The sequence below is a fragment of the Ambystoma mexicanum genome, chromosome 6q (genome assembly GCF_040938575.1).
Source record: "Ambystoma mexicanum isolate Mex_15411 chromosome 6q, UKY_AmexF1_1, whole genome shotgun sequence".
NCBI lineage: Eukaryota > Metazoa > Chordata > Amphibia > Caudata > Ambystomatidae > Ambystoma > Ambystoma mexicanum.
In genome coordinates, this window is record NC_090937.1 from 1,257,083,835 (window position 1) to 1,257,155,923 (window position 72,089).

Below are 72,089 nucleotides of genomic sequence, written 5' to 3' on the forward strand. Positions count from 1 at the left end.
CCGATGAGCAACATATCCTAAAATCAAACATATTGCTGCGGTGCAGCATGGAACCATGTACACCCTTTACCTCACAGCTACCTGACCTTGCCAGGGTACCTGTGCCCCTTCAAGTCTGTGTGCCTGAAAACCCATTCAGCCATGTGCCCAACATCATTCAAGAGGCATGGGTGAGACATGCCATGCACTACCCAGATCTACTAATACAACACCGCTCACACATGGATAGACTCAATTTGAAGGAAAGGCTAGTACAAATAGGTCCACTGCTGGGTGGTGTGAGGACAAATTGTGAGGATTTGGCTGCTGAGAAACCACAAACTTCAATTGTGCCAATAGAAAACAATGACCATGCACCTCGGACAACAGACACGGATCACTTACACACAATGATGGCATCTGTGAATGCATTCAAATCATGCTCAAAGAATTATATTGTAACGCCTACAGATGCAAAGCGGCTGGTCATACAATGGTGAGCAGCCAACCTTCATTTTAAAAACACCCTCAAAACAAGGCATTCACAGACATTCACCAATTGAGTGCCACTTAGCACCTGTTTCATACACATTGCAAAACTGACTCTCCCTGCATGCCCATGCCACCATTATCTTCACATGTAATCCAATACCTCTTAGAGCGCTGTGGACAGGCATACAAGTCTGTCCCAGAGTAGATCTGCCAGCATCATAAGTCACACAAGAAAGACACACACAGAGAATCGAAACTGAATTCTCTGGTGAGGCAACGTATGTCACAATACACCCCAGCCTCCAAACTCCATATCGTCCATCCTCAGATCCCTGACAAGCTTCATAGTGAGCAGGCATCTCCAGTGAAGAAAGCTATAATGATCATCATACAGACCCCAGCTATTTATCCTCCCAAGCGGAACTCATGCGGGAAGTCTGCCTTCCTGAAGTCAATAATCCAGAAACCATGCCTCTCTACTAATCTAGACACTCTACCTTGCCATGAGGAGTATACAATAGCTTCCATACCCAGAATCATTCTGCCCCTCGATTGGGCACACTTTTGGCTGGGTGAATCATCCAATATCTGGACAGGGGTAATGGACAGAGTCATTTGAAGCAAAGCCCTGATTACTTGCTGGTAATCTTCATCACACCTAGTCACTCACAACCCCGTCACAGTCTTGACGTTTCATGAGCCATTGGCTGTGATGGAAAAGAGGATTTGGGGGATGGATTAATGGCTGCATTGTGTTCCCTTCACCTCCATCACACTCAGTCCTGCATACCCTAGAGGTTGCACTGACACACCAACCTCTAACAGGCGAATGGTGGGTAACACAGGCATCTTCTACATCTTCACAGAGAGCAGAGAGTATTTCCAAACAAGAAACAATAGAGGGTGAGTCATAGAAGAGTGAAGGGGACAGCAGATATCCAAATAAGGCAGGCCTGCAACAGGTAAAATTGAATAATTGAAACAAGGCAAGCCTACCTATCACCCACAGTCTCAGCTTCTACATAAAACATGTGTACACAGGCTACATGGAAACATGCGCTATCTCTGTAGCCAATACAGTAGAATGTTAAGAACTTGGCATGATAATAAGCCACTTCAGCAAATACATCCACAATGTGATGTGACACTTTTGTATGGATAGCTGTTGACAACAATGGACTGACTCCAAACATGGCACCCAAACACTCAGGACAATATTTAAAATATACAATTGATCAGCATGAAAAAGCATCTTTTAGGCTTCTGAGCACCATTTGCATGGAAATGGTAAACCCTATGTATAACGCAAACACTGTCTGTACAGATGCCTTCCCATAAGTCACTGAACGATAATATGCATACTTTTTGCAACAAGCTAAATTACATATTGAGCCATAAAGCTCTCGCCCAACAGGGAGGGCAGTAGGATGTGCATTTTGGTTTTCTTTCTGCATGCACATGTTTGGAAATGTTTGTACAAAGATGCATGGCCATCACGAGGGGGGCAGGAGGGCCAAATTGCCCCAGGCCTCGCGCTTGTGTGGGTCTCGTGGTCCCCTCTCCTGAGTAGAAAGCAGGAGAGTCCACCATGTCTATTATTCACACGGGGGACTGTGCTGTTTGCCCTCTGCCCCTGCAACGATTTTGCTGTTTGGTGCATAGCCGTTTGGCTCTGCATCAAAGAGCAAACTCATGGGAGACAGCAGGGTTCAGAAGGGAGCTCTGCTGCCTTCCGTTATTCAGCTGGCAACGTAGACATACTGAATGACAAGAGAAGGCTCCACTCAGGGGAGTTGCTAGGTCTGGAAAAGACCCGGGGCTAAGCTGATGTCGGAACTGTTGAGACTGGGGGCTAGCTAGTCTTTTGGCTGTAGCTCCTGAGATTCTATCCAGGGCTACAACCAAAAGATCTGGGGCTATAGCCCCCTTAGCCGCCCCCAGCAACGCCCCTGGCTCCGCTTCTGTCAGTCAGTGTGTTCACGTCAGCGTGAACATGCTGACTGATAGGAACGAGTTCTCTCCTGTTAGGCAGCATGTCTATGGGGGCCATTACAAGTTTGGAGGTAGCCATGCCGCTATTAGCGGCATGGCTACCCCCATACCGGCTGCCAGGTCCGGGTTCCTCGAATGAGGAATTACCAGGCCATTCCAACCTTGGAGGACCCGGTAATTCCTCATTCAAGGAACCCGGACCCGGTACATCCCCATTCACATTCGAGCCCCCATAGGGCTCAATGGGAATGAGGAGGGTGCTAACAACGGGCCCGTTAATAACGGGCCCATTGTTAGCACCCTGGTCGGCTTGCGGGACTTGCTAAGGGTGCCTGGTAAAGCCAAGGCACCCTTAGTGGGTTTCTGCAAGCAGACTCGTAATGAGACATTAAGGGGTTGACGGCGCCGGCACCTTTACCGGTGCCGTTAACCCCTTAACGCCTAACTCGCAATGACCCCCTATGTGTTAGAGTGCCGTGGCTGCAAGGGTGCTTTTGAAGGGTGCATGGAGGTGAGGTAAGTGTTTTTTATTTTAACTTGAATGTGTATATATGCCTATTTAAATTCAATTAGTATGCATATATCTATGAATGCATGCACGTTGATGTTTATGTTTGTGTAAATGCTGTTTTTGGTTTTATGCATGCGTTCATGTAAGTTGTGTGATTGGCTGATGAATGCATGTTGAAAGTGTTGAATGGGAGTGTGTTTGCCAGCCCACCCCTAATTCAGGCCACTTAATTAAGGGGTAGGGTCATGGCATCAGAGGTGCACATAGGCTAACATTTTGGGGGTGCAGCGGTGGGACTAATACTTGTTGGGAGAGGTGCGAACTTCAGAGGCTGTGGGGAGAGGACATCTAACATCTTTCCACATGCGAATGAGACCATTCTGCTGAAGCTTCAATGTTAGAAGCAACTAACCCTCTCCTACATTTCTGGAATGTCACACTTATGGAAATTTCTCATGTCACCACTTCCCTTCTAATCACTCCCCTGGCATGCAAGTGCTACCACCACATCACAATTTCGATTACCTAAAAAATAATGCATATGAATGCAGGTGCTAAACGTGAAATGTTATATGTTAGTAATTGAAGGGCCTTTTTTTAACAGCGAATCCCAGGCACTGTTTAATGTCTGTGCCCTGTTTGGTCTGGCCACGACTTTGTTGGTAAGCCTGGCAGGGGGTGGATGACTGTTTTGAAAGTGGATAGTGAGTGGGGCCAAGTGGTAACAATACCCCCATTGCGCTGTCAGTACCCCGACGAAAGGATGGAGCCTGGGTCTTTCACCGTTTGCAGTTGAAATGGGCCCCCAAGCAGCTGATTCCTTGCTGGCAGTCTTATGACACAGAAACCTACTGATAATCTACAGCTTTTAACCACCTCGCTGCATTATTTTGACTTCATTATTGATTTAAGCACTCCACAGGGGCCTTGGCCTATTTTTTCAATCAGTAAGGCCAGGGGTACCCCCCAAACATCACAAAGAAATGGGTCCCCACCAGCCCTGACACATATTCAACCAGCCCTGCTCCCACTTCCCTCCCAATTCCCTAAACCCACCTGGGAAGCTTAATAGCTATTTCACGGTTCCTAGTGATAGCCTCGACATCCAAAGCATCGAATGCAAAAGCCTCGAAAAAAAATTCATCGAAAAAATTACTTTTTTTTCTTTTTTTTAATGGCCCACCAACCCCTGTTTATTTACTCATTAAAACCCTGATGCATTTTTTTCGAGGCTTTTGCATTTGATGCTTTGTATTTGAGGGAATCACTGGATACCCTATTTCACCTTCTCTTTGGCCAGTAGTCGTACCTTTCACCAGTCACAATTCAGAGGCTATTTACTGCCATAATGCCATGCTACTCTATGGGAAGATGGACCATCTAAAAGCTGAGACCGTAAGTTAAGACTTTGGCTTTATCAAAGTGAGTCTGTTGATATTGCATGGATAGGCTTATGTGCTCTGCATTTTTGATGCTGCTGCGGCTCCTTAACAGATGCTATGGGCTGGTGATACAACAAAAGAGGCCTTCTGCCTCAAAGTGGGGGGGGGGGTGTGGTTCAGCCCTCCCTAGTCAGGGGCTAACGCTGCCCAGGCAGCCAGGTCGAGTCAACAAAGCTCAGCATTTCGGGAGGGGGCTAGAGCCTGATCTATTCAATGGAGTTGCACCCTGCGTGTCTTTCAATGAAGTCCTGTTAAAAACAAACACTGGCAAATCCAACAGTTTTGTCTTGTGCATAAGTATTAGGCATTTGCCAGGCACTGCTATTAGATGCTCAGGTACTCAAAGCAGTGTGCACCTGCTACCATCAACGGCCAGTTAATACCAATACAGCAGTGACTTTCCCATGCCTACATGAAAGCCCAAACTGTTAGCATTACCAATGCTTGTTTTGCTTTACCCTTGATGCAGAGGACTATGCATCAAGGTTAATGCAAACATAATACTTGACTACATTGGCCCACGTTGAATTTAGGCCAATGTAGCCAGTAATAAAACTTATGGTACACAGTCAGCCTGGACATACTTTCTCTGGCATGGATTTTTACTGGCTGGGAGTCTGTTCATGGTAATAATGGCATATATTGGTGCAGCCTCCTGCAAGGACATACATGGGAACAACCAGCATGAATATACTTTGATAATAGCATATATTCTGTGCAAAGGCGGCATGAAATGTATTGGAAAATTTTCCTGTGCACGGTTGGTGACTTGCAACTATTGTTTTTTTCCATGTGCTTCTATACAAAACGGATTGCAAACTGTACGGATTTCTACCCAATTTTACAAAGAAAGTGCTGTAAAATGCATAATTTTAACCCAATGTTTCAGAAATGTTCTTGGGAGTCAGAGACCCCATTAAGCAACCCTTGTTTGGTTTGGGCTCCCTCACTGTGCTCTGTTGATCCTGCATAACTGGCACAAACATTTAAGCCTCTTCAGTTGAGAAATTCACCAGCCTCCACTGTACGTCATCTATCTGTCACTGTATATGATGTGTTTTTATGCGCACACAGGGGCAGTATGCTCCTTAATGTTGGCATCACGCACCACATAATAATGCATGTGATACAAAGGTTAGTCTGGCATATAACTTTCTTCAGTAGAGAAAACTAACTTTGCTGTAGTTGATTGGCCGCAGTAATAAACCATATTTGGGTTCCTCCACACAAACTCAAGGGGAGATTTCTTGCATCCTGTTTGCGGAGGTGCGCCACTGGCCCAGTGCAGAAAATCGTAAGGGGGCCTCACCAAATGTTTTGCCCCGGGCCTCGACACATCTTGTGACAGCTCTGCAAAGACGTGTGACAATTCAATACATAATGGATGGACACACAGGGGTTCATACTAAAGAATGTGCCAGAAACTCACATATATGTAAACACGCAACACATTGTGCATGCCAACACAGTGTGCATGCCAAACCAGAAAGTCTGCCACCACCAATCACTTTCTATGAGGCTGCCTGAACTGTCCCGTTGTCCCACCCCCTTCTTGCTCACAGGAAAAGTATACGGATAGAAAATCAATTCTTCAGACTAGGAACACTGTCACGTACCTCCGTATTAAAAAATAATTGGTCAGGTGCAGAGCAACATAGTGGACGCTTACGAGTGAGGAGTTGTTAACAAAAACTCGAAATGTTATTGACATGGTTTTTTTCTCCTTTCACTCGCAACTGTGGTCGTCCTGGACACCAGACATCCGAACTGTTGAAAGGAATCGTAGCCACCTGTGTCCCAGCCAACGCTGATTTGCCTGAAGAATTCTGCGACACCACAATAGGCAGCCAGGTTGCCCAAAACGAAACTGACAACCTCATTCCACTGACCCGAGACAGGGCCATCGTTGGAGGATAGTAACACAACATCATTGTTGACATCCGCCTAACCCCGGATGAAACGCAGCTACTTCCAGAAGGGCTAGTACAGTATGGACGATTATGCCAGTAACAGAGAGTGGACCCACATCATACAGCTGTCTCCCCATCTCCAAGCACTCCCCCCAGTGCCAAACTACACTATGGAAGACACATGCTGCCAACCATAACACGGCACATTTGCAGTCCTACAAACACCCAGGACTGTGGACATATCAGTCACTCCTGCACAAGACTGGGCTGCTGTGTTTCTGGACCAACAACAGGAGCTGGGAAGCACTCTTCAGAATCAGCTGGAAGACGGAAAATAGACGCAGGGTTTGATTGGCAAGCTAACTGATTAAGTCAAAATTGTGGGTGCCTCAGTATCTGATTTGTTGCATGTCATAGACAAGATTTTGATTACCACAATGTCATGTACCATCAGATGCTTCAAGACATACATGTCACCTCCACCCCATACAACAGCGCAACCTGGCCCAAGGTGCCAAGCCCATGACACAGCAGCACCAAGAAACATATAACAGTATGCCTTGCTGGCGCAGAGCCCACTGAATCGACACAGCGGTAGACCAAGTAAACATCCAACGCGGGCATCCAACACATCACAGACATTCACAATCTAACCCTGATGATCCTTCAATCTTCCTTAACCTTAAAACGTCTGTCTAGTGGGACAGTGTTTGCAGTTTGAACATGCCGCAAACTGTGCTCCCACCATTCACTTGACAACCCGAAAGGTGGCCCCCATAACTTCTCACTCTTAATCCCACATTTTGTAATGCAAAGAAAGTTATGGGAATCACAACTTCCCGAATCCGCCATCCATCAAATTCAGACCACTGAATACCCCTCCTATTCCCTCCTCTCCCTTCAAACCAAATAACTCTTGTCCAAAAACGCCCACCCACCCGTATCCTGCTCTTGTCACTTTTGAATACAATACCCATGATTCCTTTCAAAAGCCTACGCTCTGTAGGCATAATAGGATTTTTGGTCCACCAGATAATGGATGCAAACCTTTGCTGCCCACTATACTGGCTTGCATACTGATTCCAGACATTGGGCCTTATTAGGGGTTTGGTGGTATTTTGGTGGTATATTAACTGAAATACTGCCACATTGAATTACCATTACTGACACTTGGTCTCGCAGATTTACTGCTAGATTACAAGTGATGGTAGGTGGTGTAAATCCCCATTTTTTGGAGTCCATAGGCGGAATTGCCGCTGGTGGAAATTCTGCCAATTGTGTGTTTTTTGGCAGTACGGTGGAGGATTTTCAGAAAAACCTCCACCTTTCCATCAAATTTGTTGTACAGTGATGCGGTAATGCGGCAGTAATACAGTGGTTAAAGAGTTGCCAATGCATTGCCATCATTTTCTTCCGCACCACCAATCTCATAATGATTGTATCCAGCGCCTGATGTTGTAATCTTCATTGACCCAGTTTGGGCATGTAAGAAGGTAGTTATGAGTGACCTTTCAGTAATGTTTAGGAAACACCAGAACTGTCCTGAGAAGGGGAGTACTATTGTTATGTGTCTACTATTGTGCATGTGTATTCACATTAGCCATGAAGCTTTGTGTTTGTGCCACTTGCTATCTTCTGTCTCCCCCTGCGCCCTTGTGTGGCATTTGTGTGCAGGGGGTAGCGAGGTAACATGCTAGTGTGACAAGGCCAATGACCAGTGCCACCAAAGTACTAGAACCCAACCTTCTGCTTGAACATTTCTGTAAACACAATGGATAATTCAAAGTGCAAAGTGTCTTGCCGTTGATCAGTCCCGAACTCGAGTCTGCTATGCATGGCAGTCACACTGCAAATTCCCCTGAGCCAAATCAACATGCTTCATTTGGCTGCACTTTCCGAGATGTCGTCCTCTCACAGATATGCTACAGTATCCATTGTGGGAATTCAATATTTTGCTGCACACTGTCAACCACTATGTGTGCTTTGTGGCAATGTGACTTCTTTTGGATGTATGTACTGCACTGTGAGAAGGCACAATGACAGATGGGACTGAAACGGCTGAAAAGAAGACATCAGTGAACTCAACTAAGCGTTCCATGAAGACAAGTGAGGGGCAAACTGCAGAGTGCCCTAAGAGTGAGTGAGGGTCGTACTGCAGAGTGCTCCAGGGTTATGTGAGGGCTATACTACAAAGGCCTCCAGGGATGAGTGAGCAGCAAACTGCCGATTGCTCTGGGGTGAGTGAGGGGCCTACTGCAGAGTGGTGCGAGGGTGAGCAAGGGCAATACTGCAAAGTGCTCCAGAGAGGAGTGTGGGCCATACTACAGAGTGCTCCAGGGGTAAGGGGAATACTGCAGAGTGCTCCAAGGTTGAGTGAGGGGCAAACTGCAGAGTGCACCAGGGGTGAGTGAGGGGCATACTGCAGAGTGCTCCAAGCGTGAGTGAGGGACATTTTGCAGAGTGCTGCAAGGGTGAGTGAGGGGCATTCTGCAGAGTACTCTAAGGGGCGAGTGAGGGGCGTACTGCAGAGTGCTCGAGGGGTGAGTGAGGAGCATACTGCAGAGTGTTGGAAAGGTGAGCAAGGGGCATACTGCAGAGTGCTCCAATGGTGAGTGGCAAACTGCAGAGTGCTCTAATGGTGAGTGAGGGGCATATTGTAGAGTGATCCAAAGGTGAGTGAGGGGCATACTGCAAAGCACTCCAATAGTGAGTGAGGGGCATACTGCAGAGTGCTCCAAAGGTGGTGAAGGGCATACTGCAGAGTGCTCCAATGGTGAGTGAGGGGCATACTGCTGCAGAGTGCTCCAGGGGTGAGTGAAGGGCAAACTGCAGAGTGCTCCAATGGTGGGTGAGGGGCAAACTGTAGAGTGCTGCAAGGGTGAGTGAGGGGCATACTGATGCAGAGTGCTCCAGGGGTGAGTGAGGGGCATACTGCAGAGTGCTGCAAGGGTGAGTGGGAGACATACTGCAGAGTGCTGCAAGGGTGAGTGAGGGGCATACTGCAGAGTGCTCCAGTGGTGAGTGAGGGGCATACTGCAGAGTGCTCCAGTGGTGAGTGAGGGGCATACTGATGCAGAGTGATCTGGGGTGAGTGTGCAGCATACTGCAGAGTGCTGAAAGTGGGAGAAAGGAGCATACTGCAGAGTGCTCCAATGGAAATTGAGGGGCAAATGGCAGAGTGCTCCAGGCATCAGGAAGCAGAATACTGTAGAGTGCTCCAACGGTGAGTGAGTGGCATGCTGCAGAGTGCTCCAAGCGGAGGTGTGCAGACTTGCAGACTGTAGCACTGCCGTCATCGGGCATGGGTGCCATGCTTGATGCTATGGGCTCACACATTGATGGTGTGTGGTGCTGGGTTATAGGATGGTTTTGTGAACAGGCTGCCCTCACATGCTCAATCAGTCAATGATTGTTTTTTTAATATTTATTTTAGGATTTATAAGTTTCCATTCTGGTTTAATTTAAAACATATACTGGTTCCCTCATTGGCATTTTTATTAAAGTTGTGTGCTGCAGCAAAATCTTTACCGACTATGCCATATGTTTGAAGCATGATTACATGAGTTCTAATAGTGCCCCGGTGACTTTGACACCTAGAGGCACTTTTCTGAGATGTGAAGCAGAGGTTGGGGAACTCGCGAGAGCGCACATTTTAACAATTGGGGCACGTTTACCTGAAATAATACAGTGGGGGCATTTTTCAATACATATACCTTCAAGCTGTTCCTAGACCTACGAAAATAGAAATAGTCAAGAAGATTTACTCAACAATACATCTCATAATTCTATTAACTGTTTCAATATATTAAAAATCTACTTAGCGAATAAATATTGAAGATAATTGGAACAATAATTAGGGGGTCTGATATGGAGGAAGATTAAGTTGCATGTTTCATTAATTGGTGAAGGAAGCAACACAGAAACACATTGCAAATGGTCAAACAACGGGGGATGGAAGTGCGGAAGTAATGGAGGACACATGAAGCAGGTGGTGCTGGAGTAGTTGATGAGATAATGGAATGGGGAAGGCACTGCCAGACATAGGTACTAGGCACAGATAAGCAATGTGCAGTGTATGCCAATAGCTAGAGGAGAGGATTGGGTTGGGGATCACAGTGGAGGGATTTCAGAATGAGCTCACCCTAGAAGGCAGGTATCATTGCCACGGACAGGCTGGGGCTTTGGTATCGTCCACCTTACATGATGGACGTCCTCTTGCGCTCACACTTCTTTCTGCTGCTCAACTTCTATTTTCTGGCACCCACCCGTTTGATCACATTCCTTGCAAGATGCTTTTCTTAGGGTAGTCTGTGCATTTGGACGACAAGGTCAAGTGTCGTAATGGGAAAAGACCAACCAATGTTGTGACATCAAACGATTGAGTCCTCACATTTCTTTGGCCCAAGTATTTGCTGTGTGTGCTGTGGGAGCCACACACATTCATAATGCCTTTAAACACTGCTTCTGTTACATTGTGAACAATAAATAAATAAAAAGGTCCATGGATAAAAGTCCAAGCAAGAACATTTTTCTCTTAAGGTGGGCATTTACCATATAATGAGTAACGTTTGCCACACACCATTGCGTCACTACCCACATCCCTTAGTATTCCTTTTCCTAGAGGACATTTTAGCTTACCACGACCCTATTTGACTTTGCTAGCACTTGCTAATTCGATGGAGTAATTAGAGCATGTACCCTGTGATGGACTGAAAGGTGTGGTTCGGTAGAAATCTGTGCCAATATTAATGGCACCTACATGACTGTTAAATCCGGTAAGGACTGGAAAAGGCAATGGGATCACTCATAAATCACCGGAAATCGTCATGGTGTGGTGGTGCAACGTCCCTCGAGAGAGAGATCAGGAAACCAGAAATCTTCATATGATGTCATCATTGGTGATAGAAACTAAAGAGAGACTGTATATTAATGAATTGCTTCATTGTTTTGTGTGGCAGTGGGATGACTATGCCAGAAGGCCTAGTAGAATTTGTGTAAAGTTTCTTAGGTTTTGATTTGGTCAGGTGATCTGTGATCTATAAAGGTATGGGGCCTGAGTGTGGGGCAGGGTTAGAGCAGTCAGTCCCATTAGATTGTGGGCTGCTGCTTTCCTTGGTTTGTTGATACTTCCTTGGTTTGGTGCTACTTCACGTCATAACCGGAAATTGATGTGTGAGCTTAGTTTCTCCAACAATTGAAATCTGGCCCTCATGTACAGCACCCCACCACCTCCTGGGTTTAGGGTGGGCTTGAAAAAACATTTATTTTAAATACATAAAATCTTGGTCCGATATCAGGTGTTGGTATTGTGGGAGATTTCTGTGGCACACTACGCAGCTGTGTACGAGTGCAGATCTGTTTCCGTGTCGGGGACTTTCCTACTCCTAAGCAGGTTTTACGTTCAGCGTTCCTATACAAACAATGTTAGGGCTTATACCTGTGCCGTGTTCACATGCCACACCTTAAGAAGGTGCATTATGTGTAACTAGGTCATTTGTCAGTGTGAAGCATTGAAACATTGTATGCCATAAATTAAATTAGAAGGAAGTAAAATGAGATTAAGAACGTTCCTAAAATTAGCGCGCCTAAACCGTGAATGGGCCGTTCCCATGGTTCATCCCTTTGAGCACAGTTTCCGCACCACCAAGCCCCAGACGGCGGAAGTGTTACACACATCCAATTCCATGCCGCAGCGACAGAGAACAGGCACATCATGTTAGGACGCATCGAATTACATGCGCGGTTCTCAATATGCAATGCTCTTTTATTAACAATATCCATTTTGTGAACTAATTAACACGGGCAACTGTCAACCATTAGATAAGGTCAATACCAATTATACTCATGTCTCTCAGTGGGCCTCATTACGAGGTAGGCGGTAGCCATGGTGCTATTAGCACCATGGCTACCGCCTTACCGCATTCCGGGTCCGGGTTCTCGAAATAGGGACTTACCGGGTCATTCCAACCTTGGAGGACCCGGTAAGTCCCCATTCCGAGAACCATTCCCCATTCCCATTCGAGCCCCCATAGGGCTCAATGGGAATGGGGATGGAGCTAATAGAGGCCCGTTATTAGCTCCCTGGTCCCTTAGCAGCTCCCGCTAAAGGACCTCGGAATAGGGCGGTAAGGGTTTACCGGCACCGGTCTCCTTACCGGTGCCCGTTAATCCTTATCGCCTACCTCGTAATGAGGCCCAGTGTATTTCAAACAAGCAAACATCCTCCTTGCTCTGTCTTCATGGCCCTGAGCAGCTCTGACCCTTGTGCTATGCCATGAGAAGAGTGGGGGATAGTGAACGGCTTTGAACAACAATGGTCACTTTTGTGGCTGGACTAAAGACACAGCTGTTTAGTGGTACATGATGGGGACACAGCAGAACAGGAATGCCAGGTATCCAAGGCAACTCCATTCAATAAATAATATTGTCTGGACAACATATTTTCTCTTGCAATATATCAACATGAAATGTTCACTATAGTTCACAACAGCGTAAGGTCGTTGCTACCTTCTTGAGATCGATAAAATCACTCTACATATTGTATTAATTGCCGCAGAGTGAAGCTTCGTACATTTTTAAAAGGGAATATTTTTTGTCTCAATAAGAATCCAGTCCCAGGCAGTTGTGGCTGGGAGTCAGGCAAGATGAGGGCATTCATGTAACACGTTCCAAGTTTTCAACTACAAAAGAGAATGGATTGATTCATAGATAGAAGTCTCAACATGCGAATGGCGTTTTACAAAAGGGAGCACAATACTTGTATTTCAGTGTATTCGCCATCACTGTATAATTCCTACAACATTTCACGTTCTTTTTCACCATGCTTACCTGCTGAGCATTTCTTGAAGTGACAAGTCAAGTGGAGAGCACTTATTTGCTTTTTATCTTTACCAATTACATTGTGCCTTACGTTCCATGTTAACAGCCTTGAAAACGACCAGTTTGGTCGAAACACGTGTCGCCGTACAGAAACTGATTAAACATATCTGTGCTAACAATATATGTGTACCTGTGACTATAGCTTTGAGATAACAATTGTTGGAGCAACAAATGTTTATGGCACTGCACGTTTGACCACGTTCCAAAGCCAATTTTGATCTGAAGTGGAGAGCAGTCTGCAGTTTGACTGCACTTTCTTTTTCACTGTGCTTACCTGCTAAAGGCCCGATTCTGAGCCCGCAAGTAAAGCAGGCATTCTCCCCTCCAGCAACCAGCATCACCGTTCTAAGGTGAGTGGAAGAAATGGAGTGGAGATGCCGTGCTTTCCTGCAGCAAGAGCTGATTAAATCTATCCTTTTGATAGAAACATGTGTACCTGTGGCACTGCGAGCATTTCTTAAAAGACTGCCACTTTTCTAATTTAAGAACGTTTACTTAAGCTTTTAGTGAACTAGAAAGGTGGGTTTTTATAAAGGGAAAAAGTGTGCAGTTGAGTTTAATGGCATCTCAGTGGTACCATATTTTAACTCCTTTTTTAATGTGCTAAAGCAGTGCTTTTGAAAGGAGAATCCACTCACAGTGCCCGCCCTGCATTCCTCATGGTTGCTAAGGCTGTTGTCAAGCAGTAAATCAGGCACATGCAAAAGCCATGGCTTTGATGGTAGGCCGCAACATTATCACTATAACAGAATATGGTGCTTTTAAGGAAAGTGAAATGAAGAAAAGCATAAGGAAACACTGGCACATAGCCAAATTAAATCTACCAGAAGATCCACCTCCTCGTTTTGCCTACAATGGAGGGAAGAACCTGAAGGAGTCCCTGGTCCACTCTCTGTTTCAACCTGACCTGAGACATCAATCTCAAAGGGTTCTACGACCACTACAAGGTCATTACCCATGTGGCAACTGCACTTCATGCAGGTTCACGGGTAAATTGAAATCATTTCGAATAGGTCAACGCGAATGGCATCTCCGAGACCACACGAATTGCAAAAGCGAGTGTGTGGTATACTGTATTCAGTCCCCGTGTGGTATGAAGTAGGTGGGCCAGACCATAAGAGCAGTCAACCTACGCATTTCAGAACATCGCTCAAGGATTAGGTGCAAGAACACAACTGCCCCTTTGGTGACTCATTTCATCGCAGCGAAACACACACCCAACGATCTTTTCTGGTGGGTACTGGAGAAAGTGAAGGGAGGCCTTAACCCCTTGAAAAGTCTTTTACATCAGGAGTCCAGATGGATACATCGACTGGACGCATATCATCACGGGCTGAATGAATCGTTTCAACCGAGCATATTCTGATCACATATGCTTGCAGCAATATATGTGCATCCGCCACCAAGCAGAGGGACAGATCACGCATTAATGCCTCGCAGACTTTGCTACCTCTAATCCACACAGATTAGGTCTACCATGCACACTGCTGGCCATCAGGGGTATTTAGTGTTCCACTCCCTCAGGGACATAGCCAACACCCCGTACCTTGCAGGTCACTAGCGATGCAGACGAGACCCAGTGGATCTAGACATTTTTTCCTGCAACTTGGCTTTAGGCAATGCGTTTACCTACTCCATCTCTGTAGCCACACAGCCCACATTAGTTACTTCGACATGGACAGACTCCTGTGTCACTTTCCTGGTGCAGACTCCCACGTCCCCACCGGTAGGAGCACAACACACTGTGGCACGCTCATTTCCGCGCTACACCCAGGCGCTCTCCACTGTCCGTGGAACACACAACAGCCAATCAGGAGAAGCGCCACGTTAGAAGCCCCCGACTCACCGGCAGGAGTACAACACTCTGCGGCACGCCCCTTTTTCCACGTCACAACTAGGTGCTCTCCACTCTCCGTGGAGAACACAGCAGCCAATCAGGAGGCACGCCACGTTACGAGCCTCCGACTCGAAACGCGGCACCATGTAATTCCTTTCTGCTACCCATGGTCGCCATAACGACCCAGTGGCGTCCGAGCGCACAGAACTCCTGTGCAGCGCTCAGATAGCCGCAGAGAGCAGACGCGAGCGCAGCAGCAGACAACAGAGACCCAGGTGCATTCTCCCCCCTGGTAAGATGCGGCCATTCTGTCCAACTCCATGCCCCCGCGCACATTAGAAGCACGGGGAGAATATGAGAGACACGCACATATTCTCCCCCACTTCTGATGCAGTATACATACCAGTAACACGCTTTCTCTTTGATCCCAGACATTTTCGGAGCACGCAGAAGTAAGCGGAACAGTGGCATGGCCGCTCCTAAGCAAAGACTCTGCAACTGAATACAATCTGAAAATTGCTTGAAGCCGGCAATTTGGGCACAACGGACACATAGACAGTTACCAAGACACCAGGACCAAGGTAATCTGTCACTATTGCCCGGCACTCTACCAACACCCCATCCACCTTTAGGGTTTTTGGCAAGAGTTGACCCCCTTCTTTCCTCTCTCCTTTTCCTGTTGCCTCCTCCCTTACCCTCACAGGCCCCGAGGTGTACTCCTGGAAGTTCCGTGCTGCCCACCAGCAGAAGCCACCTGTCATAGGTCCCATGCGAGTGCCCGACCCTCCCTGGATTACCCAGGACACTTCGGATTGTGATACCGACAACGCCATGAGCATAGCCGGTACCAAGAGCGTCTCTAATTAATTTATATAAGCTGCACTAACAGCTACTCAAACCTGAGGTAACCCCACATTTCTCTGCTCCCCCACACAGGGTCTACCAATTGGACGCCCTGAAGAAGGTGCCTTGTACTGGGCAAGTACTTTCAAGCACCGAAACGTGCACCCCTTTAACAAACACGCAGATGAAGACTAAGGACAGACTGTGTACCCTTTTTTTCTAGCCCCTAGTGTGCTAAATGAATGTTTAAAGAGCACGTTGGCCTGAATATAGAGATATCCTTCAAGTCCAAAACTTCAGACCCTAAAAAGTCAACCCTGAGCACTGAAGTTGTGTGAATTATTATGAACACCTTGCTCAATGCACTAACCCTCGTGGCAACAGAGCCTCAAGATTCATGTGATAACTCATACATGTCCAGTAATTGTTCTGTTTGATGATATGTCACACAAAATACACTGCAAGAAGCATTTAGGCCAGTTTTAGGCTTATCGTTTCACTGCACACCGGTTGTTTAGCACTGAGGATCTAAAGTGCAACATGGTTATTTTTCATTTTACGTTTGTTTTACCTTTGTATATATGTGTCACTGTAAACTGTTCAATACACACCTGTATTATATAATTTGGTTCTTTTTACTACATAAATCACCCTTTTTTTCATTAGAATTGTTCGCATATGGTCTTTCTTCCTTTCAGCAAAAATAGAGCCCCCCTTATTTTGGAATAATGACCTCTAAAGGAAATACAGGTTAAGATGCTGACCACAACCACGTGCAGAGTCATGTGAGGAGTCCCTCAGTAGTCCCCTTGTCTGACAACTAATGGTGATTCAGCAGGTGACAAGGTAGGAACAAGTTTATGCCCCCCTTTAGAATAGGAGGGCTACTAATAATTGGCTACATGGGAGAGGGGACAACTTTTTCTTGTTGACATTTGTACTATTTGAGACCAAGTCCCCTTCTTCCAAAATAAACTGGTCTCCACCTAGAACCCTGGTTCACTTTTGTTACCACTAAGGGCAACCGTGTTGCTTAGGACCTTAGAACTTTTTAGGTTAGGACTATAGGTCCGAGAGAGACCCTCCTCAACCAGTCCAACCATTCTCATCTTCCAAACGCTCTCCGAAGGTACATCGATTCCCCTGGGGGTTGATCCGGGCTGGGGGTGGGGTTCACAAACATAGGACCACTTAGACTATCCAATTCAGGAATGGCAGAAAGCGCAACACTTAGCTTTTCTGAACAACAGATCCAGGACACTATATCTGGCCCTTCCTTCTTCGACACAGCAGATAACAACCCCCCATCAAACCCAAGCAACACAGGAGACAGTATCCTACGCCTAAAGAAGAGGACATTCCGCACGGAGCTGCATGCACACTTCCTGCGAGAATACCTGAGGGCAAGCATCATACCCACTGGCCTTGTAGTAAGAAATACGCCCTGCCTATTTCTGGATGACAAGGAATATATAACTAACTTAAGCTGTATAGCTACAAAATGTAGTCGGGACCTTATGGTGTTGACGATTACTAAGGCACAGCGCAAAAGCAACCAGATGCAATCTGATCGAGATAAAGAAGAGAGAAAATTCAGAGAAGATACCACAATAGCAGATGCTAAAAAAATCCTAATTGATCTACAGAAACAGTTTGAGGATTTCAAAACTGCTACCTTGGGTAGAAAAACGAAAAAGCTCCAAAAGGATATTAAAGACTTTCAACTAGAAGTAGTATATCCGTACATTGCAGAGAACTATATACCCACCAACCAAGGAGACTCACCGGTCTCATCACCGGGGTCCGCAGGACCAAGAACACAAAGAAATCGGCGCAGAGGAGTAAACTTCTCAGGATCCAGTAGCGGGTCTTCCTCGGACGACCAGCGTAAACAACAGGTCCCACCCTTTCAACCGAACTATCCATACCCACCTCCACAATGCTTTCCTTTTTTAGGTGGAGGCCCCTTTGGCAACCAACCATGGGGACCCCCACAATGGGGACCGTCCCCAAGAGGAGGCAGACCAGGCAACAGACAGTGCAGGAGACGGCCGAGATATTGACATCACGGGATGTGATCTCCACTACTCCCATTTTCAATCTGGCAAACATGGAACTCACTAAAGAACAGAAATGTCTTCTGAATAAAGGGCTCACATTCGTACCGGCCAGGCAAACAGACTGGTACGACCTGGAAATGGAAATCAGAACATTCCTACGCAAAATAAGACTTTGTACGTTCTTCAAACAACATGAACTTGATACACAGGAAGAAGTGGAAGACACAGGCCTACACCCGAAATTCGTCTTTTCACCCATGGACAACCAAATACCATCAGAATTGATAACATTCGAGAAATGCATCCTCCAGGATCTAGAAAAACTAAAGACCAAAAAAACAAAACTCAAACACAACCTAACCTGGAAGGATAGACAAGCCCTCACAGACCTCCAAAAAAATAAGAACATCATAATTAAACCCGCAGACAAGGGAGGGGGCATAGTCATCATGTAAACAACCCAGTACAAACAAATGGTACTTACCATACTGGAAGACCAAGAATGCTACTCTACTCTTTGAAATGATCCTACCAAAGACTTGGAGCAAGAAATTGCAGAGGCAGTGGACTATGCAATGCAACGGGACTGAGTGACTGAGAAAGAAGCAGCATTTCTGATCAGGAAGGGGGGCGTACACCCTACTTCTACGCCCTACCCAAAATTCACAAGGACCCCATCAACCCCCCGGGATGCCCGATAGTGTCAGGATGCGGCTCAGTTTTGGAACCTCTATGCAAGTTCGTAGACACTTTCTTACAACCACTGAGCACGCAAACAGATACCTACCTACGGGACACCAAACACACGATTACGATATTCGAAGGCAAAGAGTTTAATCCTGAAACAGATATCCTAGTTACAATGGATATAAAAGCCCTCTACTTAAATATCCCTCAAGAAGCGGCCATTGAATGCACGCGAGAATGGCTGACCAGGAACACATTATAACAAAGGGTCCCAACCAACTTTATACTCAAATTAATGACCTTAGTCCTTACTAAGAACTACTTCACTTTTGATGGGCAAATGTATCTGCAGAAAAAAGGTACGGCCATGGGGGCAGCGTTTGCACCGAGCATGGCAATCCTATATATGGCTTCATTTGAAGAGAAACACATATTATCACAAACCAACCAGTGGAGGATGTGCATAAGTTCCTGGTTTAGATATATTGATGATGTCATCTTCATTTGGAAGGGGGATCAGACCAACTTGACACGATTCTGGCAATGGCTCAACACCTGTGACCAGGACATTCAATTCACGATGGAGCACAGTATTGACAAAATCGCATTCCTTGATTTGATGATCCAGCACAAAGACGGGAGACGTGAATGCGACCTATACCGAAAACCTACCGACCGCAACACCCTATTGCATCACACCAGTAATCATCCGAGTCACACAAAAGCTAACTTACCGTATGGCCAATTTTTGCGCATTAGGAGAAACTGCACATCCAAAGACGACTTCAAGAAACACACCCATGACCTTTCCAACAGGCTCAAGACCAGAGGATATCCAGCATATACACGGAAACAAGCAGCCAAACGAGCTCTACACACCAACAGAGACACACTATTGGAACAAGACAACACAACACGACAAGCCGCAGGAGAGGAAGACCGGCTGACATGTGTGATCACACATGGACTACATACATCGCAAATGAAGAAAAGCAAATTAAATCTACCAGAAGATCCACCTCCTCGTTTGCCTACAAACGAGGGAAGAACCTGAAGGAGTCCCTGGTCCACTCTCTGTTTCAACCTGACCTGAGACATCAATCTCAAAGGGTTCTAATACCACTACAAGGTCATTACCCATGTGGCAACTGCACTTCATGCAGGTTCACGGGTAAGTTGAAATCATTTCGAATAGGTCAACGCGAATGGCATCTCCGAGACCACACGAATTGCAAAAGCAAGTGTGTGGTATACTGTATTCAGTGCCCGTGTGGTATGAAGTACGTGGGCCAGACCATGAGAGCAGTCAACCTACGCATTTCAGAACATCGCTCAAGGATTAGGTGCAAGAACACAACTGCCCCTTTGGTGACTCATTTCATCGCAGCGAAACACACACCCAACGATCTTTTCTGGTGGGTACTGGAGAAAGTGAAGGGAGGCCCTAACCCCTTGAAAAGTCTTTTACATCAGGAGTCCAGATGGATACATCGACTGGACGCATATCATCACGGGCTGAATGAGTCGTTTCAACCGAGCATATTCTGATCACATATGCTTGCAGCAATATATGTGGATCCGCCACCAAGCAGAGGGACAGATCACGCATTAATGCCTCGCAGCCTTTGCTACCTCTAATCCACACAGATTAGGTCTACCATGCACACTACTGGCCATCAGGGGTATTTAGTGTTCCACTCCCTCAGGGACAGAGCCAACACCCCGTACCTTGCAGGTCACTAGGGATGCAGACGAGACCCAGTGGATCTAGACATTTTTTCCTGCAACTTGACTTTAGGCAATGCGTTTACCTACTCCATCTCTGCAGCCACACAGCCCGCATTAGTAACTTCGACATGGACACACTCCTGTGTCACTTACCTGGTGCAGACTCCCACGTCCTCACCGGTATGAGCACAACACACTGTGGCGCGCCCATTTCCGCGCTACACCCAGGCGCTCTCCACTGTCCATGGAACACACAACAGCCGATCAGGAGAAGCGCCACGTTACGAGCCCCCGACTCACCGGCAGGAGTACAACACTCTGCGGCACGCCCCTTTTTGCACATCACAACTAGGCGCTCTCCACTCTTCGTGGAGAACACAGCAGCCAATCAGGAGGCACGCCACGTTACGAGCCTCAGACTCGCAACGCGGCACCATGTAATTCCTTCCTGCTACCCATGGTCGCCATAACGACCCGGTGGCATCTGAGCGCACAGAACTCCTGTGCAGCGCTCAGATAGCCACAGAGAGCAGGCGCGAGCGCAGCAGCAGACAACAGAGACCCAGGTACATTCTCCCCCCCGGTAAGATGCGGCAGTTCTGTCCAACTCCATGCCCCCGCGCACATTAGAAGCATGGGGAGAATATGAGAGACACGCACATATTCTCCCCCACTTCTGATGCAGTATACATACCAGTAACACGCTTTCTCTTTGATCCCAGACATTTTCGGAACACGCAGAAGTAAGCGGAACAGTGGCATGGCCGCTCCTAAGCAAAGACTCTGCAACTGAATACAATCTGAAAATTGCTTGAAGCCGGCAATTTGGGCACAACGGACACATAGACAGTTACCAAGACACCAGGACCAAGGTAATCTGTCACTATTGCCCGGCACTCTACCAACACCCCATCCACCTTTAGGGTTTTTGGCAAGAGTTGACCCCCTTCTTTCCTCTCTCCTTTTCCTGTTGCCTCCTCCCTTACCCTCACAGGCCCCGAGGTGTACTCCTGGAAGTTCTGTGCTGCCCACCAGCAGAAGCCACCTGCCATAGGTCCCATGCGAGTGCCCGACCCTCCCTGGATTACCCAGGACACTTCGGATTGTGATACCGACAACGCCATGAGCATAGCCAGTACCAAGAGCGTCTCTAATTAATTTATATAAGCTGCACTAACAGCTACTCAAACCTGAGGAAACCCCACATTTCTCTGCTCCCCCACACAGGGTCTACCAATTGGACGCCCTGAAGAAGGTGCCTTGTACTGGGCAAGTACTTTCAAGCACCAAAACGTGCACCCCTTTAACAAACACGCAGATGAAGACTAAGGACAGACTGTGTACCCTTTTTTTATAGCCCCTAGTGTGCTAAATGAATGTTTAAAGAGCACGTTGGCCTGAATATAGAGATATCCTTCAAGTCCAAAACTTCAGACCCTAAAAAGTCAACCCTGAGCACTGAAGTTGTGTGAATTATTATGAACACTTTGCTCAATGCACTAACCCTCGTGGCAACAGAGCCTCAAGATTCATGTGGTAACTCATACATGTCCAGTAATTGTTCTGTTTGATGATATGTCACACAAAATACACTGCAAGAAGCATTTAGGCTAGTTTTAGGCTTATCGTTTCACTGCACACCGGTTGTTTAGCACTGAGGATCTAAAGTGCAACATGGTTATTTTTCATTTTACGTTTGTTTTACCTTTGTATATATGTGTCACTGTAAACTGTTCAATACACACCTGTATTATATAATTTGGTTCTTTTTACTACATAAATCACCCTTTTTTTCATTAGAATTGTTCGCATATGGTCTTTCTTCCTTTCAGCAAAAATAGAGCCCCCCTTATTTTGGAATAATGACCTCTAAAGGAAATACAGGTTAAGATGCTGACCACAACTACGTGCAGAGTCATGTGAGGAGTCCCTCAGTAGTCCCCTTGCCTGACAACTAATGGTGATTCAGCAGGTGACAAGGTAGGAACAGGTTTATGCCACCCTTTAGAATAGGAGGGCTACTAATAATTGGCTACATGGGAGAAGGGACAACTTTTTCTTGTTGACATTTGTACTATTTGAGACCAAGTCCCCTTCTTCCAAACTAAACTGGTCTCCACCTAGAACCCCGGTTCACTTTTGTTACCACTAAGGGCAACCGTGTTGCTTAGGACCTTAGAACTTTTTAGGTTAGGACTATAGGTCCGAGAGAGACCCTCCTCAACCAGTCCAACCATTCTCATCTTCCAAACGCTCTCCCAAGGTACATCGATTCCCCTGGGGGTTGATCCGGGCTGGGGGTGGGGTTCACAAACATAGGACCACTTAGACTATCCAATTCAGGAATGGCAGAAAGCGCAACACTTAGCTTTTCTGAACAACAGATCCAGGACACTATATCTGGCCCTTCCTTCTTCGACACAGCAGATAACAACCCCCCATCAAACCCAAGCAACACAGGAGACAGTATCCTACGCCTAAAGAAGAGGACATTCCGCACGGAGCTGCATGCACACTTCCTGCAAGAATACCTGAGGGCAAGCATCATACCCACTGGCCTTGTAGTAAGAAATACGCCCTGCCTATTTCTGGATGACAAGGAATATATAACTAACTTCAGCTGTATAGCTACAAAATGTAGTCGGGACCTTATGGTGTTGACGATTACTAAGGCACAGCGCAAAAGCAACCAGATGCAATTTGATCGAGATAAAGAAGAGAGAAGATTCCGAAAAGATACCACAATAGCAGATGCTAAAAATATCCTAATTGATCTACAGAAACAGTTTGAGGATTTCTAAACTGCTACCTTGGGTAGAAAAACGAAAAAGCTCCAAAAGGATATTAAAGACTTTCAACTAGAAGTAGTATATCCGTACATTGCAGAGAACTATATACCCACCAACCAAGGAGACTCACCGGTCTCATCACCGGGGTCCACAGGACCAAGAACACAAAGAAATCGGCGCAGAGGAGTAAACTTCTCAGGATCCAGTAGCGGGTCTTCCTCGGACGACCAGCGTAAACAACAGGTCCCACCCTTTCAACCGAACTATCCATACCCACCTCCACAATGCTTTCCTTTTTTAGGTCCCGGGAGGATAGCACAGCGGCAGCGTGCGCGTCTTGGAAGCAAGACGACACAAAGCAACAACTGGTTCGATCCCCGGGTCCGCGCTTAGAAACCTCCGAGTGTTTAAGCGCGTTATAAATACGTAACTAAAACAAAGAAAAAACCTAATCTTAATCTGTGTTTCCTCTGTAACAGCGCCTCGATGCCTCATGGGCTGCAAGTGCGCTTAACAAATGCAAATAAATAAAATAAAATAAATAGGTGGAGGCCCCTTTGGCAACCAACCATGGGGACCCCCACAATGGGGACCGTCCCCAAGAGGAGGCAGACCAGGCAACAGACAGCGCAGGAGACGGCCGAGATATTGACATCACGGGATGTGATCTCCACTACTCCCATTTTCAATCTGGCAAACATGGAACTCACTAAAGAACAGAAATGTCTTCTGAATAAAGGGCTCACATTCGTACCGGCCAGGCAAACAGACTGGTAAGACCTGGAAATGGAAATCAGAACATTCCTACGCAAAATAAGACTTTGTACGTTCTTCAAACAACATGAACTTGATACACAGGAAGAAGTGGAAGACACAGGCCTACACCCGAAATCCGTCTTTACACCCATGGACAACCAAATACCATCAGAATTGATAACATTCGAGAAATGCATCCTCCAGGATCTAGAAAAACTAAAGACCAAAAAAACAAAACTCAAACACAGCCTAACCTGGAAGGAGAGACAAGCCCTCACAGACCTCCAAAAAAATAAGAACATCATAATTAAACCCGCAGACAAGGGAGGGGGCATAGCCATCATGTAAACAACCCAGTACAAACAAATGGTACTCACCATACTGGAAGACCAAGAATGCTACTCTACGCTTCGAAATGATCCTACCAAAGACTTGGAGCAAGAAATTGCAGAGGCAGTGGACTATGCAATGCAACGGGACTGGGTGACTGAGAAAGAAGCAGCATTTCTGATCAGCAAGGGGGGGCGTACACCCTACTTCTACGCCCTACCCAAAATTCACAAGGACCCCATCAACCCCCCGGGATGCCCGATAGTGTCAGGATGTGGCTCAGTTTTGGAACCTCTATGCAAGTTCGTAGACACTTTCTTACAACCACTGAGCACGCAAACAGATACCTACCTACGGGACACCAAACACACGATTACGATATTCGAAGGCAAAGAGTTTAATCCTGAAACAGATATCCTAGTTACAATGGATATAAAAGCCCTCTACTTAAATATCCCTCAAGAAGCGGCCATTGAATGCACGCGAGAATGGCTGACCAGGAACACATTACAACAAAGGGTCCCAACCAACTTTATACTCGAATTAATGACCTTAGCCCTTACTAAGAACTACTTCACTTTTGATGGACAAATGTATCTGCAGAAAAAAGGTACGGCGTTGGGGGCAGCGTTTGCACCGAGCATGGCAATCCTATATATGGCTTCATTTGAAGAGAAACACATATTATCACAAACCAACCAGTAGAGGATGTGCATAAGTTCCTGGTTTAGATATATTGATGATGTCATCTTCATTTGGAAGGGGGATCAGACCAACTTGACACGATTCTGGCAATGGCTCAACACCTGTGACCAGGACATTCAATTCACGATGGAGCACAGTATTGACAAAATCGCATTCCTTGATTTGATGATCCAGCACAAAGATGGGAGACGTGAATGCGACCTATACCGAAAACCTACCGACCGCAAAACCCTATTGCATCACACCAGTAATCATCCGAGTCACACAAAAGCTAACTTACCGTATGGCCAATTTTTGCGCATTAGGAGAAACTGCACATCCAAAGACGACTTCAAGAAACACTCCCATGACCTTTCCAACAGGCTCAAGACCAGAGGATATCCAGCATCTACACTGAAACAAGCAGCCAAACGAGCTCTACACACCAACAGAGACACACTATTGGAACAAGACAACACAACACGACAAGCCACAGGAGAGGAAGACCAGCTGACATGTGTGATCACACATGGACTACATACATCGCAAATGAAGAAAAGCATAAGGAAACATTGGCACATAGCCAAATTAAATCTACCAGAAGATCCACCTCCTCGTTTTGCCTACAAACGAGGGAAGAACATGAAGGAGTCCCTGGTCCACTCTCTGTTTCAACCTGACCTGAGACATCAATCTCAAAGGGTTCTACGACCACTACAAGGTCATTACCCATGTGGCAACTGCACTTCATGCAGGTTCACGGGTAAATTGAAATCATTTCGAATAGGTCAACGCGAATGGCATCTCCGAGACCAAACGAATTGCAAAAGCAAGTGTGTAGTATACTGTTTTCAGTGCCCGTGTGGTATGAAGTACGTGGGCCAGACCATGAGAGCAGTCAACCTACGCATTTCAGAACATCGCTCAAGGATTAGGTGCAAGAACACAACTGCCCCTTTGGTGACTCATTTCATCGCAGCGAAACACACACCTAACGATCTTTTCTGGTGGGTACTGGAGAAAGTGAAGGGAGGCCCTAACCCCTTGAAAAGTCTTTTACATCAGGAGTCCAGATGGATACATCGACTGGACGCATATCATCACGGGCTGAATGAGTCGTTTCAACCGAGCATATTCTGATCACATATGCTTGCAGCAATATATGTGGATCCGCCACCAAGCAGAGGGACAGATCACGCATTAATGCCTCGCAGCCTTTGCTACCTCTAATCCACACAGATTAGGTCTACCATGCACACTACTGGCCATCAGGGGTATTTAGTGTTCCACTCCCTCAGGGACAGAGCCAACACCCCGTACCTTGCAGGTCACTAGGGATGCAGACGAGACCCAGTGGATCTAGATATTTTTTCCTGCAACTTGACTTTAGGCAATGCGTTTACCTACTCCATCTCTGCAGCCACACAGCCCACATTAGTTACTTCGACATGGACACACTCCTGTGTCACTTACCTGGTGCAGACTCCCACGTCCTCACCGGTATGAGCACAACACACTGTGGCACGCCCATTTCCGCGCTACACCCAGGCGCTCTCCACTGTCCATGGAACACACAACAGCCGATCAGGAGAAGCGCCACGTTACGAGCCCCCTACTCACCGGCGGGAGTACAACACTCTGCGGCACGCCCCTTTTTGCACATCACAACTAGGCGCTCTCCACTCTCCGTGGAGAACACAGCAGCCAATCAGGAGGCACGCCACGTTACGAGCCTCAGACTCGCAACGCAGCACCATGTAATTCCTTCCTGCTACCCATGGTCGCCATAACGACCCGGTGGCATCTGAGCGCACAGAACTCCTGTGCAGCGCTCAGATAGCCACAGAGAGCAGACGCGAGCGCAGCAGCAGACAACAGAGACCCAGGTACATTCTCCCCCCCGGTAAGATGCGGCAGTTCTGTCCAACTCCATGCCCCCGCGCACATTAGAAGCACGGGGAGAATATGAGAGACACGCACATATTCTCCCCCACTTCTGATGCAGTATACATACCAGTAACACGCTTTCTCTTTGATCCCAGACATTTTCGGAACACGCAGAAGTAAGCGGAACAGCTGCATGGCTGCTCCTAAGCAAAGGCTCTGCAACTGAATACAATCTGAAAATTGCTTGAAGCCGGCAATTTGGGCACAACGGACACATAGACAGTTACCAAGACACCAGGACCAAGGTAATCTGTCACTATTTCCCGGCACTCTACCAACACCCCATCCACCTTTAGGTTTTTTGGCAAGAGGTGACCCCCTTCTTTCCTCTCTCCTTTTCCTGTCGCCTCCTCCCTTACCCTCACAGGCCCCGAGGAGTACTCCTGGAAGTTCCGTGCTGCCCACCAGCAGAAGCCACCTGCCATAGGTCCCATGCGAGTGCCCGACCCTCCCTGGATTACCCAGGACACTTGGGATTGTGATAATGACAACGCCATGAGCATAGCCGGTACCAAGAGCGTCTCTAATTAATTTATATAAACTGCACTAAGAGCTACTCAAACCTGAGGTAACCCCACATTTCTCTGCTCCCCCACACAGGGTCTACCAATTGGACGCCCTGAAGAAGGTGCCTTGTACTGGGCAAGTACTTTCAAGCACCGAAACGTCACCCCTTTAACAAACACGCAGATGAAGACTAAGGACAGACTTTGTACCCTTTTTTTCTAGCCCCTAGTGTGCTAAATGAATGTTTAAAGAGCACGTTGGCCTGAATATAGAGATATCCTTCAAGTCCAAAACTTCAGACCCTAAAAAGTCAACCCTGAGCACTGAAGTTGTGTGAATTATTATGAACACTTTGCTCAATGCACTAACCCTCAAGGCAACAGAGCCTCAAGATTCATGTGATAACTCATACATGTCCAGTAATTGTTCTGTTTGATGATATGTCACACAAAATACACTGCAAGAAGCATTTAGGCCAGTTTTAGGCTTATCGTTTCACTGCACACCGTTGTTTAGCACTGAGGATCTAAAGTGCAACATGGTTATTTTTCATTTTACGTTTGTTTTATCTTTGTATATATGTGTCACTGTAAACTGTTCAATACACAACTGTATTATATAATTTGGTTCTTTTTACTACATAAATCACCCTTTTTTTCATTAGAATTGTTCGCATATGGTCTTTCTTCCTTCCAGCAAATATGGAGCCCCCCCTTATTTTGGTATAATGACCTCTAAAGGAAATACAGGTTAAGATGCTGACCACAACCACTTGCAGAGTCATGTGAGGAGTCCCTCAGTAGTCCCCGTGTCTGACAAGTAAAGGTGAGTCTGGAAGCGACAAGGTAGGAACAAGTTTATGCCCCCCTTTAGAATAGGAGGGCTACTAATAATTGGCTACATGGGAGAGGGGACAACTTTTTCTTGTTGACGCTTTTAAGGAAAGTGTTCATATGTCACGGAAAAACACTTTCCTATGTTTTGCATGCACCTCAGGATCTGGCCGCATACAAAGTAGTGAGTCAAGTGGAAAGCAGTCTGCAGTCCACGGAGCGAGGATAAGGGAGAGAGTCACGAGGAGTGTGGAGGCTACAAGGCATCGCATATATTGATGGTTTCCCCACTTTGTAAGTAGCAATAATTGTTCAAATGGATATTACCTGTTTACATTGTTTTACATTTTGAAACTCATGCCAAGATAAAATAACCACATTTTATGCTCCTAAGGGGCTGATCGAGGACAGTGGTAATGAGCTGGTTTACGGACACTAGTAACAATTGAGCTACATCAAATGTAACGGTGCAGTAGCGATTAACTATCCACCTCTACGGCCATAGAGAACCACATCTCACTCCTGGGACTTTGCTATAGCCTCCAGAGAGAGGGGAGAATAGTAACTGAGCATATGAAGGCACGCCCCTGTATGCCCACACCAGAAAAAGTACAACCAGCTAGGGAATAATGCCCATGATGCGCTTGCAAAGGTAACAAGGGTTTATTTCCACACAACAGAAAACCACTAGCAAAGGACTCTGCTGCACAAGAACATTCTGCCCCCTGGGTGCACGTGCAGTACCTTATAACTACAGACAGCATCACTCGTGACTTCATACTGTGTGGTACAATTGTACATCCCAATTGGAAGGGCACTACACATATCGGGTCTGCATCATATGGGATGCGATGCCAATGGTCTATCTTGATCTGTCCATCTCCATCCACTTGGGTGCTGCTGGGCTCGTCATCCGTGGTGAGGCTGGCCTAACACTAATTGGCTACTCTGTATCATTGTTGCAAACACCTGGCACTCACACCAATGGGCTGCAGGAAAGCCAAGGTCACCCTAACTCACATGCTCCACTCATTCTCAGGCAGCTCAGCAACTCCCAAGGTCCTCCACCTTAGTTTTGGGCTCTACACCTCGGTGCACAAATCACATGACCCATTTCTGAAGGCGTGATAGCTTTGCCTTCTGATCTTAGTGATCGATCGAGGGGTGTGAGCTTTTTATGGTCTGGGGTTGGGTACTGTTATGGCATGCAGGGGTCTCAGGATGAAAGCATTGCAAAGCTGTATTGCTCATGTTGGCATCATTGGGGGAAGGTGGCCTTGCTATCTGTCTCATGGGATGGTACTGCCAAGAGGCACACTGCTCCCTTCCCATGACCTTGCAGGGCGCATTCTTTCCTGTGTGCGAGAGCCTGTGAGTCTTTGGAACAATGGAAGAGTTAATGAGCTGTGCGGGACCAGGCTGGTGTGGGGGGTGTTGTTTGCGAGGGACCTAATATTCGAGCATCTAATACTATTCTTCGCGCTCAGGCCTACATTCTAGAATGGCTGTCATTTTTATAAGCTGGCGTACGCTTTTGTGTGTGTTCTATAGATCCTAATACATGCATTACAGAGATCGTTCACCCCCATTTGTTTATGCCCACCTCCCTTCTTCTCCCCGAATGTCTTCTATCATTTGTGCCTTATTCAGTATCACCTACGGGCGTGGGAGACCCTGCCTCGTCCCCAACACATCTAAGAGAGGCAGGCAATGGTTGTTTTGTGGAAAAGAGGGAGGAAATGTGTAACCATAATCTGTCAAGGGTATTGAATATGAATGCTAAGGATCTAGCTGATATGAGTATCCCTCCCGATCTCATGCCTGTGAACAGTACTAGCAACAGTTACACCACTTCTATTCCTGATGCTAGACTCGGTTTTGCCGTTGCATACGCCAGCAGTGCCATTGGCACTGATGAAAATAATCAAAATCTGCTGGACGCTGTGTAATACTGTAATCAGGGGAACTGAAGAAAACATTCCAAGAATAATGGGCATCAGATGAATTACATGACATAGAGCAAGGTTTTACCCTACCTCAGGAATGTAATCATGAACAGAGAAGTTGAAATGGTGCTATAAGTAACCCTGATAGTCATTCCTTAGCCGAGCCATTATTAAATCCATCATCCTAGATGTTGAACACACTTAATGATGCCCTAAAAAATATGGTGTTAATTACCTCATCTGATAAATATGAACAAATAGACAACGCTCAAGTAGTCCCTCTGAATGTAATGAATGGAGGCACAGAGGAACAGATAAATACTCCTCCTGAAGAGAAGACTATGCAAGACCTTAAGAACACCAAAGGCAAGCCAAGTAAAGCAACACCAAAGAAACAAAAAAAGAAAAATGCTTATAAAGGGAAGACTAATAACAAGATGAAAGAGACAGATCGCAAAATAATTGAAAACTATTTTTGTTATAAATTAATTTAAAGTAATAAGAACAATACTTGGATAACTGTGTCATTAAAGGAAAAGATAATCAGCCACTATTTGACACTGGATAGGCATATTATCCACAGCAAATGGAAACAATGCAGAGTTGATGCAGGAAGAAGCCATCACTTTGGATGACTTGTTACATTCATAAAGAATTGAGATCTATAGTTCAATCTTCTACTATAAATCCCATTAATGAAGGCAACCTGACTTGTTCTTTGCAAGATGCTAAAGGAACTTGTGATGAAAAAGATAAATGTAAAGCATTTGATGTTTGCAGCATGTTCTTAACTGTTGGACGAGCACATTTGTTGTTGGAATTGTAATTTATTTGCACAGTCATTTTTGATCCTCCGTTCTAGTTCCAGTTTTCAGTTTTTTCTTTTCAAGACAATGCGTGCAGCATGCATCATAGAAGTACAATATTTATAATCTTGTAATTTTGGATAGTAAAATAATGAATGCTACCTTATCAGAGTTTTAAGGAATGTTAAACATGTAATAACTAGCTAAAAACTCAAGACTTACTACTCACTTGTGCTAGTACAAACAATAGATATGAAGACCCACAATGCATACAAATCAGAAGCACATACAGGTAAACTAAAGTAAGGAAGAAAGAAACAGCATCACATAATAACATTAAAGTGTTTCTTCATGTATACAAATACATTGTGTGTTTGAGGCCTTCTTATTGCCCCATGTATGTGCACCATGAGCTGAGACCAAACCCTAAAGAAAGTACTTTAATAACATATAAGAAGGTTACTGTGTAGATATATAGCACATTTTAAACTTTGGAAATTCTCATTGTCAGTAAAAACAAAACACTAGCCTAATCATGTCAGTAAACAAAAACAAGTGGCCCAGATATGTGATGTCATCAGTGATGTCATCAATGACATTTGTGATGTCATCTTTGATGTCCTGGGTGTTAGTCTTAGCAGTGCACGGTGGTGGTGTGGGATACATTTACCCACTCAGCAGAATTCCCCTCCATCACCAAGCTGCACTTCAGCAGTTACCAGCAGAATGGGTGCGCTGGCTCCTTTGAGCACCATTGCCTCGCATCAAAACTGCACTTTGCAGCTACAAAATGATGGCTGCGCTGTCTTGCCAATCACCTATTGGGCAAGATGAAACAGGGAGCACAAGAGAAAGGCTGCCAGTGTGTTTTCTTACATGTACCCAAGAAGAAAACAGAAAAGCAGCACTGCTTTGGTGCTAGCTCCACATTTCCCCTTGAAAAAGGAAATCTTTTACATTTAAAATGATGCCGCTCTGATGCTCTTTTCATCTGTTGAACATTACACTGCTTTTATCAATAAGGCCCAACTATGCCCAGCCATATTCAGATTGTGCTCCAGCAGAAGAGAGCATTATCACTGAATGACAGGCTGTGTCAGGAGAAATCTGTAATATCACAAACAACTTTACTCTCAGCCGTACGGGAAAATGCTTGACTTTTTGCTATAAAGTGTCAAAAATAAACCCTTCAAAAGAAACCCTAGCTCTCTGGGCATATGTCAATTTCAGTGGACCATTGCCTTGAACAGGTTGCTGTGTAAGAGAAACTGATTAGGGCTGCAAACAAGGTTTGGAATCCAGATGGAAGAGAAAACCAAATTTGAAAGGGACATCCCAGCAGAATTCACCATACGTCAAAATGTGCTTTTGGCAAATAAGAAAAATATCTGTTTTAAAAGTGTAATGTTGAATAATGCCCTGTCCTTGCCTAAAAATGTAAGGGGGGGTTTGGTTAAAATATATTATAATGTTTGATTCTAACAACCTGGCATTTTGGGCTCATGAAAATGAAATAAATAAATATGTAAATAAATGCATTGGCTGGACTGTGGAAGCCCCAGAACAGGATTTTCTGCTGGCTTCCAAGGTCATTTGTGTGCCAACTTCATCCACCAAAAGGAGCCACAATGGATTTCTGGGACACCTACGTGTTAATTTTTGCCCTTGGAAACTTTGAATGGTCCAGGAGGATGCATATGAAACGCTCGTCGGACTTGCGTCTGTGCTCCAGCTTGACACAATAGATTCTGGGACACCTACATGTGACACCGCCCCACAACTTCAAATGGGGGCTTCAAAGCCAACTCCAGAACAGCCATGTGAGCTATGCCCTTATTTGGAAGAAAATGCTGGCCATCTGGCTCAAAAGACAAGTTTATTAATAAAACGTTGAAACTATTATCTCCGCTATTGGACAACGCAGAAATACGAAAGTTTCACAGTTTAGGTGCAATTTTGGTGGCTTTAAATTAAGACGTGATAGCCTTCACTCGCATATTGGGGATGGAAATGGTAGAGTATTGGATATTCTGAGGAAGTGTATATGCTTCCACTTTGAAATTCAATATTAACATACCTTATGATAATATGTACACATGTATAAAGTTAGAGAATTTTAGGCATAATATTTCTCACTGAAAATTACGAAAAATTATTAGACGGTCGAAACAAAGTCCTAAAAAGTTGGAAGTTGGAATGCCACAACTGTACAAATGTATGATTTATGTTAAGATTGATTTTTGGCAAAAAGGTATATGGGATGGCTTCGTACCTCATAAAACACAACCCCATAAACTGAGTCCCCTCCTTGGGGAGGCGACCAACACAGGCTGACCTATCCGGTTCTTGGGGGGAGGTCTAGCTTAGTTCTGCCCAACAATAAATCCTGTGATGTCACCTGCTTTATATAAAGAAGGGGAGCTCACTGAGACAGGACTCTCTTTCCTGAATTTCCAGCGCCTGCGTATCCAGACATTCGAGATCCACCCTGCAGATTCCAGGCTCCACTGCCAGAAAAGGAATAGTTGGTTCAGGCCCTCCTATGCAGGCAGAACCACCCCATAACAAAATCTCAGGGAGAAGGGGGAAAAGCTTTGGTACCTTTTTGCAGAGTATCCTCTGACCAGACTGGCTTTTACCCACTACCTGCATGCTGTTGTGCCGTGACCAGAGAGGCCCAGCTGTTTTCTGCTAGGAGAGCCCCGCAGTGACCAGTGACCAGACATTGGCTTGAGTCCATAAACACGGTTGGCTGTCCCAAATTCCAAACTCCAGCGCTGATTGTGAGTATTTCCCCATCCCATAGCAACACATAGCCTACCCATCTTGATACCTTGTCTTTGTTCTACTCTCCAAGTAATCCTATCCATACCTTAGTAACTTGTCCAAAACTGTCAGAATTCTCTGTGCATCCTGTCCTTGACTTTCTAATGTTAGCGCAATTCTTCCATTCATATTTGTCTTGCATAAATCCTTAGTTATATTTTGAATAATGTTATTAATTTCCACATAAAGAGACACGCTGCGTGAAGGGGGTTAATGGGCCGCTTAACCTGTTTCATGGGCAGCGCTATCTTCTTGATTATCTAGTTTAAGTCAAACTTGTCCTTTCTTTCCAAACCGATTTTCTCATCTTAACTGCTTTATTTTACCAAAACCGAATTTCTTTTACCTTGAAAATCTCACCCAGTTGTTCAGTTAGAGTCACTCTTTCACTTCTATATTATTCCTGTGATGTGCATCTATCACCCAGCCTAAAACGGCATTCCGATTCTATGCATTTCACCAGTTTTTCTTGAAAACTGTTTTGACATTTACAACTGAAAAAAGTGTAAAATGCAACTTTTCAACGTGTGATTTTGCTGCACTGGGTTCTTACTTTTAAGTTGCTTTCTGAACTCTATGCCCTTTGATGATACCTCGCCTTGTAGTTGCTAGTGATATTGCATCCCTGATACTGTGATAAATCATATGTACCTACTTGATTCAACCGCACATTAATTTAATTATTTGACAATTCTGAGTGTCATTTTATGCAATTGCAAATGGTTTTGCCTCTTATTTTGTGAATTTTGTTTGCTGCCTGATATCCATCACTCCTTGCTTCTCCTTCCTATCCACTCAAAATTTGATTAATTAGGGTTTGAGGGAGCATTGCAGGGGGAAATCTAAACTCTACCCGAATAGAAAAAGTGCTCCTATTCATCTGTGCTTTGGATGTGTTCTAGTAGAAGGTTAACCAAGTGTATGTCATTAGTTTATTCTGTAATTATCACCCCATGGGTGATTGCTGCCCAATATTAAAATTGTGTGATCTCATTTGAATTGAATTTAAAATAAATAAATATTGTATTCCCACCAACCGGCCTGGTTCATGGTCCTTTGTGACCCAGGGTATTTGTAAAAGAGGGTGTGAGACAGGTTGGGTGCCAGCTCAATTCTAATTCATTGAAAATAAAGAAAAAGTATTCTAATTGAGCGCTACATCCGAGGCTAAGGGCAATAGTCCTGGTCCGGTGTGTGACGCCCGATTGGAATCCTTTACAGTGGCGCAAGTTATGGTTGGTTAGCTTGCCATAACTGGCGAATTTCTGAGGTTCTTCGGTTTTACTTGTAACCATAACGTCCCTTTAACAATGTTTTTTCATTGAATTTCATAGGTTTTTATTAGTGCAACCTAACCATAACGTCCCTTTAACAAAATTATTTTCAGTGAATTTCATAGGTTTTTACCAGTGCTTGGTAATTTCCTACAACATATTAATATCATACTTACCCCAATATAGCAATATTATTGTCCAATGTACAATGTTTCACCTTAAAACTGCCATTTCCCACCTTCTAGCATCATGTTTAACACTTCTATACACTGTTTGCAACTTTTTCCACTGTTTTTGTGTCCGTCAATATTTGCGAACATCTGATGTCATCGCATTGGGTCTTCGCAAACAGTTCGGAATTGCACTTTCTACTGATCTAGGAACTTTGAAGCTCAAAATGTACCCTTGCACAGCTCCTACACCTACTGTTACTCGTTATCCTTTAACAATATAGTACACAGCACATACATGGAGGAGTATGCAAAACTGCAATTTATCTTAAAAATGGCATCAGCTATTGCCATCCCTCCTCCCCAAGAGCCACCACCACCACCAGTTGGAGGACCTACACAACAAAAAAAAGCACAGTACTTCCAAAGACAATGAAGAGGACCAATAAGATGAGGTAGAGGAAGTGCCTTCCTCTAGCACCAAGAGAGAATCATGGGTGTAGCAGTTCTTTACCACTGTTGGGAATGTACCAAAGGCTAAAGCTACCAAAGTGAAATGCACTGAGTGCAACGTTGTACTCAGTCGTGGACTACCTGGATCATGCTCCTACAGGACCGCTCCATGCACCACCACACCCAATCCAACCACTGCAATGCTCTTGGCAAATAGTAGGTTGTCTTCCTCCACCTAATCTTCCTCAACCAGTAATATAACCACAGAGCCTACTTCTGTGGGACACAAAATCCCATCAGCTACAGTGCAAGCGATAAAAGAGGTTGTTGATCCATATCTTTCAAAGACAACAGTACTCTGCATATACTGTAACACACCACTCAGCAGGGAGAGCAATTTTGAAGTGCTTTTGAAGCTGTAATCAAAGAGCATGAAAAACAGTGCCCCCTACCTTAGATGTTACACACCCGCAAAATCTTCCCCTGTCCACCTGCTGCTCCACATTTGTGGTCAGTGCCTCTTCTCCCATTTTCCTCCCAACCTTACTTCCTAACCTCTGTTGCAAAAAAAGAAAAAAATAATTAAAAAACAACAAAACAAAGGTTTCTTTAGGAACCACCTTTCACGGTTAAAATATAGCACTAAAGAAAAATTCTTATAGACTCCATCTACTGTACATTTCTCAATAAAGTAGATATACTCAATAAGAGTCTATCACCCTAACTTCAAAAGCACTTGCAACACTGATTACGTTAGCCGGACCAAAACGCTAACTTCACTATACGTTCAAAATAAGCTACACCTATTTCAATGACGTTAGTGGGCAGTATAGCCAAACGTACCCAACGTCATAAGGTTATCTAACACAAAACAAGGAACTTAAGCACACACATCTACAACAAATGCAAAACATTTCCTTCTTTTTACAAAAATGATAGAAACATTTTATCTTGAAGATAATAACAATACTCAGGACAGTAACAAGTATTTTTCATTTTGACACAACGAAGAAAACATTCCATTAAGTCAACAAAAACTTGGTTAACTTTTTCAAATACAGTTCATAGCTACCAAACTTTGTATCGTTCTCATTTTCAGCAAAACTGTCAACAGTGATCTTCTAATGCCAAATCTGATCATCGATACATTTAAGGCAAGTCTTTGCATTCTTCACCAAAAATGATCTTACATGACCAATGAATAATGTACGCACATGGCGCTCCATTACAGAGGAGAAATTAGGTCTTTAAAATGTATATAAAAGCAACACTTTGACATCCGCAAGTTTCTAGAACCTATACACTTGCATGTTGCTCCTAGTTACTGCAACCGCGAAATGACAGATTGTTGCCAGGCGGTCGTCCCAGATGATTGTTCTTACATATCCGTTGTTAATAATTATTGTCCAAATACTGTTGAAAAAGCCATCAGCTGGTAGGCTGTACCCATGACGTGCGCACATCGAGATTATATAACTATATGAAAGAAGGCAAATCTGTAATCACTTTACATTTAAATATACACAGTATATTCTTATTTTGCCTACACATTTCAGTGACAATTCACATGTACGATTTCTATTCTTTGCCTCAAAATGAACATTCATCTGTCAGAACGTTCATGATATGGCACACCGTACATTTTCAATCCACACTTCAATAAATATTATTTAAAATCTTTCTTACATTGCGTTTTGCAAATCATTTCTTCCGCTGTAGTTGAGTACCAACTGCTTGAAAACACAGTTTCCTGAAATAGAAACTTTACTTTCCAACATCAGCTTTCAATGCATAGAATCTTATCATTTCTTTGTTGATTTTTGGCACATTTACTCCTTCAAATTCTTAGTGCCGTGTATTCAAGGACACATAACAATGAGACCTTTCAGGTACTGTTCACAGTGTGCCCGAGTCAGTTTCATTTTTAGAAACACATGCCACAAAAATGAACAATATTGCTAGCAGTCAGTGTACTGAAAAACAACAAATTATTTCAAGTAAACCACATATCACAATATTTAATTCCATTTTACCGCACCTGTTCCCAATACATTTACATGTACTGTTGAAAACAACCTCAGCCGCGGTCCAGACAGTCACGCATTTCACTACACATCAATAATAATCTACCCACTGCTTTCTGCAATGGGAAGCATTTCCCCAGCAGAGACTTGCAGCGACAACATCTAAGGTATCGTGAATAACACTAGTTTATCAAAAAGATCTGCAGATAGTGGGTTCCCATGCCCCAGGCAGCCTTGTGCATAATGCAAAGGTCTTGACTTTCATCCTTAAACCAACCACACAAGCATCACACTTTTTCTGGCATAATTACTGGAACCAGAATGAATATTAGTAATATAAATACAAGTACACTGATCACGTAAAAGTGTATACACACGAACAGTAGAGTACAGGCTTACTAGCTTCTGTGAACATCTATTCCTGCAATAATATCCATTTCTGCATTCATGCACGCGCCCCTCATTGCCCACCACACTAAGATGTATATGTGCAAAGGCCATAGGCACATGTTCATAACGCACATTGGCAAAACAAATTCCTTTGCCCGTTATTTCAATGTTGACTAACAATGTGGCACATAAACTTTTAGTGTATTGAAATCTGCAGCCACTTATCATTGTACCTACTTTCACGAGTGTCAAATTACATCCAGTTCAACTACATAATTCCTTCATATTACAAATGCTCTGTACTCCCACTACATTACCTAAACTTACTATACACATATTACTACATGGCTCCCAGAATCTGGCCACTGACCACAACACAATTAACTATATAACAAGCATGTACCATACACAGTCAACTAATAAAACTCACTCTAACCCCCATGCAATCGGATTGATGTCCGCGGACAGCGAAATAGACCGCAGACTCTGCAGCATTTCCAAACCTTTTTTTCACCTATAAAACAGCTCCCCGTTGCCTTCATTCCACTTCTCTACCATTTGTATGCCCTCTTCCAGCTGTCAATGACCCCAAATGTCTTTTTCAAGCCACCCACCCACGACGATGTCCGCCAACAGCTATGGCACCTGCCTGGCCTTTTTCAACCTAAAAAACCGCCTCATATCATCTTTTTTCTACTCACCCACCCTTCCCAGACCCTCTTTCCACCACCAATTGAACCAAAATGTGTTTTCCCCACTTTTTCCCCACCGCGCTGTCCACAGCCAGCTGTGCCTGTCTGCGAATCCAACATGGCAGATGTTTCCAGAAATATGTCGTCCCTCACGCTTTTCACCATCCAATCAGCATGTGTGTCCATGTCCGGGGACCTCATATTGGCGCCCTCGACCAATCGGAGGCCCATCTATGGACTGAACACAGAAGCGAGTCCGATGACCGAACCCAGATATCATACATTTGTTTTGCCCTACTTTTTGCTCATTTTAAAAAGAAATACTGAACAGCACTGACGGGGCCATATACTTTTTTTGCAAAGTTTAGTGAGGATTCGTCCAGGGGGCCAAGTTATAAGCTACCCAAAAAGTGCTCTTCCTATGGGTTGAGCAACTTAAACATAACTACAGGGCCGCTACCGCAGGCCCTGTAACAATTTTGCAAAATCTGTCTGACACACATAATAACATCCACAAGTAATCCCAAGAAATGCCTTGAGGGAATAACCATTTACTGTATTTAATTCAGTTGTTGGTTGTTTTGATCACCTTAAAAAGAAACAGACAGCTAAGAGAAGGAACATTGAAGTCACCGGATTTGTTTACAGCAAAGGTTGTGCACTGTGTGTGCCTCAGGTAACAGATTGTCAGTTGTGTTTGTGCTGAAGAGGCTGATTGTAGGGTTTACATGTAATTCCAGGTTTAGGCTCATGTTTTCTCTTGCTCAAGTTGAATAACTCCCAGGAAGCTTTGCAAACACTATACCAGTCAATTTACGTTTAACCACAGCTTGCATTAAATAAGGTTTATGCAGTAAGCAATGTAACAAGAAGCAAATATCTTTCTAGTTACTTTTTGATCACTATTGTGATAACCAGCTTAGTTTGTGATCGTGTTTTTACAGTGTTTCAAGCTTCTAATGTCTAGCATGATTTAGAAGTTGACACAATCAACTCCTCGTCACAGCCATGGCAATATAGCTGGAAGGACTTGCAGGGTGGGACTTTGTAATCACTATAAGCATCTGATGTAGTCCCATAGATAGAGACAGCAAAATTGTACTTTCCAAAGATCAGGAACAATATTTGCACTGGCCCTGTCCCTCATGCATTTATTTGTTTGTATATTTAGTTGATTCACAAATGTCCGCATCTGCAATATTCACTCTGTACTTTTCTGTTATAAGATAAGCCCTGAACAAAATTGTGCTCTAAAACCTTGAAGCATCTTTTGTGCTAGATGGAGTTACAGTAATAGATCTTAGGGCAAATGATCAGACAGACTCAAAGAATATGGCCAAGTACTACTTTATTCTCAGTTTAATAAAGCAGGCGAACCTGACAAACATCACACTGATGCTTGCACACTCACAACCAAGTTTGATTACATGGAGGTCTTATACTTCAAAATGTGTCGTCTTTGACGTCATTCTATGTGATAAAAAACAAAACCTATCGAGGGAAGGGATTGTTGAAGGGAACATATCTACTTATAGAATATACAAGGATCAGTGCTTCATTGGCTACCTCGTGTCTGTAGGACAATCCTTGAACTACCTCTAAACACATATCGTTCGGATTATAGCAGACAAAACACCAGTGGATTGGCTCCTGCAACTTTGTATGTTAGGTTGTCCCCCGACCCCACTGATTGGTTGGCATTCAATCCCAACCTTGGACGTTTAGCTGCTCTAGCAGCATGTACATTAAAGGAAACCTAGGTGTTCGAATTCCGTCAGACTACTCCCCATTTTCCCAATTAGGCTATCATCTGTCATTGGTAGGCCCTCAGCCAAAGTCTTCCATTTGTAGTTTATTGCAGCACACTGTTCTGGAACAAGTGTGAGCACACCACTATCTTAGCTTAAGGCTGTAATGAATAGATACAATAGTCTTTGTTTTTGACTTCTGAGTCACGTGTGAAAAGACCACAAATTTGTGCATTTCAGCCTTCCATTTACTGCTGTTTGATTTATTTATGCAAGGCGCTGTTGCTCTTCTTGGCCTCTAGAGGCTTGCTCACTCTATCTCATATGAACTGTATACACTTTTGATTGACCAGCAGTTTGGCTTTCATAGATGTTTTCGTCTTCATCCATCTATAAAGAATGTTCCACATTCAGAGCTTATCCATGTACTCCCTTTGTGCTTTGTGCCAATCCCCCAAAATGGCATCTTCATTCTGGTCAAACCTTGATTTATCATCGGGTATGCTCACGGGGCTGTCTTTCTGCATATCCTGATTCTGACATCCGTGGCCTGGATCTGAGGTAGCTTGGTTAAATTCGACGTGAGCTGTCACCCATTTGCCTAATATGGCCGTCCCTGCCACGTTATATATTCCTCTATAGCAAGCTTCCATATGTTGTCTTTCTACCTTGCGTTAATGCGTATTTACATTTATTGGTCAGTAAGTTACTTCATTTTCTTTAGATCCATGATTACTTTAATTTTAGGTTCCTGTTAATCTTAATGTTTCAGTTACAGTGTTACTTAATGTTTTCATATTGTTTCAACCTAGGTTCATATACATTTTTTTCACCCTCGTCAGATTTTATTTACCGTCCATCCACGATATTCACATATGCATTCTGACACCTTGGCAGGGGACATCCTTCCATGTAGCTTTCTTCTATGCAACGTCCTTCCACACTTTCAGTGTGAGGGTACATTCTGTATGGCTGTGTGAGCGCATAAAGTCTCTCATACATTCAATGCAGTATATGAACGATACAGGGGGTCCCACCTATGGCTTTTCTTCGACTGTTCCAATATGACCGCAGTGAGGGAGCGGGAACTGGCAAGAAAACATTTACCTGCTCCTACCCAATATTCAGGTCCTACGTTCACAAACTGTTGCAGCCCAGTACTCACACACTTGAAACCCAGTTATGTATTGTCTTCTAACATCCATGTGGGTTGGGATTCTGATAATGATGGCAGGTTCCTGGTCCTGCACAAATGTGGGTCCTCTTATGATTATGATTTAATAGAAGGGTAGAAGCAATAATCTGTACAGTAATGTGTATGCAGTACCTGGGCATTGGTGTTGTGCAATTGTGAGGCAGACAACAATGAAAAACAAGCATTGGCAAGTCAACAGTTTGGGTTTTTGTTTGTGTATGGGCTAGGCATTTGCCAGGCACTGCCATAAGGGCATTACCTGCTCATAAATTGGCAACAGCTGAAGAATGTTGTTTGTACCGGGACAAATGTGTTTGGAAAATGCGTAATACCAATACATAATACAAAACTATTGGATTTGCCAATGATTGTTTTGAAAAGTAGTAGCACTGATCCTTTGCCATGTGCGAGTAGGATGATTGTGTGTGTAAATCTGTTGCCTTGGTTACTGTTTCTCTTTTCCCTCTTGACACCTGAGACCTTTATATCACTCTTTGCTCATTGCAGCCCCTGGGCATCGTTCCTGTGTCTGGCTCTAGCATCCCCCCTTTTACTGCCTTTCCTCTATGCAAATTCTAATTTTTTTCTTAACTGAGCACCCCTGACTCTGATGACTACTCTGGCATTGGGGTGGGTTGTATGCTGCCTGTCAACAAACAAATGAGACACTCCAGTACTCTTATTCTTTCAAAAAGTCGAACTCACTAATGATAACATATATAGAAAAGAATCACTAGATTTCTGGTACTCTGCATCACTGACTGTTTCCCTGTAGAAATGTACTAACCAATCCATTATGGGTGTAGATCTTCCCTAGTATGCAGTGGTGTGCCACCTAGCCAAAAGGGATAGGAGAGAATCTTAATATGATATGATATGATATGATATGATATGATATGATATGATATGATAATGCATTTGTAATGCGCCTATACACAAGTGTTTGAATGTAGCTACTTTTATGAGCTGAATGTTAAGCTCATAAAAGATGAGCAATGTATAAGTGACTAAGAAACGAAATAAGGCTACATTGGCCTGGCCCCAGAGAAAGAATGTATCTACAAACTGTTGAAACAAGATGGACTTTTGTCACTCCTTTATTCTTCCTTCTTATAAATTCCTTAACCATGAATTAAAAAAAGTATTGTATTTCAACATCCAGGGTATCAATCGCAAATGTCAGATATCCCTGTGTTTTTACAACAGGTTTCTTTGACATTGGTTACTTGGTCACATTCCTCAGGACCTTCGCCAACCTCAATTTTGTAAACGTTTTCTTGAGGGTCTACAGTAAGCTTGTTTACTGTATTTGGTTATTCTGAGACGTTCTTTTTTGTTCTTCAGCAAAATATGGTGCTTTTGTTGGTTGGACAGTGTTTTAGTAAGCATCCTTCTGTTACTCCTTCCAGTTGGGAATGCCAGACAACCTCACAGTGTCTACTAGAAATTCATTGTGATAGATGTACTCCTAATCCTAATTGTTTCATCTCCTCCCCATGCTTAAGTCCCTTTAGGTCACTTATCATTGGGTATTGCATCTCTTCAAATTATGTAATTCAGCCCCTCTCCCTGCTCTCTTGGCCACAGGTCTCGAAAAGCCTGGGATCATTCTGGGAAGCAATGCTGTCTACGCAGAGCAGTCTTTGTGCAGAAAAACAACTGTAGGTAAGTTTAATTGTCCTAGGTTTTGGTAGGCATGCAGAGTTTATCTGAAGTGTTTCTCCCCGCTGCATCAGGATCTGCTTCATGATCCAGGATAGGATTGGTCCAGAAATGGATCTGCGATCGGAGCATATGGCTCCCTGTTTTCCTCCCTTCTGTGAGGTTGACGTAGGGTCATTTTCTTGGGGTTTCTTTCCCCTGGTCCTATCTCCCTTAGTGGCTGTTGGTATTGAACACCCTCTTTGCTACTCATTAATGCCCTGATCTTTTGTGGGACAGTATAGCTCTTCCTATGCAACGGTACTTGCAGGTCATGTGGCAGACTGCCCGAGTGAGCCATATGTCACCTCTCGGATTTGTATTATAGAGCTGATGCTATTCCCCTGGCCACACCCTTCCCCAATTCCCCGCAATGGGCACTTTCAAGGTGGTAATGTCAACGGTAATGGTATTTCATGTTTACTTATGTTGTACACAAAAGGAAACGCCTGGCAGGGTTAAAATGGGGGTATACCTCTATCGCTATGGCTTTAGGTAGAGAAAAGCGGCTATCAACCATTAAAATCCCTTGTCCTCTACTTAAACTTCCCAAAGGTAATTATAAACACAAGAGAATAGGCCCTAATAGAACTTTGACCCAATTCAGAAACCTATCCACTAAAATGGCTGAGAAATTGGGCTATTTATTGAGAGACATCCCAACTAAATTGATGTTGATTAAAAAAGCTCTGTTTATCGTAGATTGGAGAGAAACTATAGAGAAGATCCATAACTATTCCTCCTTGGAACAACTTAGATATGAACACAAAAAGGTGGGAATGTTGCCGAAATATCTAAATATGTTCTCCAACAAAAAAGGGAGAGATTTTTTAATAAGATTTAGACTAAGTATTCTTTAAACAAGAAAAGTCTTAGAAGGAAAATATTATCAAATTAATTTTTAAATTGCAGGTTCTGTGATGAATTTAGGAAACATGGAAGCACCTGTTACGTTTTAGACATCTTATTTATAATCCTGAATTTATAGAGTGTGAGGATTTATGGTCTTATTTATTGTGTGACAAAAAAGAGAGACCTATGCTAATTAGCCTTTGGTGTGGGCCACACACCATTAATACCCAATTTGGATTCAAACAATTTTCTTGCGTTTGTATGTTAAATTTAGAATTGTTAGTCAATTGTACCATATTTTAAATTGATTTATTCAAAAGAAGTAAGTTTGTTTAACAATATCATAGTAATTGGTTCTGCTTCACCAATTAGGCTAATGCTGAAGTTAAGGCAAACAGTAACCCTGTGGCTTATGCATTTCGGAACAATTCCTTCCTCAGAGCAGGGTTATATGTACAGTGTTAGTACTGTGATACTATATTGTACCAATCCATTTCATTAGGCCAATACCATTCATTGGTTAATGTAAAACATGATTCATCAGAAAGATTCAAACAAAATAATGCAAACAGGTGATTATGTACAGAACAGGGTGTCCACAGGTAAGGACAAACGTTTAACACAAAGAAAAGAACAATAAAAGACATAATGAAAACATAATGAACTCACTTACTCTGAATATTCATCAAAATTCAACATCCCAATAACCTATGTCCTTTGGCAATGTGATAATTCATGTACATGCAAAATTGTTTGGGGAGCTCAAAATCATGGAATTCATCCACTTATTGTGATTGTCAATATTTCTAAACTTACATAAATGTGACTTATGTCCATTATATAATGGTGTGTTCATGCGCTTAAATAATTGCTTTCTCATGCTAGCTTGTTAGTTACATACTTATAGTGTTAGTGCAGTGACTATTAATGGTTGATAGCATCGCCTTCACCTTGTGGTCTTTACTGACCTGTCTGCCGAGTTTGTCCCAGCACGGGAGTAAAAGTCTAAACAGATTGTTACGTGCTGTCCTGCAAGAGAACAAGTTAAGCACGTTACTGAGCGATATGAACGTCGCTCGTCTTATATTGTGTATGTGTATGTATGTCGGGCTGCTGATACATGCCCCAGTGTGTAAAGTCCTCTTACCTCGAGCACGGAGTCCCGAGTTCTGCTGCTGCTGTTTCACACAGTAGTGTGAGAAAACGTGATTCTTTGCGTTGTCAAGGCAACGTTTGAGGTACCAACATGGCCGCGCGCGTGCCCGCGCGTCGGCCATGTTGGTATGGGAAAATAGCTGAAAGGTAGCTAACTGCGTCTAGTTTCTACAAATAAACTGTTCGGACCCATTCATGAGAAACTAATTAGCCTGTTGTGTGTGTCTATATATGTGGAATGTGTTAAATTGGCAGCTATTAATTTGCGCGCCCGAGGGTGGCATATTGCTGTTATCCTGATGTTGATTGCTGGTTGTATAATGGATATAGTAATGGTAATGGTATTGTTAACGGCTCTTTTACTGTACTGTTTTATGTGGGGTACTTAAGGATGAAGCTGGGGCATGCTAACTGTTGTTGAATGGTGCTAATTGCTAAATAGAAAATGTTGTTGAGTGTAAATGTATTATGTTTCATTTGAGTGCATGCCAATCTAGAAACTAATGGTCAAGCTCTGGCTCAATGCCGTGTTGCAATAACATTTTTTTAAAAATGATATCATACATCCGTTGGACAATAATAGGTTTAAGTTGTGACTTTGTTCTTAATGATGGAAACCGCCTCTGTTATTGATAATAAATTTAGGCTCACACTTCCTCAACGGTGGAGACCACCTGTGATGTACAGAAAATGCCTGTATTGTGGCATCTCGTGTCAAATTGCTAGCACAGTATTTTTATGTGGGATGTGGAGCATTATCACCATGTACTAAGTACGTTAGTTCAACAGATTTTGTCGGTCACGGTGACTATGTTCAGAGAAGTGTTATTATAGAAAGCAGTTGATGTCCAATTCTTCATTTATTCCTCGTGGAGACAGTGCTTCCAATCGATCAATCCAATAAGCTTCCTTTTGCTGTCTTCTTTTTTTCATATCTGTATATGAACTGTGTGTCTCAAAAGTTTCCAAAACTTGAAATTTTACCTGCAAGACAGTGTGTTTCTTCTCATTGTAATGTCTTGTGACTGCTGAATTGACATTGTTGTTGCGTATACATGATTTGTGTTCATTCATGCGAATTCTCAGTTTGCGGCCTGTTTCACCCACGTAGTAGAGTCCACATGGACTACGTGTGCAATAAATACAGTTCTCTGTGTTGCAAGTCGCATAACATCTTATAGCTATCTTTTCTCCAGTATACGGATTTAAGACTATTCCACTTTTTATGATGTTATTGCAATTGCTGCAATTTAATCAGGGGTGACTACCTACTTTGTTGGGATTGGCCCTTCTTGTCTTCTCATCCCTGGTGTTCACAAGCAAATCCCTGAGATTGCTTGATCTCTGGTATGCAAACGTTGGTGTGTCAGAAAATACATCTTTAGTTCTTTCGTCGTTTTTGAGTATTCCCCAATGTTTGTTAATGCATCTTTTAATCTGCATACTTTGGGAAGAGAATTATGACACATATACTAGTGTTGATGCTTGTGGTTTGTTTTTCGGAATAAGAGTGCTTGCTCTTGTTTTGGTAGATACTTTATCCATTGCTGCTTGTAAATCCTCATCTGGATACCCTCGTTCTTCTAATCTTCTGCTCAATTTTTCTAGTTCTTGTTCACATTCTCTTTGGTCACTGATAATTCTTTTTAAGCGCAACATCTGTCCATATGGTAGGTTTTTCAAAGTATTCTGTGGGTGAAAGCTCATGCGATGCAGTACATTGTTTCTGTCCGTGGGTTTGGTGAACAGAGAAGTTGTAATCTGTTGATTGTGTACATTGACGTTAATGTCCAAAAACTGTATACCAGGATTCCCAATTTCTGAGGTGAACTGAATACGTGGGTCTATGCTGTTGATGTATATCATGAATTCATTCAGTGACTCTCTTGTACCTTGCCAAATACCGAAAATGTCATTGATATAACGTACCCATTTTCTCAGTTTGTTTTTCCATTGGGTTTTGTGCAAGATGTGAGTGGTTTCAAATCGATACATGAAGGTGTTTGCATATGCTGGAGCCATTGTTGCACCCATAGCTGTGCCAGAGGTTTGAATGTAGAAGTAATTTTTGTACTTAAAGTAGCAATTTGTTGAGATGAAAATTAGTAATGTAAGGATGAATTTTTTTACTGCTCCTATCTTACCCTCCTGTAAAAGTAGCCACTTGACTGCCTCTTGCCCCAAGTCATGGGGAATGCTTGTCTACAAACTGGTTACATCGATCGTAAAGAGAATATCTTGATCAGTTAATTGTATTTCTTCTAGCATGTTCAGGAAATGTGTGCTGTCTTTCACATAGGTCTCTATCTTTTGTATTAATGGTTGCCTGAAATAATCGATGTATGTCCCAAGTGGTTGCAAAATAACCCCTCATGCAGCTGCTATTGGTCTTCTGGGTGGATTAGTTAAACCTTTGTGGATCTTAGGCAACAGGTAGAAGTGCAGAATATTTGGTTTAAGGTTGAGCAAAAATGCCTTGGTCTTTTTCGTGATCATTTCTCTCTCTTCTGGTTTGGTTAATAGAATTTCTAGATTGTTACGTATCTCATTGGTTGGGTCAAGATCTATCATGGAATAGATTTCATGGTCGTCCAATTGTCTCTTGCATTCGTTTTGATAATCCTCTGTATTTTGCAGTACCAGTGCTATGCCTTTATCTGCCCGTCTTATTGTTATTGTGTCGTCAGAATATAGATTCTGAATTATTGCCATTTCCCCTGTACTGAGGTTCTTGTTTTTTGGAGCTCTGTATTTAATTTTCTTAAGGTCCGTTGTTACCATCCTTTCAGATATGTGAATAGCGGGGACACTAATTGGTGGTACAAATGTGCTTTTGGGTTTGAATTCCACTAAGTTAGTTGGTTCACGTGTGGTGTCTGTATTTTCCATTTCTGCAAAAAAGACTTTAAGTTTAAGCTTTCTGGTTAATTTGTGTAACTCAACTTTTGTGTTAAACAAGTTGGTGCGGTAGGTTGGTACAAATTTAAGGCCTTTCTGTAAAACATCTTCTTCTCGTTGGGTCAGTATTCTGTCAGAAATGTTTATTACTAGGTTCCTCGAGCTTGAAATCTCGTTGTCACTCCGGGGTCTTTTCACCTCCCCCCTCCACATTCATTTCCTCCTTGCCGGTTGTCTAAAAAAGAGGATCGTTGTTGAGGTAGTGCTGGTACTTGGTGTTGCTCCGCCAGTCCCTCTCCCTTCTTCTGTTCTTGGTTGTTGTGGGTTTTGCTCATCTCTGTTGGAGTCTTTGTCTGAACTGCTGTTGTCTGAGTTGGGGTTGGGATTTCGTGGTTGTTGTGGTTGATTATGGTACTTGTCTGCCCATGTATATACTTCGTCCCGTAAGTAGTTGAACGTATCTCGTCTAAACGTTCTGATTTTCCTAGCTTCAAGATCTGTTTAGTAGCCTTCTAGCTGTTTGTTGGTGTCTATCAGAATGTCTTTAAATGTTTCAGCGTTTGTGAGTGCTGTGATCTCTGTGGAAAGGTCTTGTATCTCTTTTTCTAAATTCAATAAATTGGCAGAGAGTTCTTTAATGGTCAACAAGATCAAATCAAGAGAGCATTTATTTAAGATTTGTTCCCATTGCTGCACAAACTCCTTACTTTCTTTGCATAGAGTTGGTTTCAATCCGATCCTCTGTCCTCTCGGAATCCTATGTGCTTTGTAATAACGTCCTAAAGTTACTGCATACAACTTACGGTTTATTGTCTTCCTAATGGTGTACTCAAGTTGTTTGATCCTTTTACTGGGGTCTATGTCTTTCGTGGAGGTACTGGTTTCTTTTATCAGTCCTAGGATTGCATTTGCCTCATCCGCTGACAAGCCCAATGTCATTGCTCTTATTTCGGTTAACTATTCAATTTCTTCGTATTTATTGTGTGGTCCCTCAGATAATGGAATTCATTTGCTTTTAAAATTTATGAATGATATCAAATTAAGTGGGGATGGTTTTTGAATTTCTTTGTATTATTAATCCCAGGAATGACGGGTATTACTTGCAGGTAAATCATCTTTATCAGTGTTTATTGATTAAATGTTTTTTTATTTGTTTTTCTTCTCTCTTTAACAAAGAATTTGTCTCTTTTCTGTTTTCTTTTATTTTGGCTGTAACATTGGGAAGAAATATAATGTACCATAAACAATGAAAAATAAAAAACAAGATGTTGTGGCTTTACATGTGTTATCCGGACAGAAGATGACCTGGATGTTATCAGCATAATTTTGAAAAATGGCACTAAGGTCAACCAAAAGCTGGCTAGCGGTTTAAAATGAATATTAAAGAAAAGGGGGAAGACAGGAGTTCTGTGCGATACCACAATTCACACACTCAGATCAATGGCTCGCAGTGTGACCCTCCATCTGCTGTTGCCCAACATTGAGGCAATCCTGTTTGATGGGTTCTCTGAGTTCCTTGCCACTTCTCTCTGACGTGCTGTATGAGGGGAGAGTTAAGAAAGGGTGTCAAAGGCTGCAGATAGGCCTAGCAACACAGGCAGGTCTATATTTCACTGATCTAAGATCTATAGATTCTCCTGCACAAGGCATACGGCTGTGTCTCTTTTGGGACAAAATCCAGATTGTCAAACACTGTGCATCTGTTATTCTTCCATATACTTCTGAAGATGCTGGTTTTATCTAAGATTTCTTTTTGCAAAACCTACACTGTAGGATTTGGATGAAAGAGCAAATATCAGGGTGCATGGAAGACTTCATATTAAGTTGTGTGACCCATGCTTGTTTCAGAGCATTCAAGAAGCTGGCATCTCGAAAGGGTGCATTTATAAGTTATGTAGTTATATGACTCTGAGCAGTCACACATTCTTGGATGACACCAGATAGATATGGATTGCCTGGACAACTGGTAGGATTAAGGCTAATGTTAAAAGCCCTAGCCTCCACCACTGTTTGTTTGATTGTTTGTTTATTTTATATGTCTAGCGCTCCAGACCCGTGGGTAGATGTGCGCATAGAGAGTTCAGTTACAGGAATGAGGTTTGCATTATGCATGGTGCAACAATTGCAAATTACAGCAATTTACATTATTTACAAAACTTCAGCAGGTTCATAGGAGATTCAGAGGTGATCACTACTCTTTGTTCATTAGCCAGCGAATAACCTGTTTCCTAAAATATTGGGAAGGACTCAATGGTTTTGATATTGAGGGGTAGGGAGTTCCAGAGAAGTGAGGCAAGCACTGTGAAACTGGAGCCGCCTGCTCTATTTAATGTGAATCTAGGCACTACCAAGCATAAGGAGTTGGATGACCTGATGATTCTGGGAGCGGATTTCATAGTGAATTTGTTGGTGAGATATGGTGGGGCTAGGTTGTTTAAGGCTTTGTAGGTGAGGCAGATGGTTTTGAGGTCAATTGTTTGTTGTATTGAGAGCCATTTGCATGCTTTCCTAGTTGTGAAAATGTGCTCTCGTCTTGGGAGGTTGAGTGCTGTGTGCAATGCGTTATTCTGGAGAACTTGGAGTTTCTTAATTATTGATTGGTTGGCACCTAGGTATAGGCTGTTACGATAGTCCAGTTTGGGCTGTATGAGTGTTCTGGCAAGTGTGAGGCAGCTATGGGGCGAGAGGAAAGGTCTGCAGGCTCTTATCAGTTTTCCAGTGTAGGTGATGGCTGATGCGGTCGTATTAGTTTGTTTGGTGAGGTTGGTGTTGGCATCAAAGTAAAAGCCTAGGGTTTTCACACTATTAAGAATGGGGATGGGGTTACCGTCGATAATAATGTTTTTGTAGTGAGGACTGAGTTTGGACAAGTTGCTGGGAGAGCCGACTAGGAGAAGCTCTGTCTTCTCATCATTTAGACAGAGGCTGTGAGTGGCCATCCATGCCTGAATGATGGAGAAGATTTCATTGATTCGGGTGGCGTCTGTGTTGTAGTTGCCTGAGATAGTGAGGAGTATCTGGGTGTCATCTGCATAGTTAGCGTAGATGACACCCAGACGGTCCAGTTTGTCGAATAGTGGCTTTGTAAATATGTTGTACAAAGTCGGGGAGACACAAGAGCCTTGTGGGACTCCGCATGTGATGGGGATGGGGTCTGCTGCTGATGTGGTGGAGAAGACTCTCATGGTTCTGTTCGCTAGGAAGGATTGTATCTAGGAGGTGGCGGAGGGGGAGAAATGTGCTGCGCTAGATAGGTGGCTGCAAAGAATTTCATGATCGACTAAATCGAAGGCTGCCGAGAGGTCTAGTAGGAGTAGGATAGCGGCCTTGCCTCTGCTTTAATTTCATCACTCTGGCTTTTGAGGTCCACAAGGGCAGTTTATGTACCATGTAGAGGTCTGAAGCCAGATTGACGTATTCCTAGGAGTTGTTTGGATTCTAGATGCTCCTGGATTTGGAGGTAAGTGACTTTGTCCAATATTTTTAGCAGGAATGGGACAGTTGTGGTGGGTCTATAGTTAGTGGGTATGGCTGGGTCAAGTGATTGTTTTTTTAGCAGGGGGAGAACCCAGGATTGTTTTAGGTTGCTAGGGACTGAGTTATTAACGAAGGAGAGGTTGATAAGTTTAGTGATGAAAGGGGAGAGGTCTCTGGCTGCATATTTTATTATCTGGGCGGGACAGCGGTCCCATTTGCAATTAGATGGTTTTAAGGAGGAGATGATTTTTTGGACTTCTGTAGTAGTGACTTTTTTAAAGATGAAGCCTGTATTAGGATCGGTGGGTGAGGATGAGCTTGGGCTGGTAGACTTACTACTAAAGAGTTGTTGGTGTTTGTCCTCAATTTTAGTTTGTAGTCCTATGATTTTGGAGTTAAGGGCGTTCTGGATGCTGGTGCACCAAGGCTTGTCTTTTATGCAGGTGTCTGCGGTGGATTTGGGTTCTCTAGTTCCTTTAGAATTTTGAAGAGTTCTTTAGTGGAAGAGCCTGCCTGATCTATCCTGACGTTGTAAGCGTCTTTTTTGGTGCGAATTATCTCGTTTTTGTATAGAGCGGATGTATTCCTGAGGTTGGATTTGTTTTCCACTGATGGGTTAGTTTTCCATATGAGTTCTAGTTTAGCTTTCTGTTACCTGAGTAGTTTAAGTTCTGGGGTGTACCACGAATTTAAATGGGCTATTGGTTTACTTTTGCGTAGTTTCAGGGGGCAATGGTATCGATGGCATTGGCCATGGACTTGTTGAAGGTGTCAACCAGTAGGTTTAGTGCAGCATTGGCCGGTTGTGCATTTAGGACTGGTAGGACCAGTGGTAGCAAGGCCTCAGCTGTAATGTTATGTTTGTTTCTGGTTGGGGTGGCAGGTGCCGTAGGGCATTTTTTGGGAGCTACCTGATAGATGTTGATTTCGAGATGGATAAGGTAATGGTCTGACCATGTGAGGGGTTGAGGGTCGCTGCATGTGGTGTTGCAGTTGAGTGTTGCCACCCAGTCTATAATTCTGCCTTTCTGGTGAGGGGGTTGGGTACTGTGTTGAGTGAAACCATGCTCGGAAAGAGCTTTTGCTAGTGATGTAGCTGGGGCGTCGTTTGGGTCGTTGTAGCCAAGATTAAAGTCACTGAGGAGAATAGATTGTGCTAGCGGCTTGGAGTTTTCGGCAATGAGCGACGTGATATCTTCTTCAAAGACTCCAGGTGGGCCTGGTGGTCTGTAGATAAGGTGAAGTGTGATTGTACTTGTGGGAGAGGTTTGTAACTTGACTGTGAGTAACTCTCAAGATTTAAGTGATGAGGAGGAGACTGATCTGCAGCCAAGCAGTGATTTAGAGATGAATGCTACGCCACCTCCCCTACCGTTAGGTCTATCAGCTCTGAGGATGGAGTAGTTGGCAGGGATGGCTATAGATAGGTATGGTCCTGATGCCTCATGTAACCACGTTTCCATTAAGGCAAGGAAGTCAAGATCATTAGTTAAAATGGTGTCGGACACTTCAGTAGGGTGTGCCGCCAGGGATCTGACATTGAGCAGGGCTCCTTTAAGGGGCCGTGGATCAGGCTTGTTGAGGGTCTTTGGTGGCTCCTGGGTTGTGGAGTTGTAATTGGCAGAGTGCCTGCTAGTTTTCGGATGGAGTCTTGTGGCAAGTCTGTTGTTGCGTGCTATGATGTTGGGTTTAGCGGTGCATATGATTTTTTGTGAGAATGTTAGTTGTTTAAGCAGATCAGAGAATGGCCAGTTAATGAATGAAACATTCAGGTTTATCACATCTGTACCTGTGAAACTGTTCTCCTGGTATTGCCTAATATCTTTCAAGTTAGCATTGCTGAAGCTTGTTCTGAGTTTCTTAATTTTATCCTGAAAACAACAATTAATTTTGGTTGCACCAAACTTTGGCGAGCTGGACCTTTCGTCATCAGAGTACTTACAGTATTCAGAATTTGCAATTTTTTCCTGGAAAAGTAGGAGGCTTCCACAGTTTCTTGGCTTTCATTATAGAAAGCTGGTATTAAGTAGGGTCATGTTTAGGAAGCAAACTTGTGTTACCGTTTGGATCTTTCTTCCACTTCATGTTGGGTCTCCTTCAAGTGGTCTTTAGCTGTTTTGGGCTATTAGTGTACCATTTATTACCTAATATGCTGGGATTAACCAATTTCATTTTAAGAGGGGAAATCTCATTAATGGTGTTGAAGAAAGAGAAGTTATAAGTAGATTTGATCTGCAGTAGCTATGTTTTTCATACATAATTCAATGTTATAGAAGTGTGGTTCGAGATAATAAGGAGGAAGATTACATTTGTCTCTAAAATAAATATAAAACTTTTTTGATGTTTTGGAGAGAGCTAAGTGGCATTAAGAAACACTGAACAGAATAGCGGTGTGGTCAGGCCACTTTAACCGACAGATCTGTGATGCCTCATTAGGAAAGATATTCCAAGCAATAACCCAATTTAGAATGCAACACTAATTGTAAGAAGGATCTGTCACCAAGAACTGCAAAACAAGACTTTTAAGTGCACTACCTACCACAGTGGCATGAATGTTGTTATCGTTCATTAAATGCTAATCTAAATTTAATTGTATTTTTACTGTTGATGAACAATATTTGTGATAAAATCTTAGCATTTTTAGAGTGATTGGTTCTGTTACTTCAGACACACATGCAGAGAGACTCTTTGTATGATCTATGTGGTTACATTCACTTGCAAAGCAATACTAATATTTTACAGGTGCTGTAATGCTAATTTATTCATGTTGAAATGTTTGTTTAGTTTTTGTGTCCATATATTTTAGCATTTTCAAGGATCTGTGGGCAGATTTACATATATTTGGATCCGAATATGTGCAGATTTTCAATGTTATTTTGTGTGGGTATTTTAACATTTGTATTTGTGTGTATATACAACTTTTGCTTCCACGTGTGGGCATATTTGTGGTATCTTTGCATCTGTGTGTGTGGATTTAAGCATGTTTTTCATTCAAATAAGTGCGTAATAAGGAATTTCGTATTTATATGTATTTAACCATTTGCATCCCTATGTGTATACATTTACGGAAATATTAATGTGTTTGAGTGCAGATGTATGGATTAATAAGTGTACACATATGAACATTGACACCTTCTTGAGTGTGGATTTTTTGATTTACTATGTATTTGCATAGTGAATGTATTTCTATATGTCTGAGTATGTATGAAGTTTTGCATTTGTATGCATGCAATTTTAAAAATGCAGTATGTGTGTGTGCCGTAAAACATTTTCGTCCATATGTGCAAAGTATTTCAGTTATTACACAGCCACAGTAGTGGCTGTGTAGTTATGGTTAAGTTGCAAATCCCATAGAAAGAGCACTTTTTGGTTCGCTCTCCCTAGATGAATCCTCACCAAACTTTGCAAAAAAAGTATATGCAAAGTTTGGTGAGGTTTGGTCCAGGGGGGGCAAAGTTATAGAGGGGGTCCCAAAATGTATTTTTTTCCCATAGACTGAATGGGGAAAAAACTTTGCACACGCCTACAGCCCAAACAGCTGGACGGATGTTCACCACGCCATGCCCGTGCTGTTCGTGATGTCCGTAATTAGTCAAAATGAGGGGTGCCCTAAGGACAGTATTCCTGTCCGTGCTGTCCGCAGGCAAATTGAAACTGTTCTAAGGACACGCGCGAAATTGCCCACATGGCACAGTTAAAATGCTTGATTCTATGGGTATGATATGCTGCGGTGGTTGTGGCCAGGGTCTAGAGTCTTGGGTGCATGGCCAGAGGCCATGCACCCAAGACCGAAGTTATATGCACTGAAGATATAAGCCACCATAGGTGGCTTATAACTTCGCTCTCCCTGGATGAATTCTCACCAAACTTTGCAAAAAGTGTGACATGGGTGGGCCCATATAGACAGTTAAAATGTTTGATTCTATGGGTGTGATCTATGGGTGTGATATGCTGCAGTGGTTGTGGCCAGGGCCTAGAGTCTTGGGTGCATGGACGCAGGCCGTAGGCCGTAGGTCATAGACCCAAGACTCTAGGCCCTGGCCACAACCACCGCAGCATATCACACCCATAGATCACACCAATAGAATTGAATATCTATGAAATATTTGCAAATCTACAGTTTGTGTACTGTTCGATTTGTATAGTTTGTTTGTGAAGTTTTGGCTACGTCATGTCATTAAGATTGTAGAGTTTGGTAACAAGCACTGCAGTATAACATATCCATGGAAGTAAACATTTTGTATTGTGGTGTATGGTTAGATGTTTGCTTCAATGGTTCTGTTATGCAGCAGTATTTATGAGTTCTATTAGAATATACTTACTGTTTAATTTTTTGAGATTGGAGATATTTTTTTCATGAGTTGGGTAACTGGAGCACATATTCTTTTTCAATGTCTGTGTTAAAAGAAAAGAGCATGTTAGTGTATGTATTTTATAAAGACTTATTATATTGCATAATAGACATTTCAGCTTTTTTTCGACCCTCATATTTAGTAGTTTACAAACCAGTGTACTGTGCAATTTGCTCAGTTTCTGTGTTTGTTTTTCAAATCATTGGGTCTGTGGGAAAAAAAATCCATGTTGGATTAAAAAAAACTTTTTTTGTTATGCTACAGTCTATTTGTTTGTTTGTTTTCAGTGTTCACTTGTTGTTTCTGCCTAATGTTCTATCTGTTGGCTTGTTGCAGATTTTTGGAGCAGTTAGATACATGTTGGCGTATTCTGTCTATTTTTTGTTATAATTTAGTGGTATTGATTTATCTGTTTGGTTGTTATAGAATCTTGGCGCAGTTAGCTACCCGTTGGCGTATTCTAACAGATTATAGTTTTAATTGAAGTTTTGTTAATGTTTAAGTACAGATTAGTTATAAAATTTTGGTTTTAAGAAGAGTAAATAAGCATTTGTAAGATTTGCTGGTAATCTCTGCTTTAGAGTAATGGTACTATCATTACATTCGAACCATCCACATTTCTTTTTTATATATGCAGTGTAGTGACCTGCATTGGTGGTGGCTCCTGCGTGGTAGATTATACCTAGTGTTGTGAAGGTTTTTTTACCAAGTGATACTTGACCATGTGTGAATCCAGTCAGCTTGCAGTTGTTTTTGGTAGCATCTGCATTGTAACGTAGAAGCATTAGTATTACGTGTTTTTATTAGTAAGGTGGAGCGATTATCTGAATTGCAGGTAGTACATAATCTACCATGGTTTGCATTTTGTGCAAATTGCTGAAATGGAACGGATTCACAATTAGGTATGGATACATACACAAAGCGCTCATTAGGGATTTGTTTCTGTGCCACATTGTTGCAGAGAGTGCATGTATGTTTCCACGTGTATGAAATCTGGAAGATTTCATTTATAGGTATGTTTTTGTTTTCCAGTACTTGTAGTAAGTACATTAGAAATTCTTGCGGATCTTCTTGTGAGTTTATAGTGAATTTCACCATTCCAGCACAGTAGTCCAATTCTTGTCTTATTCCATGAACACTATGTGTTGTCAGGATTGTTTGTAGCGTTTCTATGAAGGACGAACATTTGCAAACACAATTGGTCTGTACTGTGTAAGTAAATGTTGTCAACAATTGGTGGCAATTGAAATAGAATATTCATTGCTACATTTGCGTAGCAATTTACACCAGTTATATTTGAAAATTTGAATGGACCAGATAGTTCTGTGTCCAAGTCATTTTTTCGGAGTGTGTGTTGCTTCTTTGAAGAAGTACTTGAGTTACTTTGTGTAATAGGTTCTTCTTTGGTTGTGGTAATTGATGAAGTATTAGCTTCTTTTACTATCTTTGGAGGATTTGCAGTGAGATCCTGTAGCATTTCTGTTTGAATTCGTTTTCTTTTACAACGTTTTCCTTTTTGTGGAACAGGATATGTTTTTAGAACGGGGGTGTATAGTGAACGTAGTCTATTGTATTCTAAAATGCAAGGAATATCAGCATTTACTTTACTTGCATCAAAGTTGATTAGAAATAGACCATCAAGTGTACGTAAGCGTGATAGTGCTAAGTAGCTCATGCCTTCTTTAAAGACTGTGTTCCCAATATTTATCAATGCTTTGTCTAGGGTAAGACCTTGTGATTTGTGAATGGTGACTGCATATGCTAGAGTTAGAGAAAATGGTTCTCTGCGTACACACATGTCTTTGAAGAGAAGGAATCGAGCTGTTGAGCACCCTATCCTTTTTACTTCTGAAAGTTTGTCAAATAGAATATTGACAAACTGAATGTTGTTGTCACGTGGGTATGTTTGAAAGCCAACAAGTGTACCCAGTGCTCCATTAACTAGTCCTTGCTCCACGTCAAGGTTACGTTTAAGCATTACTCTACAGTTTAAGGATAATTTTAATATTTTCTCCAAACCAGCTGTGTTGGAGATAGCATTTTCTAAGGTATTTAGTCTTGTTGTGGCTTGTTGACACATGGGTAGTGCCATACCATGTACGTCTAGTTTGTCTGTGGAGCAAATTTCAATTATTGGTTGCATTTCTTTTTTCAACATTGTTTCATTGAATTTGGAACAGCTTGCAAGAGTTGGCATTAAGGACATACAATTGACATTTTTGTGTGCTAATTGTTCCATAACATCAGTAGCACATGAGTTAGGGCCATAAAGTGCATCGATGTTCCGGGTTTTTAATATTGCTTGTGCTTCTTGAGATAGTACACCAACTCTAATACTTTTTAAAATGTTGGCCTAAGTGAGGTGTGCAGATTGGCACATGTTTTCTGTTAATTCTCTGCATTGGAAATGTTGCCAAAGATTGACATTTCCTATGCTGCCAACAGTTTTACGGCAGAGTTTGTGTCCTAAGGTTTTAAAAATAGGTTCACCTTTCACTGGTGTCAATTGAAGAAGATCTCCGAAAACAATATTGTGTTTTCCTCCAAAGAGCTCTTCGTAGTTTGTTTTAAGTATTTCTTGCAATATGAGGTGAATCAAAGCCAACATTAGGTTGGAGACCATGCTCACTTCATCTATTAGTGGCATTTTCATTTGTTTCAAAACTCTGCATAGTTCCATTGCAGCTTCTGTAGAAAGTTTGTAATATTCTAATTTGTTTTGGTGTTCTACTGGAAGGAGTAGTAATCGGTGTACAGTGACACCACCTATTTGGTAGGCAGCTAAACCTGTTGGGGCAGTTACAACAGCTGACAGTTTGTTGTTTGTCAATTGTTGAAGGAACTTGCTGATGATATGATTTTGATTAAGAATGTTTGGCCTGAACCAGCTTCACCACTGATGTATAGTAGTATAGGTTTGTAATGGTTTGTAAGGACAGATATACTGTTCTTCAGGACACGTTCAATTTCGTTTATGTACGAACATTTCAGGACACCAATTGTGTTCTTAGAACATTTTCAAGTTGCTAGCGAACAGTACGGACAGGCATAGTGTTCTTTAAGACACCTCCATTTTCGTTTAATTACGAACAATTCAGGACACCGCGTGTGTTCTTAGAATAGTTTCATCTTGCTAGCGAACAGTACGAACAGGTATGGTGTTCTTCAGGACACCTCCATTTTCGTTTATTTACAAACATTTTAGAACACCTCGACTGTCCGCGGACACCTACATTGTTTTTAAAAAAAAAACCAAACTATTTACAACACAATATAAAAATGTAACTTTATTTAACATATATTAATAATTTATGGCAGAGAAGGTGAGGCAGAAACAGAAACAAAAACAGGAGAATTAGGGGTTTCATCATGATTGTTATTAGGTGAAGAAGGGATGGAAGTCTCATCAAAACATTTTGGGTTATGGAGAGGGTTTGGGGATAATTGACTGGGATATGGTGAGGGGGGACAAGTACATGTGGGGCAATGGTATGACGTTTTTGTTTTAAAATGATCTTCAACAAAAGTTTTCAAATTATTAAAATTGGTCAACAATAAATCAATGTTTTCTTTTATGCTGTCAAGCGTGTTTTCCATAACAGCTTCTTCAGAGGTAGTTTCTATTTTGTTATGCTCTGTACAAAATGTATATATGTTAAATGTATACAAAATAATAATAATTAAATGGTTTATATTATAAAGTGTTTACCATTAGTTTCACTATCTTGTGACATTTCTTCATGTGGGAAATGTTTTTCTAGCCATTCCAGAGTACTAGCCATTTCTGTGAGAGAAAAAAAAATATATATATATTTTTCTATCTAATACAGAAAGTTTATAAATATATGAATAAAATTAAGTACACTTACTATTTCAGGTAAGATATGTCCTACGTACTCAGTGGGTCTGCTCTTGTTCTCAGTTCTGTTGTGTTTGTGAGGTAATTATGTTGGAAGACATTTTATTTTCTTGTGGTATATTCCATTTTAGAACATAGTGCATTTAAATGAATGGTTAGTGTGTTGTATATATGGGTTACATTTCTTATGTATTAGTACATATAATGTGTTTGTGTGCTTCTTTTTGAATTTGTTAAATGTTCCTATGTTATGATATAACAATCAAACATAACCCCCCAGAGTTTTTTAGGTAGTGGTACTGTTCTTTGAACATGTCCGCGAACATTAAATGAGTTCGCGGACATCAAGTACAGCAGAAGAGATTCAGTCAGTTCCATATGATATGTATATAAAGTGAAAGTCATTATTGTTAAGTTGCACTACTAAAAACCTACGAAATTCAATGAAAAAACTTTGTTAAAGGGACGTTATGGTTAAGTTGTGCTACTAAAAACCTATGAAATTCAGTGAAAAAACTTTGTTAAAGGGATGTTATGGTTAAGTTGCGCTACTAAAAACCTATGAAATTCAGTGAAAAAACTTTGTTAAAGGGACGTTATGGTTAAGTTGCGCTATGGTTAAGTTGCGCTACTAAAAACCTATGAAATTCAGTGAAAAAACTTTGTTAAAGGGATGTTATGGTTAAGTTGCGCTACTAAAAACCTATGAAATTCAGTGAAAAAACTTTGTCAAAGGGACGTTATGGTTCCAAGTAAAACCAAAAAACCCTTGAAATTCGCCAGTTATGGTAAGCTAAGCAACCATAACTCGCGCCACCACCGTGGACTGCTAAGACTAACCACTTACCAAAAAAGAGTCTTGATGAAATCAATGTATAGTTGCTTAATGTCTTTAATTAGTCAGACATGGGTTGCTAGTACAAATGATATGCATGAGATACTTAAATCAAAAGAAAATGTAAACTTATATTGCAGTTACTTCACTGATACACTTTTGAATTCCAATTAGGATGCTTTGGTAAAAAATGCCCATTAACACATATACCAATTTGCTTTTTCAATAAGCTTTCAAAATTCCAATGTTGTATAGCGGTATCTGTACCTCAAGCATACATTGCAGTTGTAACACTGATGAGCTTGCCCAATTTGGGTTTTAAAAGTCACCTTGGCCTAACAAATGTTGGATGTTGGCAGATACTTCCAATGCTCCAAAGGATAAATGGCTATTCTGCTAGTATGTAGCAATATTTGTGCTTCTTACAATGTTCCAAAAGATAGATACATGTACTGCTAATATGTAGCAGTGTTTTTGCCTCGTTTTTGCCTCGACACGTGTTTCCCTGTCCTGGTTACAGGCGGTTCTTCAGGAGGTAGAACAAGATGTGTAAGAGTCTCTGGCTTATATCCGTTCTTATTGTTCTAGCATAGATGGCAATGTCCCTTTAAATCAAGAACAAGGACAAAAACTAAGTGATGTGTAGGGGCCTTATGGTAAATATTACTGCAAAAAATGATAATATTGTGTTAACAAGAGAATAGGTTTGTACTGACAATATTGATGTGTTCTTTGTAGAATGGCAAAAAAAAAGTCCAGCCACAGTTGCTGGAAAGAATGGATATATGTTCAATAATTGGTCCTGCAACAGATAACATAAGGTATATTTTACCATAGTCTGGTGAGCGCTCAACACTGAAGTTAGTAAAGTACCGATTCCTAGCTAAATTACGAAAATAAAGGCATCTCTAGAGTGCTTACCATGGCGGATAAGGATGTCTGGGAATGCAGGTGAAATGAATGGTGAGGTTGCCATTGTTGTTTCTCCCTTATGTGGCCGTATTTATCTAACGCAATGATGTCATCGCGTATGCGTGCGTGATGACATACGTAAAATCGCCATTTTGAAACGAGTTGTATACCTTTAATATTGTAGTTACCGATATTGCCTTAAAATATGCTCTTTCATCAGAGAGTAGGAATAATAATAATGAGCCCTTTAAATTTGCTGTGTTATTTACTGAAAATAGGCCAATTGGTGGTGGTGAGTTACTAAACTCTTGTTTTTTTGTACTGGGTGAGAGGCTGAACTATGCAGAGGTTGAACAGAGGTGCATATTGCTAACGGTTATGTCAACAATAGATCAATCCAAGTACTAGAACAGAACTTATGTATGAAATGAGTCAACAGTCAGGTACATTTCCTGTGAAAGAATGAACGTATACATTGTGTTGTTATAGAAAGTGATGAAGTTCCTGATCTGAATTTAGGCCAGAGTGGCATGTGTCCATATTACAAATCCATTTGGCTTCCTGTTTACGCAAGATTTTGTCGATATTTCCTCCTCTTAATGGGATCTTGATTTTTACAATTCCAAAGAATCTAAGTGTGCTAAGTTGGTCCTGAGTATGATGTATTTGAAAATTTACCGCCAAGGGTGATCTTATATCTTCATTGATAATGGCTCTTATGTGTTCTCCAATTCTCTTTATGAGTTGTCTGATTGTGCTTCCGATACATATGAGTTCACAAACACATTTGATTCCGTAAATTACATGGGTACTCTTACAGTTTATTAGTTGTTTAATATCGATATTTTTGCCGTTGGGCATTTAAATGGGTTTTTTTGGCTTTGTCTGAGTATTTGCATACCTGCCATTGGCCACACTTGTAGTTCCCTCTTAGAGGTGCTTTTAGCCACATAGAGTCAGAAGTGGTTGGTTCTGGTTGTTTGAGTTGAAAGTGGGATGGACTGAGTTGATCTGTAAGACTCTTAGATTGCCGAAAGTTTATGGTTGGGTGTTCCTCCAATACTGCGTGTAAATCCTGGTCCACTTTGAGAATGTCCCATTTTTTTGATAACATTTGTTTGATGGTGTGGTTGTCAGTACTGTAGGTAGTGATGAATCTTGTTTTCTGTTGATTGAGTGACGTTGATTGGGGTATTTTGTCTTGTAATAATTGTTCTCTTGTTCTGCCAAATGTTTTGTGATAACTTTTGTTGATCAGAGACTGGCTGTATCCTCTTTGTTGGAAGTTGTACATCATTTGTTGTACATGTGTTTCAAAGTTTTCTTGTGTGGTACAATTGCATTTGATCCTAAGCATTTCTCTGTATGGGATGTTATTGATAACATGTGTGGGATGGTTACTTGTCGCATGCAGCATACTATTCACTGCTGTTGGCTTGATTTACAGAGTGGTAAAGATCATGTTGTTCTGTATGTAAAGGTTGATATCCAGAAAGTTTATGGATGTTTGACTGCGTTGCATTTTAAGTTTCAGGTTATATGTACTTGCATTCAAAAAGGTAAAATAGTTGTCTAATTGTTGTTGGCTTCCATTCCAGATTAGAATGATGTCGTGGATGTACCTTGCCCAAAAAATAACATTGTTATTGTCTGTAAATGATGGGTGCCGCCATGCGTGTTCCAGCTCATGCTGCCCCATGTAGAGGTTGGCATACGATGGGACAAACTTGGCACCCATGGCGGTGCCTTGGATTTGTCTGAACAATTATTTGTTGAAAACAAATATGTTGTTATTTAAAGTAAATTGTAGCATTTCTAAGATCATATTATTCTGGTCGTCGTAGGAAATAGATCTGGTCTTCAGAAAGTAATCCGTTGTGTGCAAGCTTTTGTCATGGAGAATGCTTTTGTATAATGATGAAATGCCCATGGCTACTAGCTAGTAGTCAGGTTCCCAGTGTAGATGTTCTAATTGTTGGATAATGTGTTTGGTGTCGCGGACATAGGAGGTAATGTGGCTGCTAGTGGTTGTAGTTGATGGTCTATGTATTCTGATATATTTTCTGTTAAGGATTCAATGCTGTTAATAATGGGTCGAGTAGATGGTAGATTGGTAAATGTTTTGTGGATTTTGGGCACAAAATATACTGTGGAAATTATTGGAAAGGATATGTTCATGTATTGATATTCCTCATCAGTAATTAGATTTAGGTCACACCAGTTCTGACTCATTAATTTCCAATCTTCCTGCAATTTAGGCTTTGGGTTGGTCGCTAGTCTTTCATAGCATTCTTGGTCCTCCAGATGTACCATGGCCATTTTTATGTAATCCTCAGTGTTACGCAATACTATATTGCCCACTTTGTCCGCAATTTTGACTGTAATGTTAGAGTTATTCTGCAATTCCTTCAGTGCTTTGTTTTCAAGCTGAGTTAGGTTTTGATGGATTTTACGTTTGGTACCTTGTAAATAAATCCTTCTTAGATCCTGCTGAGTAACTTTGAAAAAGGTGTCTATTAAATTGTCAGGTGCAAGCATCGGTTGAAAAGTAGACTTAGTTTTGAGAATGGTTGTAGCTGATAGACCCAAACTGATTTCTTGTTCTGATGCAAATGACTCCAGGGTGTGTTGTTCATTTGGGTCTGGTATGTTGAGTAGATGCACTGTTTGTTCAACATGTGCAACGGTTAGATCTGAAGGTACACTCCAGGCTGTTTGATGTTTCTTCATCTCTATTTGTGCAAAGAATTTCTTTTACTCTTAGTTTTCTGCAGAAGTTAAATAAATCCACTGTGATGGAGAAGTAGTCATAGCTGTTGGTTGGGGGAACTTTGAGCCCTTTGTTAACTGCCTTATTAAGATGGGGAGAAAGTTCTATATTGGTCAAATTGATTACTGGGTTTTGCGCTGTGGTAATGGGTTCTGTGATCTGGTTTTTACTCCTGTTTTTGTTAGATTTGTGTTTCGATCCTTTCCCCCTTTTTCCCCTTTTGCACTTGAATGTATTATTGTGGTATTGTCTCTGTTTGTATCGATTCTGGCATAGCTTCTCATTAGCTTTTGTTGCATGAATTCTTCTAAAAAAAGATGATTGTTTACCACTTGGTGGGAGTAGTTGTGACGGAGGTTCTGTTGTAGTTTGTTGTTCCTCTCTTGCTGGGGGAACTTCTTCTAAGTTATTGGGCCTCATTACGACCCAGGCGCTAATGGGTTAACGGCACCGTAAAAGGCTGCGGTGCCATTAACCTATTAGCGCTGTAGGATTGTTTAGCGTGTTTTGGGAGCACAGAGCGCAGCACCACTGCACAGGATCAATGTATAGCATGTTTTTTGAAGTGCAGCGCTACTGCATGGGTTTGATGTATTGATATAATGTGGTACAGCAAGACATGTGTTATTGAGCATTTTTTTTTTATGCAGCGCCACTGCATGGGTTTAATGCAATTGCTTCAAGCTATGTTTTGCCAGTGCAACATATGGAGATGTAAATGAAGACAGGCTACACAGGTTAAAAACAAACCATTTTCTCATTTAAAAGCGTTTTTTTTTTTTCATATTCAAAATGCACACAATTTTTTTTCTTTTTACCTGAAATTCCTCTGTTGCTGGAGACACATTTGAGGATTAATGAACTAACCTCATTAACAAAAAACTAACACGCTAACTCATTAATAATATAATGTGTTCTACACTGCAAAATGAGGCAGGCTGAAACTCATTTCAGACTACATTCAGATTTTTTTTTCTTTGCTTCTATCTGCGCGCTGTCCACAGTATTTGTAGGAAGCAAAGACTCGAATAAGCAGGAAATCAGTTTGGTTGCAGTTGCAACTGTATAAGCCAAGCCATTGTGTGCAGAGGGTGGATAGGGCATGATAGAATTTTATTGGTTAGGATCCTTTGGTAGGCGGTAAGCAGAGTTTTCTTCTATAATCTCTGGGAAGAAGCTAGGGAGAGATCTTGACACAGCTCGGAGAAGGACTGGGTTGATAGCTGGGGATGCCTGATTCCTAAAGCAGATTCAACTTGGTTGCAGAGACTGGGATTTCCAGTCAACAAGTCCCAGTTTGAGTGACAGCAAATGCTTGTCCTTGCTGGGTGAACCCCTCCAGAAGGCGACCAGCCAAAAAAGTTACATGCTGAACAAGCCTGGTAATTATCTCGCTGAAGTGTGGGGGCTGAGTGTGTGTGCGAAAATATTCAGTCAGTGTAGGAAAGGAGATTCCTGTGCTTTACCCACGTGTTTAATGTTGCAAATTGAATTCTTGTTCCCCGCCACTCTCTTCTCAGTGTATCACAAATAATGCTGTTACTGTGCTATTTCATTTATTTCTGTAAAAAGAGTGAGATCGTGTTTAAATGCACTTTTATAATACACAAAAATATCTGAAAGCAGACGGGTGGTGTGTTTTATTTTCTCTTTCCCTTGTGCATTTACCAATACAGTGCTGATGATGTGGGGAGATGTTTAGACAGTGCAATTGTCATTTTTAAGGTAGCTAAAAATAGGATTTGGCTGCAGCTGTGTGCACAATGTCATTCAGTATGAGCAATTATAACTAACTGTGTGTGTTATAGTCTGCCGGAGGTCTATGAGTCGGCAGAAAGAGAGGCCCTGGACATAGCTCACCAAATGTAAATAAGTTGGTGATAGATACCGCATGATAGCTCGCTGCCGTAGATAAGACAGCGAGAAATTGCCCACGGTGGCACACTAAAAATGAAAATGTGGTGTTCCTGAAATGCAAGCCTGAGGTCTCTCTAGTGATTACACGAAAAATCTAAACAAAAATAAGGGGTTCTGGATATTGGGGCCACAAATAAAACAAAGGAATTATGCTCACCAAAAATACCACCAACCACGCATACCAACCACGCATACCAACCACGCATGTCTGTGTACTGAAATAATGCATATCCACTGTATTATTATTATACATAACCCAATCTGAATACAAGGAGTGATTGTTGCTAAATTATTTTTCAGAGGTAAGAAAATACCGCCAGGCCCCAAATCTACACAAAATACCCAACATATTTATGGTGTGTTGCAGGCCGGGAAAGTGATCACAGAGCACCTACTGGGCGTGGCAAGTGTGTCTCACACTGCCATCTGTACATTAAAGGGAACCCATTTCATAATAGCAGTGTGTTACTAAAAATGAATTTCAGAATGTCACAAAGGGAAACCACATTCTCAGACCTAGTGCATTATTTAGAGGCAAAGTTGTTTGCACATGGGACGTGGTCGTCGAACAGTACCTCAGAATGGCATGACCGCATTCAGGGTGAGGGGCAGAAAGAAAAACTAGACAATTTTTTTGCAGAAGGCAGCATAATTCAGGTCTGCCTTACAAGATTATTGAATGCAGCCGATTAAAGTGCAGAGAAAGACTGTTTAATACGGCTATGCGCCAAAATATGGTTTATTTTGAATAGGTCCCTGCGAATGCAGGAAAATGATACCCAGCTAATTAACAGGTTAAAAACTGAATTAGATGGGGCAAGTAAAAATCAGGAAATGTTAAGAGCAGAATTGGATGTATGCCAAAAAGACATGCAATTAAAATGCAAAGATTTTGATGCTCAGTTGTCCAAAAGCAAGAACCAATTTGAGGATAGTGAGCAAGAATTGGTACACTTAAAAGCCTTAGTGGACCACATTAGACAGGATAAAGATGAGATTGTTTCAGAAATGCAGATTTTACAAAAAGAAAATTTTGAAAAAGAAAGTGATCTCCAAGGTGCAGAGCAAGAAATGCTTAAAATGATTCAAGAAAAAGACAAGAGAAACAAAGAATTCAATGAATGCCAAATGCAAATGTGCGACATGCAGGAGGTAATAAATAAAATGAGTGATGAAAACAACTATCTGCAAAATGAAGCACGCAGGCTCCTTAAAAAGTGCAAAGACTTAGAACAACAAATATGCATTCCCAGGTCCCAGGAGAGGTGGCAGGGTACTACATTCAATGGAGTGGAGGTGAATTCTAGTTCTGCCCAAAGAGCTAGTGCTCCAGTGACTGGGCCGGTGACTGAACTTGATTGCAGCGCCCTTGGGGGATTTGATACTCCCATTGGGGGCAGCCACCAATCCCATACACCTGAAACCAGGATTGAATCACAAAGTAGTGCAATTCCATGCATTGCAACAAGTAGCCCCATAAAAATAATGAAATCCATTAAAGCCCTGATCAAACCATTTAAAAAGGGAGGTGAATGCTGCATTGAGGATCACTTAGAAGCGGTTCATGACATTTTTAAAGCACTCCAGATACCTAAGGAACAGTACAGACAATATTTTCATTTAACTTTACATGCCCCGACGGCCAGCATCATAAGGGGATTAAATGAACAGCAGAATATGACATGGGTGGAGTTTGAAAAAGAAATTAAGCGTCATTTTTCTCCTTTTCAGTCATTGCAGGTGGCAAAGAAAGTCACTTACACAATCACTGCTGGGCCTAATACATCCCCTCGCCAATTTTTACAAGACTTAAAAAGAGCATTTTCTCGCTTTGATGTATCTTTTGACCCTAATTCCAATGAGTCTAAAACTGCATACTTCTATGGGCTACAGAAAGACATCATACCCCAATTGGTCCGTGAATTTGACCGTGACAAGTCCCTTGAATGGATTGTACATCAAAGCACAAAACTATATGAGGTACTCTATTGTCAGGGTAGAGAAAGTGATACAATGAAAGATACTAGACCTAAATCTAAAGAACCCTCAGCAACAGTGATGGAAATCAGGTCAGCCAAGATGTCCCTTGAGTCTGCCCAAAGTCCAGGTAAAAATAATTCGGCACCTGAACAAAGGGTGAATCAACAAAGGTCACCACACCCTGCACCAATGTTTCAATCGCATGATCCTAGTAATAGGGAGAGTTACATTAGCCCTAGGTACTATGGAGACAGACCCCGGGCAGGATATCAGCCTGATATGTCAAGTATGAATAATAATCAGAGACAAAGCCAGGATCAAAGAAATGATGGTCCCCACCAGACATTGGGGACACAGAGCAGATTTGACCCCAATACCATGATATATGGTAATCAGGATAGGTCCCAATATGTGGATCGATTTGCTGATAATGGGAATCAACATAGGGGCCAGTACCCACAACCTGAGAGACAGGACATGAGGCAGAATATGAACTACACTCCACGTCAGTACACTGATTCCCCACCAGGGGACTATAATCGAAGGATGGGCGCACCCCGCTCCCCTCCACAAATGAGTCAAGAGTTCAGGAACCATCCCAATAGAAATCACTCACCTGAGAGGTATCAGAATAGGTCCAATCAGGGGGAAAGCAATCAATATCGATCTAGGCCACACAGAGAGGATTCTAGAGAGATGGAAAGATTCCAGTGCCTTGAGGCCCAAGTGAAAATGTTATCTGAGCAAATAGGAAAGCTCTGTACAGTGCAAAAACAGCCATACAAGGAGGGGGCTGATGGCCATAGCAATGACCGGGGGGCGTCTGAAAAGTGACTAAGTACTCATGATACCTGCGGTGCCAAAAAGACAGATTGCCCTGATGTAATTTCGCATAATGACTCTGAGATGTCTAATGATTTAAAAGTGGAAACGCCAGTAAATGAACATGTAACAGAAAGTGCAAACACTTCTAAAAAAGAGGTACGGTTTAACCTAGAGCTAAATCAAACATTGAAGGTTTGTGCAAATGAAAAAGAAACACCTGAATTTCCAAAAGAACAAAGGGACAGATTTAAGAAAAATAACTCATGCATGGGGAATACCAGTGAACAGGGAGTAAGTGGGGATGCTATAGCTCCTTCCCTGTACAGTCAAAATGGTGAACAAACACAGACAGAAAAAGGGAATACTCAAAAGGAGGGTACAAATCAATCACCTGAAGAATTCTTTGAGCCAAGTATTTTTGAAGAGGCTGAAAGGGCTTTTACCACACTAAATGATCACAAATGCACAGAATTAAATAATGACAAATTACTAAATGATGTTGTTACACGTGTTCAGTTGGGAGGTTGTAATGTGGTCCCTGATGATACCCAGATGGATGGGCGAACAGTGGCCACACTCCAAAAACCTCTGATCATGGAGAAATGAATAAAGTCTCTCGCGCAGAAATGGGTAAAAAGGAGGGAAAAATGTCTTTCCATTTACCAATGTGCTTAGCCAAAAGTGAAAAAGGCCTGAGAAAGGTGAGCCCTGAAATCAGTAAGAATTCACACTTCTTATGTGCATTAGAGGAAGTTGAGAACAGATATTATGCACCCATCACTGTAGAAGAAAAATGCCAAACATTTGCTATGATTGACACTGGCGCACAAGCCACAATTATGTCCAAGGAGCTGGTAAAGAGTATCAATGAAGGGAGACCCCCACAGAATCAGATCACAGTGAAGGAAAATCAAGGTCCAGCGCATAACTTTATTGGGGAGGAGGTGCCTATCATAGGTGTAACTGAGGTTGACATAAAATAGGAAAGCGCAGAATTAAACAAGAGGTATTGATCACATCTATTTGTGAAATTCCATTTCTGATGGGGACAGATTGCCTGAAAAGATTGTTTCCTCTCATAGATGGGGTGAATGGAGTGCTGTGGTCCTTAACCAAAAAACCATTGAGACCTAAGAAACTAAAATCACAAAACAGCAACATAAATGAATGTCACACCGTTGCCAAAACAAATGATGCTGTGGAGGTATATCTCCAGAATAGTTGCATACCTAGTGTCACTGTTATATTAATGTGTCAAGACAAAATGCAGAGCGACAATGAAAGACTACCTGTACAAATATACTTGGACCCAAAGAAAAATTGGCAGACTGCCATAGAAGAGCACACATTACGTTTTTATTTAAAAGAGAAAACAACCAAACAGAATATTGCTCCTAAAACAGATTCAGAAAAACACATTACCACTCTTGCTGAAATACACATGGAAGATGAGCAACCATGGGTTCATGTTGGTATAAATGACTGTTTTAAAACAATAAAAGCCACTTTAGCGCTTGAACAGGAGAGGAGCTTCATTAATGAGAAATTGTTGCAAAAAATAATGGAGAGGGAGGAAATCCCGAAATTTAGGATTAAAAACCAATATGTTTCTGGGTTGGGCAGTCCAGCCTTTGAAAACCGAATTGCAGGCAGATGCATGCTTAAAATTAGCATTGGGCAGAAAACAATTTACCATAATGTATGGATAGTGAGTGGAGCACAAAATGACTTTTACATGGGCAATGACATCATGCACAGAATGTGTATGGTGTTAGATTTCCTTAATCAAAATATATGGTCACACCTAGGTGGGCCGGCACCTGAATTTGAAGACAAAAGAAGGACTTATCATTGTGCACAACTGGTTCCTTATGCAATCGAATTACAAATGAGGAAAGATACTATTGTTCCTGCATTTACAAAACAGTTTGCAATAACACTGAAATGCAAAAATGGACAGCAGATGAAAGACTCTGATGCATTTGTATGCCTGAATGAATCCATAAAACAGCAAGGCCCGGATTATGAATACATTCCATTGGTAGATATTGGTGAAGGATCTGTAAAAATGATGATATATAATAAAGGTTGTCAGGATATTCATTTAGAGGAAAACTCCCCATTAGGAATGGCCATACAAAAATCACATTATACGGCAGATTTAAATAACATGGTGATTGGAAATATTTCTGAAAAGTATGTAGATGCCATGGATGAGTTGCCAGGACACCTGGACTCTCAGCCCAAAGGAATATTTAAAATTCATTCTGTGTATCCTTATGATTCAAATGAGATATTTAATTTAAATGAAAATGAAACAGAAAATCAGCCCATTGAAGTGGAAGCTGATATGCCAAAATATTTAAAAGTGGCAGCTTTACAAAAAGACACAGCCACACAGTTAGAGGAAAGCGCCGAGATTCCCTTACCAGAAGATTTTCCAGAATTTTACAAAATGGTAGAAGAGCAGATCTCCTTAGCGGATGCATGTGACAGCGATGAGGATAGAAACAATTTGAGGGAGATATTTATGGAGTTTAAGGATGTATTTGCAAAAGATGCTTATGATTGCGGTTTAACTGATTTACATGTGGCCACACTACCAGAAGGGTGTAGCAGAAGTCCAGTATTTGTACGCCAGTATAGACTACCGCTGGCATGTTTAGAATCATTAGTAGAGATTATAAAGAATTTGGAAGCTCGGGGAATCATCAGGCCCATTCATAGCACATCCAATACACCTATTTTAGGTGTGTTAAAGCCAAATGGTCAATGGCGGCTATGTGCAGACTTGAGGGAGTTAAATAAAAGAGTGCCAGTATCCAG